Here is a 67236-nt window from a genome sequence, read left to right as displayed (position 1 = left end):
GTATGTGTACCTTTGTTCACGAAATGAGACAAAGACCTGCTTTTTGTTTACCAGCATTCTTCAAAATGAGCAACATAATGATTGTTGACTTAACACGGTTTGGAAATAATTTCTTCATATTTTTGGTGTTATCTGTCGTTTACATATCCTTCCTAAAACACAAAAGTGCGACCCTCTCCAAACATCTTAATTAGCTAAAAATTTAGGACATGTTACAAAACTATATTTTCTAGAACCTATTTAGAATAGTTTAAATGTAGCTTTTACCGTTGTTTTTTGTGGCATCCTTCAGAAGTGAGCGGTCCGATACCAATATTTTCGGTCAAATCTCCATTCAATTAACACGGGGAGTTGGCTAGCTATGCCTTGCCCTCACTCATATTTTACAAAAGTGCGACCATTTCTGAACATCTAACCTAGCTGTAATTTTAGGTCATGTTAGAGAAATATATTTGCTAGAAGTTTTGGAGAATAAATAAAATATTGGCTGGTTATTTTTCACACAGTGATGTTAACTAGGCAAGTGTCCATTCTTCCAACATGCATCATTTGTAGAGGTCACGCGTCAATGGTGAGAGCACTGTGTATTGTGTATAGGAAAACGGACAGTAACTGCAGTATGGACAATGATGATGAATTGTACGATCAAAATGGTCGAATAGTTGAAATGCTAGACATGGCCAATCTCGCTTGCTTGCAACGAGCTCCTGACGACTATCCCAAGTGCCCGGTTTATTCAACGGTTAATTTGAAGCCCATGGAGCTCAGACAAACTGGCATTATAATAAAGGAGAGAAAAAATCATGTATGGTTACAAGGCTTTACTGCTGTTTCATACACGGGTGCATGGCGTCCAGCTCATGGCGTATGGTGGCACAGAAATATTTAATATTTAATGTCTCATATTGACTGATGTTCTGCCAGGACACAGCAGATAGGCCGCCCTCTCTAATTATAATTAATTAACATTGGTCGTGAGACATTTACGAGAGAATAAAATCATTACATGTTCAATTCGCCGGCAGATCCGCCATGAGCTGGTGGTGAGCTGAACGACATGTAATCGTTAGTGCACGCTGGTTCGAATCCGAACGGATCTGATTTTTTCTCTACTTTATTATAATGCCAGTTTGTCTGAGCTCCATTTCTTTAATAATTATAAAAATAAACATGTATTGCTGGTTTGTTTGTTTTATTTCTTCTTTAACCTGGGACACTCAGTTAGTTGAAAACACAATAATTAATCTTCTGTTCTTCCTTGAGGCCCATGGTCCAATCAATACTTTAAACTCTTCCTCTTGTCATAAAGAACAAAAAATCAATGGGCATGTATCTCTAGGATCACCGTCACCAGAGGACAAACAAAAGACAAATTCTTTATATATTTTTTTTTATAAAAAAGGCAGTTTTGTCAAAAATCATTAGAAGTCATTTCAAGATTACGTCTGGATTCCGTGATCTTTTTAGACTCCAGCATATCTAGTTTTAATTTGATTTTCGTTTTCAGGTGGATCGATCGTGTTTAATATCACCGAAATAACTTTGAAAACATCTCCAGACTTCCTTGTAAATGTTGTGGAAGACACGTTGCAATCCTTTGTTCTCGACGGAAGTTGGACGTCCTGGACTAAAGTGGCAGCAACGTTTTACGGAAAAACCGGTGAACCATGTATTATATACACATCCACAGTGGCGTAAGGGGGTCCATTTCGTAAGACTTCTTCGTAACTTACGACGCATCATACAAAATCAAACTGAAATGAGTCTACAAAAAGAGAAATAAATAGTTCAAATAACCATAGCAATCTATTTTTCATTTTTTTTCTCAGTTTATTTAGATTGATTCGTATACATGTATCATGAAAGTTAACAGTTTAAAATAAACACCTGCCAAAAAGTAATTACCACCTTTTATTACGATACAAAACTTAAAATCTATAAATTAAATTTAAAAACTGAAATAGCAAAAACATACCCAGGATAATTCTACAAATTTGGATACCTCATTTGTCTTGATGGCTCAAAATTTGTAGCCACGGTGACTCCTTGAATTACAAAGATGCATTTTCAAAAGTTACACTAAAAAGCTACTCAAGTCAGTGTACCAGTGACGACCAGACACTCTAACATTCTCAATGGGTTTAGGTGCAACATTTGAATAGGCATCTTTTTCATTCAAAGAGTCACCTTGGCAACATATTTTGGTCTATCAATAGAGGGGGTAATTACTTTTTGGTAGATATCTATTTCAATCAGTCAATTTGAGCGAGTATCAGAGCAAAAGCAATAGCTATTCCTTATTGGTTAGTGTATGGCGATTGTTAAATATGAATGGAAGTGAAATTTGTAAGGTATTCTAGCATGCCTAGCTTTTACCCTACATGTATCTCTATGCCTGAATTACCAACACACTTTGCGTTGAGGTCTCAAATAAACTTAAATTACTGTAGTTAGATTAACAAAAGACTGGAAGTCTAGACTAATTCAATTAATATTGACCTGACCTTAGTTCAGGTCAAAGGTCATTCCTTGTTTGGCGTTACTATATATAAAAGTTTCTTCACAAAGCTAAACTTTTATTTGTCAGTGTTTTGTGTCACATAACATAGGTTTAACTCCAGTAAATCACTTAACTACTATGAATAGTAATAAACCATAATATCTCATACCAATTTTCGCCAGGAGTCTTTTCAAAACTACATGTTTTCCTTATATGGTTCAATACCACTAATTGCCTGTTACACAGTTTTCAATGGAAAACGGTTAATTTCGGGATCCAAAACTCAACATTGGTATGAGCCGTAAATACCTTAAAATGGCAGTGCGCCCTCGGAGCTGAAAGTTACAATTAGGTAGGGCAAATATTTACTAAAAACCGATGCTGTACATATTTATAAACTATATGGTATAACCAACACATTTATAAAATATTATTAAACATATAATTTTATACAAGTAAACGAACTAAAACTCTTAATCCGCTCCTCTTCTGGGTTATTACGCTTTTATGTGCCGGTTAGTTCGGTCACATTTTGTCATGTTGGTGTGCTGGCTTTTATCATACTGTACTTACAACATTGTATTTTGGATCATATTATAATGTACATATTTTTTTGTAATTCTTATTCTAAGATGTGTTGTATTAGATTTAATATTATGAGGAAACACAATCAATCAAATGTGGCGCTACATGTGGAAGATCAGGTCTGCAAATATCATATTGTATATTTCTTGTAATTGATGTTTTGTAGTAGATTTAATATTATATTTATTATTACATGAGGAAACAAAATCAATCAAATGTGGTTCTACATGTGAAAGTTAGGTCTGCAAATAAAATACTTTAGCTGGATGCATTACTTCTTGTAATGGACGTATTACAAAAAGTTTCAAATGATCTGTTGTTGTTGTTTTTATTTAAAAAACGATCATAGAGGCCACGATTTTTACTTTTTAATTAATTAATTTATCATGAAAACTGGCAGGTGTGTCGTCCCTTAAATGGATCTTTGTTTGAAAATATGTGACCGTACACCACAAATGAGCCGTAAAGTCCGCCCGGTCAGTTTTGTTTTATTTCGTGTTTTTATATCATAAGCTTTACAATGGTATATCATTTGACTTCAAACGAGATCCAGAAGCGGGGTTATGGTTTGTTGAACTTCAACAAAATGGTATACCTACAACAGTACTCCACCCTCCTATAAGACACTAAGCAGAGCACCATGATAAGAACTGAAATCTCCTCCCAGGATTGTTCTACAGGCTCTTTTTTGGATAGAGTTCTTTGGCTTATTCAATGCTAGAGTGCTAGCTAGAATACCACACAACAGCTCACAACATTTGCATGCTTAAGTATCGGTCATACATAACCACTGTAAACGACACTCAGCTCATCCCGATCAAAACCAAACATCTTGCGGGAACAATCTCTTATTGGCTTTTTAAGCATGTTAGCAACTTGATGTCCCACTTGAGGTTGATCCAAATATCAATGCCAAGGACCTTGGCCTCTGTGACGTATGACAGCGGTTCTGTACCAATTCTCAAGTCGCAAGCCTTTTAATAAAGCAAATCTGGAGTGCCGGACATTTAGAAGGATTGTGCCTTTACTTCCTTCTGCCCCTTAATGAAGATGGTTAAGAAGGCTAACAAGGTAATCTTGGTAATGGGATGTCGAGACACCTTAACATTGCCAAATTGGCGTTTATCAATTTCATGCTGCATATTATCTAGGACCCACCCGCAAATTTAGCAAAAAACAGAGGTGGGTGACACTGGTCTCAGTTTGTCAATAGTATATAGGGGCAGTTGCTTAGGAATAGGCATAACTATCGCCTTTATACTGTTTGGGAACTTTACTTTCTTAGTAGGAACTTAGTAGGAATATAATTATCAGTAAGGGGTACGCTCAGTTCATAAGCGAATTTTTTAATACCAACCGAGGTGGATTTTGATCAGGAACCGTGGCTTTGGGTGACTTCAGTTTGCCAAGCTCAGCACAAACCTCCCATTGATATAACTATAAACATATTTTTCCTACATTCGACCTTGCATGATTTTTGAGTTGACACAGTCATGAAAATAACTATAGATACTTGACAGACCATTAGTAGCCCAGTTCTGAACCTTTTCACTGATCATTCATAACAATAGGTATCTGATGGATCAGTGAAGATAAGAAGGGATTATAATATATCCGTAACCTTGATATTATAGTACATCTCGAGGAAAAAGTGCAATGGACATGTTTTCATTTTATGTTTCAAATATCCCGCGCATGAAAATTGAGTATTTAACCCAAAATGGAAAATGGAACATTATTTATTGGAAATCTGTTTAACAGATTTTTTTGACATCTTTTTCTGCACTGTATTATACCTAAATTAAGAAATTTGATAAATATTCAAAGAAAATATAGGAAAAAAAAAAAATGTTGATTTTTACACATTTTGGGGCAAAAAAAGGAAAAATAAGCAAAAATATCAAAATCTGTTTTAACAGCTTCATTCATCAAGTCATAACAAACGGCCTACATGCTTAATTTCTAATAAAATATTGAAATTGTGAAAAATATAGGTATTTATTGATTTTCATGTTTTTTCTTGCAAATATGCTAATAATATGCAAATTATGAAATTGCAAAATAAAGTTTCTACATAGCATACATCTTTCAAGTGTGATGTTCAAAATGACAGACATCAAAAAGAGATTCGATGAAATGTAAAGGTGTAGTAACAATTTTGGCATGGACTGTCTGGTTAGGAAAAGTACGGTAAGTTGAGCTGTAGTGAACAGGCAGATGACTAAGATTTAAAGGGTCAAGGTCCATAGAGACCTGAGCAAGCATAGCATTAGCGTTACTTTTCAAGTCAGAAGTTTTACTGCAGTTGATAACAAATTTCATCTGCTGGTGCCATTGTTTGGAATAGTTTTCTGTATATTCCTGATCCTATTAGAATGGTAAGGCTCTTTTTACGCCATAGTTCTTGGTTATCTGACGCAAAACCATCTTATCGTTGAGAAATCACGTTTTTAATACGGCCTATAAGTCATGATTTATCATTAGAATGCATATTTGATTTAACAAGAATCTCTTTTTTGTGTTTCAACCTGTCAAGGCCGGATTTACCTTCTTGTGGGCCCTAGGTCAGGGCAACATTTGGAGGCCCCAAACTGAACATGGGAAGTCATGTGCCCTCAAGTGGCCAAGAGAGTACAATTAGGGGATGACCCCCTGTTTTGAGCATGATAGATCGATATCTTGAAGACATGTATTCAGAGGTACCAAGGTCATTGGATACCCTATCGAATGACCTTGAATTTACAATGTAACTTGAAATTTTGTTATTTTTAAAAACAACAACTTTTGAATTTTGATTAACTTTCGTACAGATAGGGTGTATTATATTTTGGAAAAAGATATGAGAATGAACAGTACCTATTAACGGATCCATTTGAGAATTTGAAAATTATATGCCTTTTCAATTTTCATTTTTGCTATCTTGCGTAGATAGCAGGCTTCTTAATTAGAGATTTCCAAAAAAGTTTGTATAAAAGGTATGGAAATACGAAAATAAACTCTCTTTGGTCATGCACTACACATCCCCCCCCCCCCCCCCATAGTAAATATTCACAGACACATTCACTCGGCCAAGACTTCTGCAGATCTCGGACATGAACTTTCGCTGGCTACCAGTTGTAGTTCTCGACGGTGGTCGGCAATCGGACCCTACCTAACGTGAAGAATACATCATGAAGTCGGGAGTTTACACGAATTTTAAACCAACATTTGTCATACCAAGAAAGGATAAAATCAAATTGAGAAAAATTCTTGGTATGATTTGTTGTACTACATGACATCCCTGGAGTGTTCGCCCGGGGTGTTCGCCCATCCATGACAGGAATGAAAAATAGCAATCCTGTCCTAGCCTGGCCAACACCGTCGCCAAGTCCTCCTCAACATGCCTGACATATGTACACCCTTATTTTACCTTTACCACATCCATGAGAGGCACATCACCGGGCCCCCTCTATCTTAACTTAACTCTAACTCCCCCAAGTCCGATGAACCTAGCAGCCCAGGTCCCTCCCCTTCTGGTCAAGATACCATGTGGACGTTAAGGTTTAAACATCGCTACTATTATGTCCAGTAATCTGACGCCAGTTCTTTTCATCAACAATTTCATAATTCAGTTTAGGATAATGGCGCACATTATTACGTCTTTGGTAGCATGTTTCTGTATACAAGCTCTCTATAACTGGTTTGAGAGGTGGTATGCCTGCTAGCTGTGCTATTTGGTTATAATACTCCCATTGAAATTGCCCTAAAATATGTGCGTATCTACGGGGCCAACCCAAGTCAAGGCGTCGCTGTAAATCAGATTCATTATCCACTTCAATCTCCTCCTTGCTTGGGAGTTTGAATGATCCTTCAAGTATTGCTATAATTAGTCTTGCTTGCAGGCTAAATTGTGGGAAAGACAGATTGCGGGTTGGTAAACCAATAAAAGAGAGGCTTGGATATTCTGCATGGATCAGATGTTTAAACAACGGGGATACTATCTGATCCTCACTAACTGTCACCCGACATTCTTTTGCTAGAAATGAAAAATTGAACTCATAACCCGTACATAACAAAACAGTGTCCACTTCATAAGTCTGTCCATCTGTGAATATCACCTTGTTACCACTGAGGTAATCTATGGCTGGTACTTGTGCAACATTCGCAGGAAACTCACTCGGCAGAGTTTCTCCCCAATGACTCAGGAACACCATCTTCACATGTGGATGCATGTCTAGTACAATGTCCTGTCCCGAGACACTGGCTCCAAGACATACTACAGTAGAATCTTTGAAATCCTCTGGTTTACGGTAATTGTGACTGTGGAGGATGGTGCCGGTAAAAGTGTCTTGTCCTTTCAGCTTTGGTATTTTGGGGACAGAGTAATGCCTGCAATTGATTAAAGATGTCAATAATTAGTGATATAATGTTTTAAAAAGCAATCGTATAAAATGATGATAAAACTAAAAACTTTGATAAAAAACTTGATAAAACTTGAAAATCGCTGTTCCGAAAAAGCGAGTTTTCAAAAAATCTTAAACACTTAAGAGCTGGGGTATGAACATTTGGACAGTATTTATTTTGGGACATTAGAGCACATCAGACATATCGAATTGCATTCTGATTACGAAGAATATCATTCTGATATCAAATAATTTTGATTTTTTGAAATTCGCAATTTAATACACATTTTATGGCAAATCATTAAAAATTGATATTTTTGATATTTAACAGTACTTGAAGTAAAATTTGTAAATCTGATGATTTATACTTTAAAGTATATGTAGGTGGGATGAAAAGCCGACGATCAATTGAAAATGTTGACCTTTCGTATTGAAGATATGGATTTTTTTCCCAAAACACCCAAAAAAAATTAGGTCTTTTTGGGAAAAAAATCCATATCTGTAATACGAAAGGTCAAAATTTTCAATTGACCGTCGGCTTTTCCTCCCTGCTACATACACTTTAAGAATATATCATTAGATTTATATAAAATTTGTATTATATTGTGATTTTCAAAAAATGAAAATTATTTGATATCAGAAAGGCATGCTTCGTATTCAGAATGCAATTCGATAGGTCTGAGGTGCTCTCATGTCCCACAAAAATACTGTCGAAACGCAATAAACGCTCATTTTAGATCCCTTAACAATGTTTGAATTTTTTCTGATTTAATCAAATAAATGATTGAAGGTATCAACATAAAATATCTTATTATTTGTACAAATTTGGCTGATTTGGTATAATGATTAATGCAACCGGTTCTAGGAAATTAACTTCGTAAAAAAATACACATAAGAAGACTAATTTTAATGATCTTGGGGCCGGTGGATACATCAACAGTATATTGAACCTACGTATACCGTAAACGAGGGGCAGTCAAGAAGTTAGTAGAACAACATACTTGAAAGAGTACCAGCCAACTTCTTTACTGTCTTGCTGAGTGCTCAACAATGGATCACTAACTTCAGATCTTCTATTAACTGCTGATCCAAACATGCCTGCCCTACCTATTCCATAACCAACGATTAATTTACAAACACACTAACTGTAGGGCTATCCTTGGTTAGTTGACCTCACCTTTGTAATGGAAAGAACTAATGCATTACAGACTTTGGAGTCATTGGACTACAATCTCCTTTGGAGTCCTTGGACTCCACTCTCTATTTAAATGTGTCTGCAGATCCTACAATACACATAAAATACTTTACTCAATAAAAATATCTTTGTCACAGGCTTGTAGTCGCAGGTTCTCAGTTGTAAAATCCTAGATACTCATTTGCTGGATAACCTAAACCCTGTTGGTGTTTTATGTGATACCCGACTCCGCCCCCTTCCTGGAGATGCACACAGGAAATAGTATCTTTATAGGCTTTGATAGTTTAAGATACATGAGTAATGCTTGTTTCTCGTATGCATGTGTATTTGTGTGTTGACAACCCCCTCTCGGCATAATCTGTAATGCCTTACCCATTGCAGACTATAACAGCATCAAAAAGGCTAGTCTGGCTTCCGTTTACTTTGTCAGTCAAATCTCTTACAGTCACCTCCCATAGCGTCTTCTCACCATTGGTGACAGGCTTTACACATTCAACTACAGTTTTGAACTGAAAATAAACAAGTAAATGATGATGAATGATTGTTTGACATGAGGAGGTCAATAGATAAAATGAGGACAATGTTGTGAAAGAAAGAAAAATTTGCATCACGATTAAAGTTCTAATTAGCTTTAATTTGATGTAATATCATGTATATTTTGTAAGAAAACCAAGTTATAGTTGAAAACATTTGGCATTTAAGCGATTTTCTAAAGTTCTTCAAGGTGGAGCGCCCCAGCAAACACAAAACGTTTTCGACATCATTCGCAAAAGCTTATAAAAGGTTGTCAGAAAACGTTTAAATGTCGGGCTATATAAAGGGTACATTAAATATTATTTGTTGGTAATTTACTGCACAGCAAACATAAATATTTTACAGAAAACATTTTAATGTCGGGTTATATAAAGGGTATAAAAACGTTTTAATAACATTCTAAAAACATTTTTGAAAACTTGGTACAAATCATTCTAAACAGAATGTTATTTGGGGGCTGAAAAAATATTTTGCTAAAAATGTTTGCCCCAAATATTTACAATAACGTTTTTAAAATGTTTTCACGACCTTTATATTTAAATGTTATTAAAACGTTTTGTAAAAAACATTTTAAGAACATTTCTGTGTTTGCTGGGTGCAAATATTTTAACATAATGTTATTTAAGTGTTGACAAAATATTTGGCCAAAAATATTTGCAAAAATAGTTTACAATGACATTTCGAAAACATTTGAAAAATATTGTTGTAGTGTGTTTTCATACAAAACGTTTTAAACGATTTCATGATAACCCGACATTTTAATGTTACTAGCGGGATACCTGCGCTTCGCGCGGGTCCCCGCTAGATGGGAGCGTTCACCATAACAGGACTGAACAGGTAGAATAATTGAAAAGGTACATTTTATTTTTCTAAACCTGTCTCTTCTTACACTTTCTTTTTTAGTTTCTTTTGCTTAGCTCATAGCGTGTCTGCGGACGTGTTCACCCGTTATCATAATCCCGTGACCCGTCCATGTACCTTTTTGTCCTTTATTTTTCCTTAGTTGTTAGTTCCCACATAATTAAAACCAGAGAACCAGGACTCGACCGCCATCTTGATACAGGCATGGAGCCAAAATTGAGGTTATTCGGTTTCCCTCGGAATGCGCGTGAGGCATTATGATGGGCGCATTTGGGGGGGCGCAAGACTAGATAAGCGTCCCATAGGATAACGTGTGATTTTGGCCTACTTCGAGCGCCATTCCTGGCGTCCCTGCAATACTTGGAAAAATAAATTTGGTATCAAATTAAAGCTCTGTTTCTGTAGATTCCAAAACATTTGTCGGCATATATCGATGACCGTTGACTTTTTTCGCTATTTCGCGGTGCAAAAAATATGGCCTAAAAATATACTAAATTCACCACTCACATTTCAAAATCGGAAGTTGTCTTCATCCGCCACAGAGAATCGCTTTTGAGATAAAATGTCCGGTTTTTTCTGCATGTTATCATTGAAGACACTTGTCGAATTCATATGAGCTGATATTGAGTGATTTAAAGTGAACATGTCGGTAGATATGGTCGCTACAATCTCATACTCACTATGGACTATATTAGCCGAATTTCGTTCTTACATAAAATGCGTAGTGATTTAGTGTTGCGCCCCTTTAGAGACGCACTTGATGCGACCTGCACGCGAGTACCAAGACGCTTCAGATGAGACGCAGAGTTGTTTTCGTTCGTCTCCGCGCACCGTCGGCAAGGACCCCATACCCCCAATTTTCTCCCCATAGCTGACGGCGCGATTGTACGTAGCGGTATAGGGAGTCCCGGTTCTCCTTCTCTAATTCTGTGTTAGTTCCGTATTATCATGTTCACTGGTCTCTGGCTCGCAGTCGCGTGGCTCTGCGCCGTTTACGTGCCCCCATTGGCGTAGTGCGCATTACGCACGAGGCGCCGACGCGCTGCCGGCCAGCTGCAGTGACGCGTAGGCTGACAACCGATTTTCATAACAAAAAACCCGTTTTTACCCATATTTTCACTGGTTTTGCAGCCAATTCTTGACCGTTTTCAACCAAATAAAGTTTAAACACGTTCCCGTATATTCATCGATCTCCCGTATGAATTTGGCGACATTTGGATCGAAACTGACAGAGCCTTTATAGTGATACATACATAGATACATAGATACATACAACATTCCCCTATTTATAGTAAGATAAAAACGTTTTTACCTAAACCAAAACGCAAAATATAACTTATTTAAAACGTTTTAAAAACGTTTTTGTGTTTGCTGGGGCGTTAGTGACCATATTAACAGCGCGTATCGCGAAAATATTTTATAAGCTTGACACATTATTGTAGAATACGTTTGCCCCATTCATACCGCGGATCGACGCGAAGTCAGGTACCGCGTGAGCAAACTCAAAAATAGCGCAAACAGCGCGACCGTACACAAAAGAAACTTCGCGCGTAAGATAAGCGATGTCGCTGTACCGGCATCAGCTGAATTCTAATAATAAAAAAGGGGGCACAGGCAGGGAAAATTCTGTTTATTTATTCATCTATGGCCCCATTATTGTAGACTAATGGGCTCTCACGTGACTCTTTTGGACAAATCACAGTCATTGAGTCATTAAGTAATTATTTAATTTGGTTAATTAATCAATCAATATTAGTTAACAACATGATTGACTTCAACATACCTTGATGTATTGTAATAGGTTGAATTGTGCGACATACTTTTCCAGATAGTCTAACACATCCTTGTGGGTCACAAATGATGGAAGAGAAGGATCAAATGGAAAATCTGGAAAAGCCATCACTTCTTTGGATTGATTAGTCCTGAATAAAACGAAATGAAACAGTCAGTTAAAAGTATTGAAGAGGCAACATACCGATTTACAGGCGGTTACCGGCGGGTGAACCTCATTCCATTGTTTAGAACAATAGAAACCGGCTCTAACCGGACGGAGTCGCCCGGAACCGGCGGTCGAGTTTTGATTTCACGCCTTAGTCACCTGTTCAATTATCTTAGACCAGGTGTTATTATTCAATATTTGACAAAGTAGCGATAAATATGAAAATTCATGAGTCAAATGTTGCTAAATATTGTCAGACCCAACAAGTTTTCAACTTCCACTTGGCAAACCTGATGATAATTTTGGTCTTTTCCGGCTATATTTTTTTATAAAAAGCTGTTGAACATCGGGTACCAAAACTTTTTTGAATTAATCCATATAATGAAATGGGGACGAATGTTCCAGTTAAAATAATTAGATGCGCTGAGTACGTATTCGATCTTGCGTATTAGGAAGTGTTGTCCGGCAAAATAGAATTATTTACCTGTAACTCGAGTTGAAACCCCACTATTGAAACATTACTTTATTATTAAAACTAGCGGGATACCCGCGCTTCGCGCGGGTCCCCGCTAGATGAGTAAATGGGAGCGATCACTAAAACAGGAGGAATTACTGAAAAGGTAGAATCATTGAAAAGGTAAATTTTATTTTTCTAAACCTGTTCCTTCTTGCATTTCCATTTAGCTTCTTTCTTTCTTTCTTTTCAGTTTCTTCTACATGGGTCTAGTTTGTTCCCATTAAAAAATTGCTATTTAGCTTGGGATTTTCCGTTTCCATGTTATTTATTTATTTAGGCCTAACCGCATTCCCATTATTTTCTAAATCTGTCCTTTCTTACGTTTCCTTTTAGCTTCTTTTTTTATGCTGCTTAGCTTGTGATTTCCCGTTTCCATGTTATTTATTTAATTCTGTTTTCATTATTTTGGCTTCATTTTTCTTATATTTTCTGATTAGTTTTTAATTTTAGCTTTTTTTTCTTACGTTTCCTTCTTTATTTTGCTCCCGTTTCATTTAGTAACCCGTATAATACCCGTATCTTTTTTGTCTTCCCTTTCTTTTCTTTTTTATTCATTTTATTCTTTCTTTCTCTTCAGTTTCTCCTACATAAATCTATTTTGTTCCAATAGATATATGCTGCTTAGCTTGTGATTTTCCGTTCCCATGTTATTTATTTATTGAACCCCGTGCCGTTTATAAATCTACCCTTACTTACATTTGTCCTTTTAGCTTTAGGTTTTTTTTCTATTATTTTGTTCCCATTTTCATATTTCCTGCTTATTAAGTTGTAGCTTGATTTCCCGTTTGTATTTAATTCTGTTCTCATTATTTTAGCTTCCTTTTTCATGAATTATTTATTTATTTATTTATTCTTTCATTTTTAGGTTCCTTCCTTCCTCCCGTATCCTTACGATTTTTATCATTTTGGTAATCTCTTAACCAAACCCAGTACCCTTTTTGTCCTACTTTCTTTTCTTTTCTGGCACGGAAAGTTGGCCTATGCATATGCGCCTTCCTTTTATTTATATATAGATTTATTTATTTATTTACTCTAATCCACAACCCTGTACCCATAACCCATCCATAGTAGGCCTACCTTTTCAGTTTTGTCCTACTTTCTTTTCTTTTCTATTTCTCTGGCACGGAAAGTTGGCCTATGCATATGCGCCCCGTGCGTGCGAGTCACATCCCTTGTACGCCAACGCACTAACACCAACGCGCTGCCAGTTAGTTACGGTACGCGCTACCACTGACAATAAAAAGGCCCGGGAAAAAAAATCCCGGTTTTAACCATATTTGTTGACCGTTTTCAACCAAATAAAGTGCAATGCATTTCCCGTATATATTCCTCAATCTCCGGACGATTCATAGGCCTAGAATAAATAATGAAATTGTACACTGACTCTCTGCACCCCGGGTCTCCACGCAGGCACTATCACCACTCTAGACTACCAGACCACTGTTTCCTACGTTACCTTAGTGATGACGCAAAGACCTGATTCACGCGTCGTAGCCTTAATTTCTTGACTGCCAACCTTGATGCAGTGGCGGTAAATGGGGCGCGTAGATCTGCGTAGGGACGAAAAGCTCGTGAGATCATTATTAAATTATGCGCTGTTATGCATCTAGATAGCCTGAATCATTTCTTGGCCACCTCGTAGTTGGCAGAAAACGGGGCAATGTTGCTATGCATGCGTATGGTTTTTTAATGGAAATATTATTACGCGGTTCACACTGTCCTTATTACCCACAATGCCACTGCGATCGATTTTGCATAGCAACACGACAGTTTTTTATGTTATTCTCTTAGTTACCACCAATTTTAGCAAAAACGAATGTCCGATGGAAAAATGGTAATATGTACCCGATCAATATACCAATAAATCAAAGCCGAAAGTTTAGGCAATTCGGAGAACACTCGCGCACAAGATGGGCAACCTTCCTTTTATTTATATAGATGTAAAGATGAACTAAGGTTTTCAGAACACATTAGAGACTGAATTTGGAGAAAACCTTCTGATAATTACAAACACTCGCTGAGCAGCAAGACTTTCCCTCTAAGCTTTTAATCCGATAGCTGAGTATCTATATGTTTTCATGAATTGGAAGACATTCTTTGATGTATTACTGAGCTCAATCATCTGAAATTACTGGAGCGTGAGCCACCCAGGCCCTACACAGTATTCCACTCCACTCTCGAACTTTACTTCCCCCTCCCTTCCCTTCCTTCTTCCGTTAATCCCCCCCCCCCCATTGTTTCTCTTTCTCCTCCCCACACACATCCTATCCCCCCTCTCTATAATATTCATTAGTCTATATTGGAATTAATATAGCTATGTTGCTGAGTAGTGTTGAAATTATTTAATAAGGAATTATGAACATTATTGGTTTGCTTGTAATAAAAAAAACCATGAACTGATGAACAATTAACCCAAAACCTACCTGGGATGCATTCATAAATGTAATATCTTTTGAACACCTGACACGTGTCCAAAACGTCCAAAATTGTTTAATAATGTTAACTTCCTATACCACTTCCTAGGCCCTACTGTGTGATATTAATTCCTGCTCTTCTGAACTACAATCAATAAATATGACACAATTTATGAAAAGATACACCACTTCCAAATAATTTAGCTACAGCTTATTTCAAGAGACATCATTCTGGTACTAGCAGGGGGTGGCACTAAATTCACGGTTTTTGTTTTAGCCACGCAAACCTATGGCAAATTTAGAATAGGGACACATGCAAATGAGCTAGTGCCACATCCTGATATATTGATCCATGGTACTAGTTTAATGATAATTATAATGGTGCCCAATTTTTGCGGGCAAATAATATTACTGGATGGGCATTTTGGGGCAATGGGCATGTTGAATTTCCAAGGGTGGGCAAAATAATTTACTGGGTGGTCATTCACCCATCCAGTGTACCTGTTATTTACCTACCTCCCTCACGTCTACAACCTTCACCACTTACTTGAGATTTTTATACATGCTGGAATGAATAGGGAATCCATATTGATCTTTGCCAGTCTCTTCAGTATAAACCCAGGTGCCTCCAATCCGATCACTTTTTTCAAATACAATTGGTTCAAATGAGTCAGGCTTGGGTGACAGATATCGGGCAGCGCATAGTCCTGCTGGACCGGCTCCTATTACTGCTACACGCTGCATTATGCAATGCAAAGTCTGGAACAGAATATGAATGAAAAACAGAGGCTTTTTAGTTTTTAGCAATTAAAATTAACTAATTCACATTTCAACTACAGCATCACAATATATTTTAAAAGTAGAATACAAGAAAACTGATCCTGCTAAGACATGAATGAAACAAGACGTTGACATTGTTCTAAGAGTGTACACTGTTAAGACGGTTGAGTAAAATTTTACCCAACAATGGGTGCCACATTAACAACCCCTTTTGTGTGGTAAAATATCACTCTTTGGTTATCCTTGAATAATGGAGGCATTTTAGGGAGAAAGTTCATGTTATACCGATTCCAACGGTATATATTTCCGAACCCAAATTTACTTCAAGGAAGTCTCCGGCAATCACAACATTATGCTAATATCTGTAAGAAAAATAATTATCAAGCACGAATCACGGCGTTTTTATTTACAACAAACTCATAGTGACCATAAAAACGAATAAAAAAACATCCGTCTCTCAGCAAGCGATATTCAAAATTCCCGGGCGCCGAAATTGTCGAGTGCAATGACGTCTCAGTAATACAATGAAGGCTGACAACAATGGAGCACAAATAACCATTACGTCCGTGCACTTAGACAATTTCGGCGCGGGAAATTTGAATATCGCGTGTTGAAACCCGACTGTTTCTATTCGTTTTGTTTTAAATGAAACCATGTGATTCATGCGTGATCATTATTTTTTTAACATATAAAACATAATGTTATGATTGCCGGATACCCCCTTTAAAATCAGTATTCAAATTATTTATTCACGGAGAAAACCATTATATGCCACAAAAAATAACAAAAATATGTATTAAAAATATCCCAATTCGGTATTTCAAGGTAATCAGACGACAACATAATAGCCACTTACCTGTACCTGTGTATAATCTAAAAGCTCAATTTCGTCTCAAAAGCGATAAATGAGGAGAAAACGGGCTGATTTCCGGAGACTAATTATTGGTTAATATCGAGTCTTGTGTGCCACAACTGCTCAGCCAATCATCAATAAACAAAAACTATATCATTGAGCAGTTTCATAACAAACCGGGTCACATTGACACGGTTATGGCTATAATCCAATTGTATAGGGAGAAAGTTCATGTTATACCGATTTCAACGTTATTTTTTCCGATCCAAATTTACTTAAGACAGTTTACATGAAAACCCTTATATGCCACAAAAATTAATAACAAAAGTATTAACAATATCCTAATTCGGTACTTCAGAGTCTCGTGAGTTCACAAGATAGTCAGAAGACAACATAATAGCCACTTACCTGTGTATGTAAAAGCTCAATTACGTCTCCAAAGCCAGAAATGAGGAGAAAACGGGCTGACATCCGGAGACTGATTGGATATCGAGTCTTGTGTGCCACAACTGCTCAGCCAATCATCAATAAACAAAAACTATATCATTGAGTAGTTTCATAACAAAACGGGTCACATTGACCCAGCTGTGGGTATAATCCAATAAAACGTCAAAATGATATTATATACGTAATTATAATTTAACATTAATGTGCAGAATTGAAGCATACAGGACATGCGTAGTGACACGTGTCCCGTTCTTATGGCTATCAAAGTGAGAGCAATGGAAATCATCAAAAACGAATTTTCAATTCGCAAAGGACTGTATTTAGCCGGTCGTGAAGGTGATGTCTGTGAGTACTACAATACTAATGCACAAGACTACGAAGAGGTTCTGGTAGGTTATCATTTTAGATTAAAATTAGATTACAATTTTAGTTAAAACCTCCAGGAGTCTACGAATCTGTTATCAGGTCAAATATCAAAAGATCGCGACCTGATGATACAGCCACTCACTCGCTGATGAAAGATGGAGTACCATCTAAAAATTCCGAGGTAAGAATTATTTCCTTGTGTTTATTGTGAACGTCGAAACATCGTCACTATGACGTTATATCAACGTCCGAAAATAACGTCACAACACGCATATTAACGTAATTACAACGTCAGTAGATAACGTTGTATCGGGGTCAGACCATAACATTTATACGGCGTCATAAATTTGCGTACTAACGACGTCCTTAGATGACGTTTTATCTGGATCAGTTCATGACTTTTAACCCTCGTTTTAACCACGTGCTTTATGCGTCAAGACAACGCGATAATGACATTATGTTAACATCCGGCAATAATGTTGTTCAATCCCAAAAAGGAAGAGCGTATAAAAATTCAAAGTTTAGAACTTCAGGAATAGAAGTCGTTACTCTGAGTTTCACGCCTAAGGCTGCGATCACATAGAAGTATACGGTATACGGTATTCGCTATACGAAATACGCTCATTCGATCAGGCTGAGTTCATATAGGAGTATACTATATATATATATCGAGTATAGGACTAGGTCAGTTTACCAATTTTCTTTGTCTAATTAAATGCTTGTAACTTTACTTCTTGAGGTCACATTGCATTCAACGAGGTGTCATAATATGGTTTAGTTTTAAAATTAGGACGGCATATGCTGCACTAAAATCGAACACGCACGATTCCCATTATACTATACTATACTATACGCAGGTATACGGCCTAATCGAATAGTGCCCTCTTATGTGACCCGGTACTATGAAATTATCTTGCTCGATTTAAGCTATACGCGTGCACCTGCAAAACGTGCACCGTATACCCGAATAGTATACTTCTATGTGATCGTAGCCTTATGTGACCCGGTACTATGAAATTGCCTTGCTCGATTTAAGCTATACGCGTGCACCTGCAAAACGTGCACCGTATACCCGAATAGTATTCTTCTATGTGATCGCAGCCTAAAGGCGATCGTCAGACGACACGATGGAAAAATTTTGGCTGGACCATCTCCTTGGAATGGGATAATTTACATTCCATGGTGTCAACAGCCAAACTATTCCATGTCGTTTCAGATATGTATTTTTGTAACGTTTTCTGAACGTATTATTCAAACGTTGTCACCAGGTCTGGTCAAACATTGCATCAACGTCGAAACAACGTCATTACAACGTCGTAATGACGTTATATCAACGTACAAAAATCAACGTCGAAAATAACGTTGTCACAACACGAATACGAGTTCACAGATTTACGTGTTTACAACGTAAATGACAACCTAAGTCCATCGTTAGCGAACGTCGTGAAAACGTAGTGTGTTAGCTGGGAAGGGGATATCAAAATGATAGGCAGGAAGTGTCAACGAGTCAATAAGGGAACTTCCTATGTGGAGAACAACAGAGGTTAATTTTATGGTTAGAGGACCTTATGAATAACCTATTCCATTCAGAAGGAATGCCCATTCCTTTGTTCCTATTGCAATTGTCTGGAGTAGAATTGATATGCCAAGCTTCCATGAACTTCCTTTCAGATCACTTAGTGTACATGTCCAAATTAGGTCCAATCTTGAGAGCTCCTGGTGGAGTTCAGGATAAAAGCCCCTGGCGAGGGCTCCAGGAGTCGTCCGGATGTTTGTGTGCATATACAGAATATTGTCATAGTGCAGTTATGTCCACGGCAAATTCACCGTGACCTTTCCAGACATAAACCCGCTTTGTGAAGATTAAACCGAGATATACAGTACTAAACCATTATAGTAATCGATTGTCCAATGCAAATTTATTACCACGTAATAATATTAATCCAATGAGCGATCGAATTGTCCGCTACGGTCGACTAATCCAATCGATAATGACGCTATTGACATGTACGGGCGGAGCTCCACTGACCGAGTTTTGGGGTATTTGCTGTCATTTACTCATCAAGGCGGTCCCCCGTTATTATAAGGACTATGCTAATGATTTAAAGATTGACTTGTAGAGAATAAACCATACTTGATTGACAGAAAGTACTAAATTTGTACCTATTACGATTTCGTGACACCTCTCTTCCAAATGCAACCAGGACAGGGCAGTCCGGTGAAGCAAAATGTGCATTGGAATAACACGGGAGTTTTGATAGATGGTAGGATTTCTTTCTCATATGGTCCCCCGTTATTAAAGCTTGTACCGGGTTGAAAATTCAGATATGTTGAAAAGAATAAGTAATTGAAACATAGAGCAAATGCTAAAATCATAGCTTTTATACTTTTTGATTTATGATGCTAACTAGTTCATCTCCTATATCTACAACACAGCGCTGCCAGTAGGGGTCAATTGTATCATCAACCTGAACAAGAAGCCGCTAATATTAATCTGTTGTAGTAAGATATGTGATTGTAGGCCTACACACAATATATTATAGTAAATATACCGTATAGGTCGAATAATAATAATAATAATAATAATAATAATAATAATAATAATAATAATAATAATAATAATAATAATAATAATAATAATGATAATAGTAACAAATAAGTTCAGATCCAAGGTCAAAGTCAAACTGTTGATCTGTGCCATTTGTGAACCGGCATTAAATTGTGTCAAGTGAACAAGGAGCACTGAAACATAACTTTTTTACTTTGTTCATGTGTGTGGTATTCTTTGGAGCGGAAAGTCTAATCGCATGTTGCTATACGTATTCCATGTATATATATATATGTATATGTGCATGACATTGGCAGCCATTCAAGGAAAAAACATTTCTGTGTGTCGTAAAGCCGGTAAGAATTTCATGAATTTATCTTTTATCTCCAAAATTAGTAATAAGGATATTCTTAGCAAATATGAGGACAACATTTAAATAGACTAAGGCCAAAATGGGTTAGAAACAGTGATTCATTACACCTACAACACGCCAATCAGATGTATCGGTATCAATACGGTTAAATACCAGTAATTATGTATTACACGGGTTTCAATGGGAAAATGGCTAATTTCGGGTTGAATGCCACCAATATCAGGTGAAACTATATGATTTAGATGCCAAATGATCAAAAACTCAACATAGGTTGACCTGTGACTTTTCTTGTTTTAACGCACTGAACCGTAAACACCTTAAAATTGCAGTGCGCCCTCGAAGCTGAAAGTTCCAATATGGTAGGGCGAATATTTACTAAAACATTTTGGTACTATTACAACAAAAATGTCATATAATGAGAGAAAATGTACCATTTTGAAGCATCAAACACTAAAAAGTACTTTTTTGGCTATATAACTTGATCAATTTCAGTGATTTTAATGCAGTCTTTTCAGATGCCATGCAAACAAATAGTTACTCGTCGTATTTCCATATACCGCCCAGGCCTATTAGTGGTATGTAATCATACACCTTTGCATAGAAGTTATTATCTGATGCGCGAGAGGTGTGAGAAAATTTCTCATTTAATGCTAAAATGGTCCAATAAATAGGGTTAATTCAGGTCAAAAAAACACACCAACTATAAATCGCAAATGTTTGTTAAGTTTATCTCTGCATTTCGAGGCAGAGAATAAACTTCCCTCGCCCCTGCAACAGGTATAAATTGCCAGTGAAGTAGATCAGGTTATATAATGCAGACAAAACGCTAGTGAGCATAGCCTTCGTTATGCATTAAAGGGGGTACTACACCCCTCGATAAAGTTATGTCTATTTTTGCATTTTTCTCAGCTAAACTAAAAACACACTGGTAAAATAAGTTATGTACATTATAGGGGCAAGGAATCCAATTACTACACTTGAATTTCAGTGTCCCACGACAAGCGGTTTGTTATTTATGATAAGAAAAAAGGTACCGCTAGGATGTACCTCATTTCCTGTCATATATACTGAACCACTTGTCTTGAGTCACTGAAATTCCAGTGTAGTAATTGGATTCCTTGCCCCAATAATATACATAACTTTTGTTACCAGTGTGTTATTATTTTTGAGAAAAATGCAAAAATAGTCACAAATTTACCACAGGGTGTAGTACTCCCTTAAATGAGGCTCATGGATAAGTAGCTGGTGTGCAATGCTCGTGCGTTTTATGCCAAGTTTGGCTTTATGAGTAAATATATCATAAAATATTGAGAAATAATATAAGCGACAAATATAGAAAATTAACAGCCTAGTGGATAAAAAAAAGTACGAATTATGGTCATTTTCTAACAACAAATAATGGTGATGAACTGTGATGTTAAACGAGGCCGGGTATTTCTCTCTTTGTTTTCAAAAAGTGCGTGTCTTACCCAAATATGAATGAGTGATATATTGTACATGTAGTAACCTTGGTTATAAATATGGTAATAATCGGCGACTGTGTCTGTATTTTACCGCAATTGTTCTTGCTGCAAGTTTTTTTTTATTTTTACCTTACGACTAAACACTTGTTTACAATGTACATGTATAAATGTATTAAATGTTACTACAATAAGCATGCTGACCAAGTGGCATGCTGCGTTGAACCTATCGAACAATAGGCCTTCATAATGCATCAGTGAAGTATGGGTTCGAACCCAAGCTAGGACCGTGGGTTTCAGCTACATTTTTCCGACCCTTTATTTTTGTTCTGTGTGTATGGATTTTTCCCCGCATCACTAATATCGTATGCAGTAGTGATTATTATGAACATTTCATGTACTAAATGAAGGTTAAACATAATTATTGAAGAATTCAAAGCCAAAATTTGTCTATAGACCACTTGGTATGTGACGTCAATGCCCGGCAGTATGCGCGCGCATTATGGCATTTTCCATTGTTCTTTGCCCCCATGTGTCCCCATTTTGTTTTTATTTTGTTTACTTCTCAGCAATCATTTGATTGTTGAAAGCAGTAGCGGCGGAAGTTTTAAAAGGGGTCGGGGACGAGATTACGGTTTTACTGGGACTTCATTTTGCGCACGCGAAGCGCGTGAAAAATTACAATATCAGAATATTTAAGCTCCAACTGAAAGTGTGTTTTGCTATTTTATGGGCTAGTGCACGCAAGCGAGCAAGAGTTTGCAGTTATCCTATTTGGGCCATTCGGGAAATGTATATACAAACCTATAATTTTCCCACATTCCCCCGGGATAGGGTAGTGGTGGTGGGGTAGTGGGGGGGGGGAGTAGCCTACACTCCAGATTTTGAATGCTTGACTTGTACAAACTCTTTGTAAGAAAACGTACAAAATTACATGTGTTTGACCTATTTGCCCTCAAATTGCACAAAGTATTAAGATTATTGCCAGTTAAAACTACCTAAGCATTTACCTGTGTTGCATTCGTCAAAATAATATAATATTTTCTAAATTCCCAAAAATTAGTATTGTATTTTTCTGGAATTAAGAGAAGGTACTTACTGAACAAAATTATGTACTCATTCCCACAATACCACATACGCGACCTTGACCGTTTCAATTAAAGGCCCATTCAGTGATTTGCTCATCCGGACGATTGTAAAAATCATAAAAATTTAGATTTTGGTACCCTTTGTCATTTCATAGATGTACTAACATAGCCTACCATAGTAGTTCAGCCAAAAGCCGTCACAGTGTATTTAAGACAAACAAAATAAGATATTTTCACGAATCTTTAATTCATAACTGACAGTATATCAATTAGCTACATGTACTTAACCAATACTCTCTTAACTTGCCCGATTGAATATTCAATCAAAAAGATTGAATTTTCAATCTCGCCATCCCGAATTAGGGACAAATCGTTTTCTGTTGTCTATTCAGTCGGGTGATTTGAATTTTCAATTTTTTTTAATCAAAAGGAGTGTTTCTCAATCTTTTACAATCTTTTAGTGATTAGAGTTAGGGGCAAATCTTTTTCCATTGAATTTTCAGTAGAAAGGATTGATTTTCATTGTTTTTCAATATTTTGCCGTCCCAAATTAGGTCCTTTCCAGTTGAAAAAAAGATTGAAAATGTTCACTCTAAAACATTTTGAAATCTCATTCCAAACATATGCAACACATGTCATTTGGAGAAACATTTGATTAGATAGTGAAATCAGTCTACAAAGAGAGTTAGAGTGAAAAACAATTATTTCAATCTATATAGATTGATTCCTATTATCAATCGTTTAAAGATTGACATATTTCAATCGACCAATTTTAGAGAGTGTTGCTGTTTTCCTCTCTTTTTTGCCATATTTTTTTTTTTTTAAAATACCTAATGACAATATTATTTTAATAACTTATCTTTCACTTCCAGGCAATTTATAAATAATTTTAATCTTTTTGCACTTTTGCTGGGATCCGCACTGAAAGGGCCTTTAAATAGTGTTAACGAAGCATGACAAAGTAAGACAAAGCCTATATCAAGTGTGAAATTAAGTTCAAGTTGAATTAATCCAAGAATTTTAATAATATGCTAAATACAATACTATTTACAACCGAACGGTCAGTGAATTAGTTTTCTGTATAACAAGTCATCAATAGTGTGTGGTGTAATTACATGCAATAGAAGAAGCAAATGGTAAAAACACTAAAGGAATATACACAGTACTCAAGTTTGGTGGTAAGTTGTCTCAACTATAACAGATGAAATGTGACGTGTAATGTCAAAAGGAGACACTTTTGGGCAGGTTATCAATTTTGAGGTTTTACAGATCTTTTGCTCCACAACGCCGTTTTCCCCAATGAAATCGGACATTCCTAAGCGAAGATATTGAGTCTGTAAGTTATGGTATTATACAATTGGAAATTGAGATATCGGCCATTAAAAATATTATTGACAATGTTGAGAGTAGGAATTACCTTGAAAAATGTCTCAAAAATACAAGATGCCAGTTATATTCCGGTCTGAAACTATCAGACAATATTTTTAACATTAATAATATCACAAATTCGCAACAAACCCAAATTGTGAAAAAATCACCACCGGGCAGATCTTTGGCTATTTCTCCATGTATGATTCTGCCCAAAAGTGTCTCCTTTTGACATGACACGTCACAAATAAATATGAATTGGGATTGTAGGCATCTTGTGGGGGGAGGGGGTTATTCTGATCTCTGTAAGTCTTGTCCACCTACCTATGCTGTAATCGAATTACTAGCTGTCTTGCAGGCGGCACTGCCGACTTGATTGTCATCATGGTTTGGAGAAGTAACCAGAGAAAATTGCTGATCCCAATTTTTATTACGCATTTAATTGCACCAGACAATAAACGGGAAAAAAGAGACGATGTTTGGAATTGTAGAAAGTTTATTACAAACCAAATAAACAAACCTTCCAACCATCTCGATGTTCCAACACTAGACTACAAACTATACTACACATAACGAAACAACATCAACCACAAGAACAATAACAAACTCATGAAAGGAAGGGCGGGCGGGCCAAAATTACCGGGACTTAACCCACCGTGTGGAAGCAGGCAAGTGATAAAGATGACGACGCTTAAGCGGTGTTATTTAATAAAGCGCATGCGCACGTACGTACCAGACAGACTAATAGGCCTACCAGGATGGACCCATGGGCTATTAAAAACGCCATCAATACAAGTATTGATGACTGCCTTTAATTGCACCAGACAATAAACGGGAAAAAAGAGACGATGTTTGGAATTGTAGAAAGTTTATTACAAACCAAATAAACAAACCTTCCAAAAACCCCAAACATCGAAGATATATATACCAATATAATAAATGCATATGCCAAATGTTTGAAAGCCAAGCAGAGCATATTCCGAGGAAAAGTAACCAAACGCCGGAGATCAAAACACACAGCAACAGACCAAAAGCTTTAAAAAGGTACTAAAAACCGGAGGAAGCGCTTGGCGAGAAAAACAAAACAAAACAAAACAAACATGTGGCGTGAATATGTCAATATAAACCTATAAAGTCATTTGGCGAGACAAACATATGTGCATAAATATGCAAATATTATACAATAAAGTCCTAGCATGAATATCCAATATAAAATCCAATATAAAACCATACTGTCAATTGGCGATTTGACAAACATGTGGCATGAATATGCAAATGTAACACTATAAAGTCCTGGCATGCATATCCAATATAAAACATAAAGTCATTTGGTAATTAAAAACGGAACACTGTTTAGTTCAGCTGCTGGTATTCGCCGACGGAAGGGAGGTTGCAAACCGCTTTGCCATTGAAAGGCGTGACGCGATCGGAAGTTCTATATAACTTAAATATGCATCATATTTCCAATCGCCTAGGATCTTAACAACGTCAGAAGAAAGTCCACATTGAAGAGCCCAGCTGGCACTTCCCCGGCGGAAACTGTGTGTAGCAAAGTGTGTGGGACATACTCCACAGGTTAACAAGAGAACTCGTAGGCAACGCATAAACAGGCAAATGAAATTGATAAGTGCGGTGACAGGGCACAAAGGATGGCCAGACATAGCCATCAATGGAACATATAAAATCCGTTCTTGGCATTGAATGGTCTTTGACCAGTGCACTTTAACAGTTATACCCCACTTGTGGCAAAACAAATCACCTCTTGTCAAGTGCTTATGGCCTTTGTTAGAGTCAGGTAAGACGTTTGATTTGCGGAACAAGCCAAAGAACATAAGCACACAGCGTGACTCACAATTGAAAGATCTAAGTGTCTGCGAATTTTCAAGTATATCTTGGCATCAGCCAAGACACTGCAGGTGATTGCAGTGAAAGCTGGCGCATGCCCATATTGTTCCAAATATAAGCTTGTGCAAGCTTTTAGATACCTGCGCAAGCAACTGCAAGCATGTGAGTCATCATGCGGAGAGTCATCATGCAGGGTGCAAGCACGCTCATCGCAAGCATGCAACAAGGCAACTGTGAGCTTATACTGCAAGCATGTTTATTTAGTAGCATAAAATAAAAGCTAGCGCAAGCTTGCATAATTGTTTGCACAACTTTGTATATGCAAGCATGAGCATCTGCTTTGCAGTTAAGCAAGCTTGCAATAATATTTGCCATTTTATAAGCATGATAAGGGATAGCTTTACGAGCTCGAATTTGCCACTGTGATAACACATCACCTACATACAAAGTTGATACGGTCCTGTACCAATAATGTTATATTATTCATTTTCTAGATATTCTGAATTTAACTAGATAACGAGTAACGATGGCTACGCAGGTAGACAATTCGATACAAATTGTTGATATGAATGAGGAGGTTCAACGTGCAAATGTTGACGAGAGGCAAAATATGGAGAAAAAGAAGATCGTGATTTTTGAAGTGGATGAGCGGCCACCTTGGTACCTGGCCATTGTCCTTGGTTTTCAGGTAGGTATAAAAGTTTAAGGAACTTCTACTTTAGGCTTTCAGTCACGGTGTAGGGTTGATCGATTTACATTATTCGTATTTACATGTTCGTCTGAATATGAAATAAGGTCAGCTATAGGGTTAGGGCTAGTGTTAGGCGTTGCTAAGGGTTAGGGTTAAGGCTGGAGTCGACATAGCGACATTCAACATAGCACATAACTGACTGTACAGCTAAAAACCTGAACAATAATTTACAGAAAACCACACTATTTTAAGAACAAATAGTGCTAAATTTTAAACAAACGCGTTTTCCACCACCCCCATTTAAAATATTTAATTTATTTCATGTACAATAGGGCACACACATAAATAAAATCGTAAATAATTATCATAGTAAGCTATCATCATACATGTTCAGTAAAATGACTAAATCCTCACTGTCTAAAATGCAACAGGTAAAATGCAACATAAAGATGTATCTGGAGCCCGGTCTGGAGTCGTTACATAAACTCAACCCAGAAAGTATCGAAACGATTATAGATGGTCAGGTATATCGGGAAGTGAAATATACAGCAAAAATGTATTTAATATCTATAAAGCACAGCTTTCTCCTGCGCATTTTGATACCTCTTTTGTTGCTCTACGATATCATTTGGTCGAGTTATCATGGTTACGGGCGCTTGAGTGATCTTCAAGTCGGATTTTGAAAGTTGCACTTAACTCCTATTCAAGAATCCAGGCAGTGATAGACAGTGATGGTGGGCACACCAAGTATGGAGATCCCGGAGGGGGTACTCACAATCATGTAAATGGGGTATGGGTATGTGCGGCGGTCAAGGGTCCCTTTTTCAGGCTCCTGGCAGTTCCTTAAGACCCACATATGGATCATGCTCCAGTTCTTTGAGCCTCGAATTCTGGCAATTGTATCTCTTTAGCCAAAATTTGGAAAACCCACCAAAAATATTGAAATTTCAGTTCATCAAGCCCCTATTTTCCCCAAAATCAGTTCATAGTTCCAAAAGTTCGGCGCTCCGCGCCGCACACCCCTACCTAAATTTCAGTTGAGTGCCCCCCCCCCCGGATTGAGATGTCAGCAGAAAGAGTTCATGAGATAAGTCAGAGATATCGGGGGTAGTGTTGAAGTTGGAAGTCGAAGAAGTATAATAAATTTAAGTTCATGGTTAAGTAAACAGAGCACATCGGTGTCCTTTGTCTTGATTTTGTGTGGGGATGGGAGCTGTACACACGACAAACGCATTTGGCTTGAATGTGAGGTAAGTGCAACTTTCAAAATCCGACTTGAAGCCACCTGAAGCTCTCCACGAGGATTTCTATGGACTATGTGGACCTAAAATAAAAGTATAGATAATAATATGTAATTTCCACACGTGAAGTACAAAACCAAACACGTACGTAGACGAATAATCATAATGTGGTAAAAGAAATGTTATGACATTAAAATAAAAGTGACGATTTTATGACATTAAAAAATTTATAATATTTTATGACATTAATAAAATTTTAGGACATTAAAAAAATTTTATGACATTACAAAAAAGTTAAATAAAATTTATTTTACGACATTATAGTTATTCTTCTACGTGTTTGTTTTCTACATTAAATTTCGATCCACAATAGAAATATCGACTATTTCTGCTGGATTATACTAGAAATGAAGTACTGGTTGGACATTTTGTCAGTCGCAAGTGAAGTCGTAAACTATAATATCACCGCCATAATGTAAACTCATGGAAAGCACATTTTCTAATAAACAATTATTTTACACAATCTCCCGACACATTCCAATTAATATTTAGCCCGTGAGGTTTATGCAGATCCCTTCCAGACCAGTCTTGGAATTTTGCGAAAAAATATTCCATACTAAATGTCAAGTCTGTAGAATAATACATCTTCATAGTACAAAGAGTTGGCCCCGAAAATAATCCTCTATTATAAAAGAGGCATTCATAACCTCATTAATAAACGCGATGCGTGCGATCCAATCATATTTTATTATTTGCGAAAACGCGAACGCAAATCGAGGTCATTAATATCTCACAATTGACCGCAAAATGCGTAATTGTTCCAATGTCGCACACAATTGACTTCTGCGTGCGCGGTATTGTGCGTCCAACAAACTGCGCGCGCGCTGGCTGCCGTATTTGGATTGCGCGCTACCATATTTGCACAGATTGTGATACGCACTTTTGTTATTGGTCGTTCTGCTTTAGCCTGATCGATTTTTGGCAAGGGAAGATGTAAAAATCATCTATTTTTATAAACTTTTGAGCAAAATTTTGTGTAATTTTGTAAGGTGAAGAGATTAAAGTGACGGTTATGAATGAGGTTAATAACTTTGCATCGGTAATATGTCGGGCATTGTGAAAAATCTAAACATTTTGCTTTGGACCTCGGAATATCCCTCGGGGCTACGCCCCTCGGGATATTCCTCGGTTCCAAAGGCAAAATGTTTAGATTTTTCACAATGCCCTCCAAATAACCGATGCGCAGTTATTAACCTCTAATTAGTCCAGGTTGCAAACAATGCGGCACACTTCTCATCATGTTGAAATCGTGTGGTTCTATTTCAGCATTTTTTGACGTTTATTGGTTCTGGTATCACTTTACCATTATTACTTGCTGGTCCGCTATGCATGGATCAAGACCAAGTGGCGGTTAGTCAACTCATTTCGACTGCATTTTTCATAGAAGGATTTATTACCCTGCTCCAAGTTACATTTGGCGTTAGGTGCGTATTGTAAATGCTATTCATGTAAGATAGCAATCCCGTCTCGGTGCACACGAACTGATTCTATAGTAGAGGCAGAATATGAAATCCCGTGGGACTAACAAGGCGGAGAAGTAAAGGTTAGGAACTCCCGCTAGAGGGCAGTTTCCAAAATGGCCTCCAAAATACCATAAAATACTATTGTAGAGACCTAGAATGGTATACTGATGGGATTTATCGACTGAACTTCGTACTTTTGAGTATACTGAATAATAATGTTATTTGGGCCCAACCTCGGGGACATGTGGGGAACTCTCGCTAGAGGGCGTTTTTTCAAAAGTTCGTTGACCTGTGAATCGGATATTATGTCACAGGTCGGAGATAAGCCAAACCTCTGAACTGAGGGATATTCTTGATCGCTGAACAATAGCCCATGCCAAGTTATCACGTAGCCCGCCTCTCTTGTTAAAAGTGAAGGCTCCTCCCGTTTGGCGTAAATAGCTTCCTTAACTCATATCTCAAATCATCTGCTTTCGCGATCTAATATTTTGACATCCTTATTGTCAAACGAATGATTGAAGTATTGCAAAGTCTCCGCTACCAGTGCTAGCTCTCCTACGCTGCTACATACGCTTTGCTAGAATTTGTTTTGTCTTCCCTATTTACAGGTCTTCGCATCCACTGTCCTTGCACTGAATTGCGTACACGATGTTGCTTTGTTTGTACTTTGGTTGATTGTCCTTGGGTGGACCAGCGCTTGCCACAAGGTGTTCATAGGTTCTTAGGACACTGGAGTTCCTTGTTCGCGAAAAATTCTCTGACAATCCAGATACTTAACGTTCCTACCGCGTTTAGATTCACCGGTCATCGTGTATCTCATGTGCGGTGGGCACCTTATCAGCTGATTTAGTTTGAGAGAGCGCCTTGTGAAATATCCAATCCGCAAAGGTTCAAGGCCTTCTGGAGCTATTCCCGTTCCTTAACCAAACTTTTGCCGCCTTAACATTCGTTGGCCTGATGATGCATCCGAGATAGGATATGAAATATTGCCACTCATAAAAATGTAAGTCCAATATCAGATTATAATCTCAAATTCATTATTGGTGAATACTTAAGGGGAGTTATTCAGCATCCTCAAAAGTGCAAAGTTCAGTCAATATGTCCCATCAGTATTACTATTCTAGGCCTCTAAAATCTAATGGTATTTTCAGGGCCATTTTTAAAAACGCCCTCTAGCGAAAGAGCCCCACATTTCCTTGAGGTTGGACCCAAATATTATTACTCAGCATCCTCAAAATTACAAAGTTCAGTCGATATATCCCATCAGTATAGTAGTCTCTACGATGCCATTTAATGGTATTTGGGCGGCAATTTTGAAAAGTGCCCTCTATCGGGAGTTCCCCACCTTTCCCAGAGGTTGGATCCAAAATTTCTTATTCAGCACCCTCGAAAGTACAAAAAACATCTTCAAACCTTCTCCGCCTCGTTAATCCTACTGGGTTCCATATACTGCCTCTACTACTAATATTGTTAGCCATTTGATACTCGTATTGTACATGGGTCTCTAAAAGTACCTTTTTGTCACTCAAACTGTGAATGGTAAAATGGTAAACTTAGGGCCCACTAGAACCGATTCAAACATAAGCCCTGTAAAAGTAAAATCAAATGTAAATGTTTCAGTATTTGGGAAACGGCCCTGTGGTTTATAATTTAATTATGATACATTATGGTTATGTGCTCATTTGTCGTACTTTCTCTACTGGTCCTTCTATGATTTACTTATGTTATCAAGGAGAGCACGTGACCTGGTGTTGACACACAAAACATACTATTCAGTTTAATTAACAAACCTAATTAATCTATGGTCTTGATTTTGCTAGACAGTGATGAGCGATAATTCAGCGCTTATAAGCTAAACAAACCACAGCCACTGACTAAGAATCAAAAGTTGTTTTAACCTATTGCTATAATAGTTAATCCGATTGTTACATCAGTACTAAGACGATTAGTGATCCGCATTAAGGATGATGTTGCTTTTTTGTTTTTAGATTGCCCGTTGTTCAAGGAGGAAGTTTCGCATTTCTAGTGCCAGCATTTGCCCTTCTGAATACATATGGTGAATGCCAAGTCTCTCTAACACGTGCGTAAATTTCCTGACAATGGTATATATATATAGAATAATTGTTCATTGTAGATTTAAGACTTCAAGACTAGTTCGAGTCAATTGAAGTCCTTAGCTAAGTTATTATATGAGTATCTATACTCAATTTATGTCCGAGGTTCCTGCTTCTTGTTCAGGTCTAGCACACGGTTGTTTGATGTGATCATTTATTAACTTTTCTAACAAAACATTACATAACTTTTGTTCTAGACATTTACAAACCCAACAGCTACCATACTAATATACACATATATTTTTTAGCTATTTCTAACTTAGATATTCAAATGTGTCAAATTTTTCACCTTTTTCTACCTGTTTGTGGTGATTGTTTATTCTATAAACTGTATATTTGTGTGCAAATTGAGGGCGCTATTTACATATATTTTTAATTTACTTTAGCCCAATAATATGAGTTATTCCTTCATTTCATTTCAAAAAGTAGTTTGCAAATTGCCTTGCTATATTATGTTACTCATTATTATGATGTTTTAATGACATTATACAAGTGTCTACCCCCTGTAACGATGCAAACCAGATTTAAGATAAATAGCGCCATCAGTGTTCAACTTTGTTTCAAAATACACACAAAACACGCACACTCCACTATCCCACCACATCTATGGAAATAACGAAACTGACGAATTAATACTTAAAATTTGAGAACAATCCTGTACAGGAAAACAAGACATCTAGCCTAGAGTGAAACCGTTATGAAATTTCAATTGCAGCAAATTCAACAAGAGAAGAAATGGATAATTATACAGATGTGTGGCAGACAAGGATGCGTAAGGTACTCGTGTAATAGTATTGTTTAGTGTGTCTCGTCTCAAGTTGAGAGTAACGCCATGTTGGATTTCGCAGACGCAGTGGTAGATTCGAATCTCGCGAGATAACGCGAAGAATGAAGATTTGTCCCACGCTGGGGACGCAACCGCGTAAACGCAACATGGTATTACTCTCACATTATGCTATTAGTAACTAGTAATATTACAACCATGATCCTATTATTGTCATCATCATCAGCAGCAGCATCATCAGCAGCAGCAGCAGCAGCAGCATCCTCATTTTCATCATCATCATCATCATCATCATCGTCGTCGTTATCTTCTGCATCATCAATATCGTCGCCCGTCATTATCATCATCGTCGTCGTCTTCATCGTCATGACTATCAACAACATCGTAGTTGTCGTGGTAATCATCATGATCGTCCTCTTCATCACTATTTTGATCATCACCATTATCGTCATCGTCAACGTCGTCATCAAAATTATCTAATCACCTATTCACCATGATCATTGCTATCATTTTCGTCATCATCATTATCACTCCTGTTTCGTTTACAGATTCAAGGTGCAATTATAGGGGCGTCTTTTCTACAGATTCTGATTGGCTTTACTGGTATTATTGGCTTCTTGTTAAAGTTTATCGGTCCAGTGACCGTTGCACCGGTAGTAGCTTTGGTTGGTATTGGTATAGTGGTTCCTGCAGCTTCAAGGGCTGGACAACATTGGGGTATCGCAGCATTGTAAGTGCCAAATGTCCCCAAAACTAGCAATGCACCCTAAAAGCCACCAAAAGGCAGACCTTTGTTGCAATTTATTATGTTTCGATGTTGTCAAAGAAAGAAATATATTCAGGATGTCATCACCTTCCAGGCCAAAATTGTTGTGTTAGGTTCCTGAACACTATAGCCTTAGGCCCTTCTGCTAATATTTGTGTTCACATTTTGAGTTACACTGGCGTAAACTTATACTAACATTGATTTTAAAAAATCCACAAATATTTTCCCTACTCCTACCGCGTGTCTACACCTAGCCTACTCCAAGCACTACGCCGACCAGTTCCACCAAGCATTCACTTGCGGTTGGCTTAAACATCAGCTACCGCTTCTTTTTCAACCACACCATATGTAATTTCTTAAGTTCCGACCAAAAAACTCAAACTTACACCGGGTGCCAGGCATTGGTGGAGAATCGTCGGACGTACGCCAGGCGGAATTTACGCTGACCATCGCTCACATTACAACTACTCCTGGCAGCGCCTACCGCTACTCTTAGCAAGTTCCGTCGGGCGTACGTCCGACGATGTGAACACAGCGTTGGGAATAATAACCCAGAACCATGAAAAGGGGTAAACCAAGCGTGACTGTAAACATTGCACAGAGGTTGTAATGTTCTATACGGCTTACGCTTAACGCCGATTCTTTCGTACGAACATTCGTACGTACATACTGGATGAGTTTGTACAAATTCACCCAACGATTCTGAGGACGGCGTTCAGAGTCTTCAGCATTTGGATACATGAGGGCGATTATACAATTTTATACTATCTATATAAAACAGCCTGCTTTTGATAAACAGGATTAACATGCCGCTCAAATTTAATTGTGTTTCAGTGCTTCCCGAATATTATGGTAGTAAACGCTTTATCGTTGGGAAACTTAGTCGCGTTTCACATATAAATAAAGTCAAAGTTTCACTTAGTTAATTTATTATAATAATTTCTTAACAAAATGGATCATATTAAGCACTTAGACTCTCCTTGGAATGGTTTCCTTGCCTGTCTTTAATGTAAAACGAAGAAATGTTTTGCATTTTCTGCGTTGTCCGCTCGTTCATTTCGTCCGAGCAGAATCTTCAATACTGGTTAAATAAGCAATCTCACAGTGGGTGGATTTTGAATAGTCAGACGAGCGTATGATCACGGCATGCCAGAATCTAAACCTCTCTTTTAATTCCAAACATGGTGGGCTAGTGAATCCGACAATAAATTTACATCCCATTCTCCTGATGTTATATGATCATATCAATTGTTTTATTAACCCTTTGTCTTTGTACAGGACGATAGTTTCGATTTTAATATTTTCTCAATTTTTGAGTAAAATTGAAATACCTCTCTTCGGATGGAAACGGGGAAAATGCAGCATTATAGGAAAGGCTTCGATCTTCAGGATGTTTCCGGTAACTATTGCAAGCAATTCAATACAATCTTCAGTTACCCGCACATCCACATCGATACGCACCCCACCTCACTCCATGTACCAAACGTACGCACACGCACATTCTCTCACTCTACCTCATTTGACAATATAAGTTTTTCGTGCGTGGACGCGATATCCAAACGTGAGACGTCATAATGTAAATGTTATGTGCCGTAATCAAATGCAGTGAACTTACGTCAGTTTAACTGAAAATTCTTATGAAAATAATGCTTAATGTTGCACCTAGCATGTTGTTGCGGTTTGAGCACATAAGGACTCAGGAGCTAATTATACACTTCCGTATTGAAGCATCTAAAATACATTTCTTCTTTTATCAGATTGTGTTGGGTGCACTACTGACGTGGTTAATTTCCTTAGTTTTCACCGCAAGTGGAGTTTTCCCAAAAAGTCCATCCACTTACGGTTACGCAGCGCGAACAGACCTGAAGTCGTATGCAATAGAAGAAGCCTCGTGGTTTTACATACCTTATCCAGGTAAGCTAAAAAAACTGCTTAGGCCTATACAGTAATCATAATTAATGTTACGCCCGATTTGTTACCGATTTTTTCGTATTTCTCCCGTGTTTTGGAGGGATTTAAAGCCATAATGCGTGATTTGCTCCACAGCAACGCCCTCAATTTTATTTTTTCAGATTTCTACGTTTTGCACCATTGATATACATAAATGCCCTGTGGAAGACTACGCCTGAAGAGCTTTAATTATAGTAAAATTTAACATTTATGATAAAAGTGGAGATCTCCGGTTTTATTCTGAATCGAATTTTCAATTATTTTTCTTCATATTTTTCAAAAATCAACTTGCATATTTTGACCCAAAATTTTACCCAGTCTCACAGAAGAAAAAAACCTTTTTTGGTCAGATTTTCCCCAGTCTCACGGAAAGACTCTCTTTTAGGGCCTTCTCACCGAAAAACCCCATTTTTTGGTGTCTAGGTTCTCACCGAAAGACCCCTAGTTTCGAACTGCTGTCCGCATATCCCCGTCACTTCCAAAGTCGAGTGAACCCTCCGGGACTCAAACATATATTTATGTTGTTCTTTACTTCCTGTAAGGAACTTCCTGATTGTGATCAATAGCTATCAATCATCAATGTAGTCTTTTGTCAATCAAACAGACACCTACTCAGTTCTGCTTTTAACTTTTTTCAGTCAAAACTTGCATATTTTGACCCAAAATTTTACCCAGTCTCACAGAAGAAAAAAACCTTTTTTGGTCAGATTTTCCCCAGTCTCACGGAAAGACTCTCTTTTTTAGGGCCTTCTCACCGAAAAACCCCATTTTTTGGTGTCTAGGTTCTCACCGAAAGACCCTTAGTTTCGAACTGCTGTCCGCATATCCCCGTCACTTCCAAAGTCGAGTGAACCCTCCGGGACTCAAACATATATTTATGTTTTTCTTTACTTCCTGTAAGGAACTTCCTGATTGTGATCAATAGCTATCAATCATCAATGTAGTCTTTTGTCAATCAAACAGACACCTACTCAGTTCTGCTTTTAACATTTTTCAGTCAAAATGAAGTCAGAGACACATCTGACGAAAGGTCGACCACTCACACAGAGACTGGCTACACCGGTACTGTGATAACCTACAACGTACTGGTAGAAATACTACAACCATGGACTATAGAAATAATGAATTCCCGGTGAAAAATCCTATAGACTTATTTACAATATAGAAATAAACTTTCTGAGTATTCCAATAAAATCATACAATGAACAACTTCGTAGAACAGACAAATGCTGCTCCTGCAAAACCATAAATAGAAAAATAAGGGGTTAAGCCACCAGAATTGCAACAGAATCCATTTAATCACCATTCATTTCAAAAAAGCTTATCAAATGACATATCAAAAGTCCCAAAAATTCCAAGTAGTAGAACAGTGCCTAATTTGCATAAATCCAGAATGGCCGCTTATGGAGGGAGTGGAATTTCAAAGTTGGTCAAATTCTGTTTAAAACCATATCAATGTACTGCTCTCATCATAAGGAAGAAAAAGTAGAGTTTGACATGTCTCCGAGACAAAAAGGTCGTCAAAGGTCAAATTTTGGGGTCCACGGGTGTCCACAATTGAAAAATGCTCCAAGTTTTGTTACATAGGTAACATCACAGAATATGTCAAGGTTAACAGGGCTCAATGGATTTTGGCCATGTTACCAAGGTAACAAACCACCTTTTTTTTTGCAAGTGGAGCAATTTGAGACCATTTTTATCAAAATCAGAGAATTTGTCAATGTTTGTCCCCTGTGGAATCCAAATTTTGACATTTGACCTTTTCCCCTATAACTCAAGAACTGTACATCGGAGATGTCATTATTATACTTTTGACGAGAGGAATACATTGATATGCTTTTTAACAAGATTTTACCAACTCTGAAATTGTATCCCCTGGATAAGCGGTCATATTTGATTTATGCAAATGAGGCATTGTTCCACTACTTGGATTTTCGGGGACTTTCGATATGTTTTTGTGTGAGCTATTCGTAGATGGATGCATATGAAATGGATTCTGTTGCAATTATTGGTGGGTGATTTCATAATTTGACAAGCCTGCTAATTTCAAGACACTAAGTATTCTTTTTCTAATGTTATTATTTTATGGATGATTCATCTTTCTTTATTTTTACTCTTCATTTTTTTGTAATCAATAGGACAATGGGGATTGCCCATTATAACTCTTGCTGGAGTGCTTGGTATGTTCTCAGCTGTAATAGCCTCGGTCATTGAATCATTAGGAGATTATTATGCTACCGCAAGGATGGCGGGCGCACCCCCTCCACCGGCGCACGCTGTAAACCGTGGAATAGGAGTAGAGGGGATCGGTTGTGTACTGGCTGGATTATGGGGCACAGCTAATGGAACAACTACATTTTCCCAAAATGCTGGTTTAGTTGGTCTAACTAGGGTGAGATTAACACTATAGACGAATCCAATTTCACGCATTCCTCAATGGCAGCCATAGCTGCGACGGGGACCCAGCTATCTCACCTAAAATGTGAAATGACGCGGCCTTGAAGGGTATTTTAAACTGCATTCTATCACCCGTGTTACACGTAGACAAAAGAATGATGACAGTTTACAACACAAAATAATCTAACATCGAATTTTAAGCGGGTTTAATCCACCCAATTGGGCACTCACAACACCTGTTTGGTGCATGCGGGGACGTACCCGATATTGGTCGACCAAATCCTGACCATGACTTGGCTCGTTGGATTCGTCTATATCTTATTATAAAGGTTGTCATAAAACAAACTTTACCAAACTTTTTACATTGCTGTCGTATCTTTGAATAACTCTTTCATGTGGTAGCTGAAAGTTTTAAGTGGTAAATCAGTCTGTCGGGACACGGTTTTAAAGGAGAATGTAAGTGACGAAAACATGTTCTTTTAAATGTTATAAACATAATTATTGAACACATATCCACTGGTTTTACTGAAAACGGAACAGTATTTACCGTAAAATCAAATAAAACGTGTCTGTTCCAACCCCGTGATATTTAGGCCTAGATTGTATTTCATACATTTCAGTGTGAAGGTATCCTATCGGCACGTTCGACACTAGCGCGTGACTTTATAAATACCAAATGGTGGGAAACGGCACATTTTATTTGATGTCGCAGTAAATATCATTCCGTTTTCGGTAAAACAAGTGTATTCTATATGTGTGTTCAATAATAACGTTTGTAACAGATTAAAGCATTTGTTTTCATCAGTAATATTCTCCTTTAAAAGTATAGACATTTATAAATGTTGTGTAGATTAATCACCATTTCTTTACATCTTTTGTAGGTTGGAAGCCGAGTTGTCGTACAAATTTGTGCATTATTCATGATAGTCGTAGGCATGCTCGGGAAGGTCACTGCACTTTTTTCCAGTATTCCAGTTCCGATTGTTGGAGGAATACTTTGTATCTTATTTGGTAAGAAAACACCACAGATCTATTATGTATTGTATTAAGTTTATGTGTAAGTAATGTGTTTGTGAATTTGCAAGCAAAAAGAATATATTTGAAATTTCGTTTGTGTTTTAATACCTCGGCGTCTCAATCATTATGTATTGTTGGTTCCCAGCACTTGCTATAACCATGCACAAAGATTTCGGAAATAAAAACCAGCGAGACCCACCGACAATTCATTTCTTATGTTGTTTTTTGGTTAGGCGTGTGTCACTGATACAAAAGTGCTTAAATAAATAGATAAATAAATAAATAAATAAATAAATAAATAAATAAATACATAAATAAATAAATAAATAAATAAATAAATAAATAAATAAATAAATAAATATAAATAAATAAATAAATAAATAAATAAATAAATAAATAAATAGTATGCCTGATGATTCCATCATGGATGAAACTGCCAGTTGCATAAAATTTAATTTTTGCATTATTTTTTGTTTATACTTACGCTCTCCTTACGGATCGAGCACTTTGTTTACTGGCAAGTCAGCCTTATCTACTTCGTAAATAAATAAATAAATAAATAAATAAATAAATAAATAAATAAATAAGAAAATCATTATTGTAAAAGATTCGCAGATAAGTTGCATATCCAGTAGATAATCCAGGCAACCTCGGCAACAGAATAACTAGAATTGACCTCTGCAGCCACCTGTACAATATTCAACGAAGAAATTGCTCTTCTAAAATATCAATGGTTTAATCTCATGTTCTTAACATTCAGTGGAATCTGAACCAAATTGAATATAGACCGTAGTTGAAAATTATAATCTGAACGAAAGCATTTAATCATAGTCGGTAAAATTGTTATGAAACCATGCCATTCATCTGTATCACTGATATAAAATTTGGTATAAAAACTTTAAATAAAAAATCTCAGTTTTTATGTTACATCTTTTTAGAGACCCTGTATATAAGATATGGATTTTTTTTAAGCATAATTTTTAATTTTCAAAGAAAACAATGTCTAATAGCTTTATATAGAGTTAACTTGTAAAATGTGACCCTGCCAAATTAAAGTTATCCTCTTTTACAGTAACTCTGCTATGTATATTATTATCACTGATTTTAGGCACTGTGTTGGCTGTGGGACTATCTAATCTCCAATATGTAGATTTGAATTCGCCTCGTAACCTGCTTATTATTGGGTTCTCATTGATTATGGGTATGCTTATCCCAAATTGGGTTGGAAGTAATCGAGACTTGGTTCAAACAGGTAAGAAACCACAACAACAACAATAATAACAATAACAATAACAACAATAACAAAAACAATAACAATAAAAACAACAACAATAACAATAGCAACAATACAATAACAACAACAATAGCAACAATACAATAACAACAACAATAACAATAACAACAACAACAACGATAATAACAATAATAACAATAATAATAACAATAACAACAATAATAACAATAACAACAACAATAACATAACAATAAGAACAACAATAACAAGAACAATAACAATAACAACAATAATAATAACAATAAAATCCCAACTATGATGCCCTTGCCACATCGTCTTATCATTTCGTGCTTTATCCACAAAACATAATTTTCAATGTTTTTTACCCATAGGAATCCTTGAATTAGATCAAGTCATTGTTGTTCTGCTCACTACTGGAATGTTTATTGGTGGTCTTTTGGCATTCTTCCTGGATAACATAATACCTGGTAAGGCAGGGCTGTTGTAGTTTTAAATTCCGTGAAGGATATTAAAAACGTGGATTTGTCAATTCTGAAAATGAAATATTTTATAGATTATACTTCATTCTAATATTTTCCTTTATATTGGTAAAGCGCCCACGTAAGACGCCAAATGGGTTGGGCTAATCCTGGGACTAGTATTGGCTGAATCAAAAGTTGTTCTTAAAGGATGACTCCGGCAATCACAACATTATGCCTTATAATTATGTTAGAAAAACAATTATCAAGCACGAATCACATGGTTTTATTTAAAACAAATTCATATTGACCATAGAAACGAATAAAAACAGCCGGTTCTCAACACGCGATATTCAAAATTCCCGCGCCGAAATTGTTTAAGTGCAATGAGGTCATGGTTACTTGTGCTCAATTGTTGTCAGCCTTCATTGTATTACTAGGACGTCTTTGCACTGGGCAATTTCGGCGCCCGGGAATTTTGAATAGCGCGTGTTGAGAGACGGCTGTATTAATTCGTTTTTATGGTCAATATGAATTTGTTTTAAATAAAAACACGTAATTTGTGCTTGATAATTAATTTTCTATCATATAAGGTATTATGTTGTGATTGCCGGAGACATCCTTTAAAATCAAAATAATGGTTCTTTTCATATTTGGCAAAATATGGTCCAAATTTGGTCCAAGGGCATCATCGGTGAAGGAATCAAATAACAGGCGTAATTACAGTATATACCTGAGGGGAGCTTGAACTAGTGGTGTTTAAACTGACATATGAAAACAAATAAAGTTGACACAAAAAAGGAATGGTATGGATTCTATAAAGGAGATCCAAAGACTTGATATAAGGGGTGGCATTTCCGTCCCATGTGCATAATGTTTCTCTGGAGGGGGTAATGCCCAAAACTTTGGTTTTGATATATTATTGGCCTTCACTCAAGAACCACAAGATTCTTGGACTGATTGCCCATAATGTATAATATAGGGTCCACAACTTATATAAGTTTCCCCCTAAATTCTTTTTAAAATAAATCGAAAAATATTTGACGAAATGTACAGTGTAAAACGATAGAAGTAGCCTTACTTGATTACACATATGGACCAAATTATAGCATCTCACGTCATTGCGTTCATTCACAATGGTTCATTATGTAAAAAAGAGACCGTTTTAAACAGTGAAAAGGTGGCATCTGAGTCCGTAGGAGTCGGTTCTCAAACAATACAGTAGGCCAAGCCTGTTCATGTGTTTGTTAAAGAAAACCTGACTGATATGGACTCAGGTGCAACTTTTAAAACGGCCTCTTTTCTTACATAATTAACCATTGTGACTGAACGCAATGATGTTTGACGCTATAAATCGGTCCACAGGGGTAAAACAAATAGGGCTATACATATGTTTACATTTCTATATTTCGTAAAATATTTTTCGACTTATTTCAAAAAGTATTAGGGGGAACTTATCAAGTTGTGGACTGTATATTAAGAAGTATGCTACATTTTTCTAGTTAAATGGTTACTATAGCTCGTACTATCCCACTTGTCTTCAGGTTAATGGTAAATATCGTAATCAAAGGGAAACTACCCATATTACATTGTGTTTAACATTATTTTAGGAACTATCGAAGAACGAGGCTTAGTTGCATTTTCACAACAATACAAAGAGGACGATGATGGAATAAACTCCTTGGATGTGTATGATCTTCCCTTTGGTATGACAGTTCTTCGACAGTGGAAATGGACTCAGTACATCCCATTTAGTCCGACGTACGCAAGGAAGAGAATAATAGTTGGCAAAAAGGATGGGTATAACGTGGACAATGTAGAGACGAATGAAAACGGGGTTTAACAACCTCTTGATATTTGGTACTGTGTCATACACTCGAGTACCTTTGTGTGTCATCGGGCACTTGGTTTATTAATGGTCTGTATGCTAGCCATAACCTTCAACATAAAAAGTCCCCCAGGATTTGAGATATATACTCAAAATATCAAGACCTATCTAGAGAACCACTGAACCAATACTAGGCTTGTTTGTACTCATTTTAATACATTTTTCATGCTGATTCCAAATATGGAATTAAAAAGTTACAATTCTGACATTTTTGAAAAAAAGTTTAATTGTCGTCTGCAGTCGACACCAGCGTGGAGATAATTAAATTTGTCACTATCTTTAACATTTCCTCTCTAATGACAGGCGACATGAGGAATAAAAAAACATTAATGGAATTTAGTTTGATAATAAAATTAACACAAAAATTCAACTAACCTTATTTTTTTAATGTGTGACACACATCTTCATCAGAATAAGTCCTAAGATATTGTGTGGTATTTGCCTTCTTGTTGATCATTGAAAGGCCATCCAAATCAAGAAGAAATGGTCAAAACTAAATCGCGATCAGAGACTAGAATTACCAACCTTATACGGCCCCCTTATTGGACCAAAAGTCGTCAATGGTCAACAAAAGGTCAAATAAATCACAACATCATAGGTCTTCTTTTGATGAAGATGGGTGTCACGCCAAATAACACAACGGAAATTCAAAGTTAGTTGCATTTCTGTGCTGAAAGTCAGTTTGAACTTTTAGAAACAAACAAATAAAGCACAGCTTAGGGATATTTAATATAGGCCTATGGAAACAATCTGAAAATTAGAGGTATTTAAAATAATTTCAATGCGAAAATTTGTTTTAAAAATCATTACAATATGGTACAAAAAAACTCCAGATTTGTATAAACAGGTAACGGTAAACCAATCATACATGTATAAGGCACACTCCCTATAGGCATAAGCGGTCAGAAACCCAGTTCTTGTTTTGGTCTTTCTTAGAAGCCCGCATAAAATCCAAGACCCTCATCGCTTTCTGTAGATTGTTTCTAAACGTATAGTATATGTGCTTTCATCAAGGTATTTTAGAATATGTAAATATAATACATGTACAAATATGCAAATATATGTATTTTTTTCACAACCTTCTAGTTAACTATTGTTGACATAATTATGGTAAGTGGTGTCCTTTTTTCTGGTTAGAATGAATGTAAATGGTAGTTGCATGAATTATTTAAATAAACAAAATACGGAGTCTGATAGGAACGTTTGCGCGGTATTTTTGTCGGACCTATGAGCACTTCAGAGACACCAAATTGAAGTTGAAGGAGGAATTGGAATACGAGGAATGTCCTTGAGATATCAAATAATTTGGATTTTTTTTAATTTGCGATATAGGCTAATACAGATTTTATGGCAAATCATTAAAAATTTATCTTTTTGATATTGAACGGTGCCTAAGTCGTTATTACATGTTTCTCATTTGCAATTTTGATTTTCTGAGTAATAAACCCATAATTAATCAAATTTCCAGCCGCATTCTTCATTAACTTGTGGAATTCATATCTTTTGATGTATATCATTAGTGGTGACGTCAGCAAGTCTTTTGGATCTTGGATGATCTTCAAGGACGCTCATTCCATCCTTGAACTGTAAGGACCATTTCGATGCTGTTGAATATCAAGGACTTCATCACCACTTACATCAACTGTACATTGGTAAATTTCATTTTGAGTTTTCCCCACCGTCAGGAGAAATTTCCACAAAACTTGTGTTCACTTTTATTAGTACATGTAAATTCTAATTCAAGGAGGTAGACCTCCTCTGCAGAGTTTCCTGCCCACATACAGATATTTTGCAGTATTGTTTTAAAGGAACAAGCTTTTAAATGAGGCCAAATTCGTAGTATGCCTTATTCTACGAACATTTTGACCGCCCCTCATATAATTTCTTACAAACAAAATGGATCATATTAATAGTTAGACTTTTCTTCGTGGTATATGTTCAGTGTCCTTGAGTGTCTTTAATATATTGTAAAACGGACATATTTTGTGCATTTTCTACGTTGTCCGCACGTTCAAATCCGTACGTGCAGAATCTTCAATACCGCTCCGTTACCATGGTCACAGGAAAGTGATTTTGAATAGATTGACGAGCGTACGATCACAGCGTTTGGATAGCTATTATAGTAGCAGTAACAGCCGTGGCCCTTGTGAATGCTACGTGTACCAGTGAGCTCCAATTTGAAATGGGCTACGTAATAGATATGCCTCAAGGCTGAGTAAAAATGAGTGCTTCTAAGCAATTTTGGCAATTCGAAGCGGAATGCGACCAATTTCGACTGAATAAAAAAAGGGACGTGCAAGCAACTTTTTGAATAATACAACTAATACACTAAATAATTTCAGTTTTAGATGATCACAATTTGACCTTTGCAAAAGGATAGGGAGAAGACGAGTAAAGGGCAAGTGATATTGGAAAGTACTTTCATTCCCTTAAAAATGAGACACGACGGCGAATTTCTTCCATTTATAATTGAACATTATAGTACAGGGCGCTATGTGTTTGGGATTTTATATTCCTACATTAGTGGAACCAATGTTTTTTGGAAACCTCAAACCTGAAATGATAAAAATTTGATTGATTCCATTTTTTTCTATGCCCCTGTGGTTAATTTTTTTTTAAAATATTCCCACCATGTTGTAATGTATCTCAAATTGTTTCTCTTATCACACGGAATAAAAAATCAATTGTCATATTTTTCTACGTTGCTTAGTTCAGGGGTTATAAGGTCAAATAGGTCAAATGTCAAAAATATCATAGTTGTGACCATCCATCTCAAACCGCTCGTAAAGTCGGCAAATTGTATTTCGAGTTACAGTGCAAAATATGCATAGAGGTTGTATTCATATGTCCCTAATATTTGTCCGACATGTTTCTCATTTTAGTCCAGTCAAACACCAATCTTTAATCCTATTGTTGAAGAGGATAATAAGCTTATACTTATGTATAGCATTAGTAAAAAGCTTATGTCTTTGTTTGCTTTGGCTAAATCCTGTTCAAGTGGTGGGTTAACCAACAATTAACAATGAGAGGACATTCCTGAACCTCGTTCAGTTGGGGATGATTTGAAGTGACCGCCAATTATGACCATTTGATATTTAATACCAGCAATGTGGAAAAAAAGAAATAATGTAGTGCCAAAATAATGTACCCTTTTACTGAAGGAGCAAAGTTTAACAAGTTATAACTCCGCTTCTGGATATCGTTTGAAGTCAAATGATATATCTTAAAGCTTATGATATATATTTTCTAAACACGGAAGAAAACAAATTTGACCAGGGGCCGACTTTACTAGCGTTTCGACCTGGACGGTCACAATTACAGACCTTCAAAATTAAAACATGGTCCAATTTCATCGAAACTGGTCTCAAATTACTATACCCTTATTAAACTTAAGAAATATCAAACATATACTTAATTCTCAATTTGAATGCGTTTTAGTATTGTCATGTCCCCCTTCAGAGTTCATGCAGCCAAAGCCCAATAGAAATATGTACAAGCAAAACATTTAACCCATAATTTCATCCGATTCTGAGGTTATGAATATTTCAAATAAATTATTTTCCTATTTGGTTTGCCGATTGAATTGGTGCATTTTGGATATTTACAGCATGACAGAACAGATATTACCTTTTGGCCCCATTATGACCTTCGACCCCTCGTGAGAAGTATAGAGGGCATAGAAAAAATGGAACCAATTCTAGTTTTATCCTTTGAGGTGTAAGGATGCAAAAAAAAACATTGGAAAACTAGAAGCTAACTCAAAAATCATCCAATAGCGCCCTGTAATGTTATGTCAATTTTATTTGGTTTGTACTATTTCTACATTGTGCAACAAAGTAAGTTTTTACTTCAACTTCAAAAGAAGATAAACATTTAAGATAAGAAGATACGCATTAATATTACTTTTATTATTACACAAAAAATAAATGTTAAAGACTTGTTTCAAACATTTACATACATTTTATTACTATATTATAAAGCTAGATTCGAGTTCCATTATTTTGAAAGAGCTTCAAGAATTTGTCGTCCTATTACTCACAGACGAAACATTGGTTAACTTGCTTACAGTTTTATTTTGTCTTGACTTGGTATTTCTATTATCTCGTCTTTCTGAAATAACAGACGCAATGGTGTACAAGTACGGGTTAAGTGATGAATTGATGGGAAGTATGAACACCACGGACCAAACGTACGCATCTAAAGGAATAACTACTGCACCGGTTTGAGAAAGAATGCCCATTATTATAACCGGAAACCAACATAGGAAATCAGTCCCTACAATCGCCGCCATCTTGGCTGCCATTTTGATGTCTTCCTTAACATTTTCGTTACGTCCAACCTTTTTGCTCGATAATTTGACCCTCGCAAAGATAGCAAGATAACATGCACAGATTATCGCAAAACAGACAAGATTTAAAACTAAGAATATCGCGATTGAGAAGTACCAAGCTGGTTTTGAATCCTTGGCAACTGGAAGGTCAAAGGTCACTTGATTATTGACGTCACTTGCGTGAAACGAGTAACTGGATGGACGGGTAATGAGAGGTAAACCCATGCAAACATCAGACAGATCATACAAATCTGACTCAGGACCAGCCAATAGAATAGGTACCAGTGCCACTATGACTGCAACGAACCACAACAGAACAACAGTAATTTGTGAGGACCCTTTTCTCAGTTTCAAATCACTAAATGGAAATAGTATACACATAAAACGATCGATCGTGATTAGGGTTATAAAAAATACCGATGCTTCACTTGAAAAAAGACCAATAAATCCAGCTATCTTACAAACTAAACCAGAACGCCATTGGCCCGAATGCGTAAAATAATCATCGCCATAGTGCACATCAGCAGACGCTATAATAATCATGTATACACCCATAAGGAAATCAGAAAAAGCTAAACTTGCGATAAAAAGTCTTTGTTTGTAGTGGATGATTGATGGTGATTCTTCCTTAATTCGCAAGAAAAGGACAAATAGGTTTCCGATAAGAGCACTGGCACCAAGTATCCACATAGATATCCGAAGTATATTGTTTTGCATGAGACTGCCGCAGTTGAATAATGGCGGTACTGGTTCCAAAGTAGTGCATTGTTCTAGCTCATTGAAGAAACAGCACAAAGCGTGGTAGTCGCAGAATCTGGAAAATGCAAGAAGTTTTGCTTCATCAGTATATCGGAAAATATTATTTCTGGAACTACGGAGTTGTAAGTCGGACTGTTTTCTTGACAAATATTTTGCTTGGGATCGCACGAGTCGACATTATGTTATCATGGTTTCATCACAATATTTTATTACATAGATTTACCGATGACGATGATGACGATGATGATGATGATGATGATGATGATGATAATGATAATGATGATGATGATGATGATGATGATGACGATGACGATGATGATGATGATGATGATAATGATGATGATGATGATGATGATGATGATGATGATGATGATGATGATGATGATGATGATGATGATGAATATGACTGTTTTTTAAATTTGTCATGACGCTGTAATTAAAATAATATGTAGTTCAAATCACTCTCTCAATTATAAATTTATCATAATCACTTACAGAGTTTTAAGGCCATGGATATCTTGAAAAGCGTTGGTTTCTATCTCTAAATTATCATCTTCAGACGTGTCAGACTTTAACCGGATTATGATACTGAGTGAAAGAAATGAAAGAATCAATGCAATTGATTACTAAAGCAATTGCAAATTTTTAATGTATAAAATAATGAAGAATTTCAGAAACTTTTGATAAATGATTATGGAACTTACAGCATCCGCAGATTGAAAACTCCATTAAATGCACCATTAGCAATTCGATGAATTGGCACATTGTACATAAATCTGAAATTAAAAAAAAAAAAACAGTTATGATATTCCGTTTCAAATAGCCTCGATGGTTCTTTCATTTTTACATTAATTTCTCCTTCACTAAATTCCTCTATTCTCTGAACTATTCTCTATTCATGTAAAATTCGTATGTATTTCAAAAGCTGTTCGACTCATATTTAAAAGTCTCCGCGGAGCCTACGGAAGTAATTTCATTTCCCGTTCTCTATCGGTTCACAATATCTCTTACCCTCCCCCATCTCTAAACTTCTTTCTTCCCTTCCTCTCCTATCTCTCCCTAATTCCATCTCTACAAATCTATTTCCATCACCCATCCATCTCCCTCTCCCTCTCCCTCTCCTACATCTTCTACATTTCTCCCACTGCATATTTGCTTCGATCGCCCATCAACTTTGCCATACATGATACGATTCATTAATATGCACATATATGGGGAAAATTAAGTGATTCTTAACATACGTTTAACGCCTTAAAAATTTTAATATTTGATAACATTAGGAAATGAATTTGGAGAAAACCTTCTGTTAATAAAATACTATGCTGAGCAACCAGCTTGGGTAGCTCACGCTCCAGTAATTTCAGATGATTGAGCTCAGTAATACATCAAAGAATGTCTTCCAATTCATGAAAACAAATAGATAATCAGCTTATCGGATTAAAAGCTTAGTGGGAAGGTCTTGCTGCTCAGCGAGTGTTTGTAATAGAGGCCCTGCATCATTTTATCGATTGGCTCCAAACAAAGGATTTGAACCGGTGTCCTTCACCGTAGTTATGGCGGAGTGCAGTCCATTCAATCAAATGTTGTCATCAACCTATTTGATCGTAGTACAGGGTTATGTGTGTGAGACGAACTGTCACGGTAGATTGCAATCATGCTTTTGTTGAATGCATTTGAGTAGTCCGCCATATTTACGGGATGATACGTCACATGCAAGGCCTCTATTATCAGAAGGTTTTCTCCAAATTCATTCTCTAATGATGAATGTGGATTTCAGACGACTTACAGTTCTCTGAGATGGCGAAGTTCTGCAAATACGTTTGTTGTCAGCATCGTGAAATTATTTGAAGATAAATCTCTGCGTGAAAACAATAATCATCAAAAACAAAAATGTGTATGTGTGTGCAGAAAAGTATTTGCCGGAGTGTTTGTAGTGTATTATGAATAAAGGAGAAAAGTTTAAAATTTCAAATGTTATATTTATTTATATACATATTTGTATCTGTCTTACAGCCATGTTAATGTTCCCAAACCATCAAACACTCTTGGTGCCATGTACGAAATACGATTGCGTGCAAGTGATCTGGAAATAATGAAGTAAACATGAAATGTACATGACAACATGAAATGCACATGTTGCCTAAGAAAAACAATTTCGGATTTATATAGCGCCGTTTCCCCAGATCTTGACAGAATCAAAGCGCTGTAATTTCGCTGCAATGGTGAATCATCACAATCAGATCGCATCAACTAGGCCAGTTGCAGCCGAACCTGGCGCAGACCTATCCGCACTTAGATTGTAACATCCACCAATTTTCTGTGCAGCTCCCCAAATTCCTTTGGGTGAAGGAAGTTCTTGATAACCAAACAACTAATCACCGATTTTTTTTTTTTTTAAAGCAGGAGGAAACCGGAGATCCTGGAGAAAACCTGCGAGATCGAACATGGAATCGGGATAAACCAAATGCACATACAGTCCTTGGGCACGGCCGGGGCTTGAACCCGGGACCTCAGTGGTACAAGGCGAGGGAATTACCGCTGCGCCAACTCGCCCTCCCTAAATAATCCAACATTCTTATTTGCCACTTTGCGGCCAAATTGTCGATTAAAAAACAATTGATAACTAAAAAAGGAAGGGCTATGGGGCGAATCCAATTTCACATACTTACGCGTAGTGGGTCTCTGATAAACTTTTTGTTTGGCCTATGCATATACATATATTTCCAAAAAGTCTAAGTTTACATGTATCATGTGTATAACCAGCTCTATCATGTTTATTATGATTATTATTATTATGACAACAACCCCAAGTATGATATTGAAATTTCAAAGGTGAGGCTTCAAAATTATTTCATGGAGATACCAACTTAATTGGAATACATAAAAGGGGTATTTATATAATCGTGGTAGTGGGCAAATAACTGAGCTAGCTCTAGGTTACTTACAATGCTTTTAGTTTTGTTAGTTCTTTAAATACACCAGGTTCTGGTATTGGAAAGTTTCCGTCTGTTAAATGCCTGAAAAACATAAACGTAAATAGATAGCGCTCCTAATTGAAATGAAAGATTAGAACTTTTTTAATTATGTTTAGTTCGCACTTTTGTAAGCGACATGGTGATGTCCTAACAATGTTTTTTTAATATATATATACAATTGAAAGAACATGCAACCGATTTTGAATTAACAGATATACTTTGACACTGCCACACAAACACACCCAAATACTTGTAAACACCGGCAACCGGGGACGTACACACATACGCGTTTGAGAAAACACCATAAAACCGAGGACACACACATTTTTACTATCTAACCGGGCCACAGTTTGAGAAATCACCATGCAACCTGAAATCGTCCTATAGACGAATCCAACGAGCCAAGTGATGGTCCGAATTCAGTCGGCCATGACTTCGATGTTATGTTGTATTGAGTTGTAAACTTTAATCATTCTATTGTCTACATGTAACACGGGTGATGAAATGCAGTTTAAAATCCCCGCCAAGGACGCATCATTTCATAATTTAGGTGGGACATACCCGACGGGGACCCAGCTATGGCTGCCATTGAGGTGTAGGAATGCGTGAAATTGGATTCGTCTATACTCGGAAACTGCGGACTCATGTTTATATGCTTTAACATGCAATTCGGGCCAACCGGGGACGTCCTGATAATCGGGACGATCGCGGTTCCTGTGTGTCCGCATTTTCACGGTGGGTTTTTATTGTGTCTGTCCCGGGTTGGGGTGGTTGCAAACGCACATCCCAACACACACAGTTATAAAGATACCACATACACTGCTATATGTGTTTCTAATGCAAGTACTTCCTCATCCCCCTTTCCCAGGAAATTTGAGGAATGATGCGGCTTGTAACTTTAGGACTAATTACAATTAAGTACTTTCTCCGAGACCCCGACTCCTGGGGATCCATGTAAGCATTACATATCCCCACGCTATACCTTCGGTCAATCACCCGCGGTTGCATGCAGGGCCAGGAAAAAAACACATGTTATAAACACTGCACGCCCCTGGAGCGTACAAATCGGTTAATCCCTATACATCCCCAACTTGCAATCCCCACCAGTACTCCAGAATGTGGGGAAGTACTTGAATAATGCATAATGAAAAAAAAAAAATTACTTACAGTGTATTGGATATTGGTGGGATATCATCGAGTCCATTAACGGTCCATCCATTTGGGCAATCCACGACCAGGTCCTCTGCAGCCGAGTAACTGCATAGACAGGTGTTTGGACACCGCTTTGAGTCTGCATTGGACGGGAAAGATTTGAGCAACAGTTAAGGGATTTGTAACCCATCTTTAAAGTTTACTTCGAGGACTGATAAATGTCAACAATTTCAATTTTTTTGTTGACATTTCTTTTATAATATGTAAACATGCAGGCTCCTATCGCATCGCGCAACACAAGCCGCACGCCGTGTTGATACTGTGCTGGAATTCGTAAAAGGGTCTATCAATAAAAGTATTATGCGCGCTTACTCAACTGAGGATAAATATGTAAACCAGCAACTCGCATATATACGGCACAGTGTCAACACCCTGTATTATAAATATTTTTTTCCATACAGCTCAATACTCCGTTGAAATCAATATTCTATTATTGACACAGATAAAGAAAGTTTACATATGCATTGTGTTATAGGACGTGCACATGGAACTTAACTGAATGGGCTAAACTCGTTCCTTTATACCTATAAAGTATAATTGTCATTCTCAAAATTAAATATATCTCAATGTTTACTTTGGATTTCAAATTTTTTACTTTAAAAATGCAGTAAAAAATATCCACAGAAAGCTGCAAGGCTCCGCTAATTAGTGTACTACTTTTCGAGTGAGTGTACTGGAAACAAAACCCTGGTTTTACCTGAAAACAATCATATGGGGTACTAGAGCATGCACAAATCGTAATAATGTGTAGAATATAGAAACGCTGTGGTATCTCATATGATAGTCATGGTATGCTTAGCCTGAGTCGCTCGGCCTATCTCGAAGAAAATCGCGATGCGTAGCTGTTAAAAAACGAGAGGATTCGCTGTACTATCACGGCAATTTCTAACACGAAGATATAGGGATGATGACGATGTGTACGGTCCCTAGGAAGACCTTGGGCGGAAAGGCTGCATAGTGAGCAAATCTGTGCTGAGTATATAGCTAAGTGTGAATGGTCATTTGACTACTTTCTCTAAACCACTGAACTGGAAAACTGTGAATGTGTTCCAATGACTTATGGACTGTCCCAACCTGTCCCAGTGTTCAAATGGACCCTAATGGAAATAAGCTTCACACAGTGGCGTAGATTTCTTTTCGCCATTGGGGGATGGGGTTAGAAAAAATTTCTTGAAGTCAGCACCTTTTGGCGACAAAATAAGGTTATGGTACAAATGCGCAATATTAAAGCTAAACTGGTGAAATATTGTACAAAAGTTGAATAAATTTAGCACTTTTTAGGTTGAAATGGCCAAATATGGGGTTAATTTGATTGGAAACCCATATACAGGCGTCAACATTGGGGGGGGGGGTGATTGTATGGATCATCCCCCCCTGGCAAAATATTGGGGGGGGGGGGGGGGATCTACGCCTATGGCTTCTCAAGAGGCTTCATGGTTTATCCATGGTGGTCAAACCCGAACAAACCAAATCAAATTAAATCAACACAAGGTTAGACGTACCTCAAATTTTTAGTCATAACTTGGACCTTCATCTTGAGACTGGTTACAGGAAGATAGCTGTACCAGGTTATTAAGGTTGGTCTTCACCCAGGAATTATGGGAACTTTCGGGCCTCATAACTGTTAAATTGTTGGTCTAAAGTATATAAAAGTATACATATTTAGAATGGCAATGACTTGATAAATTCATATGTGAGGCCAAATTTGGGCCAAAATGCTCATTTTGGCCCAAAATTCTAAAAAACGTGTTTGGTTTTTTTGGCCCACTTCTTTTTCGTTAAACGTAACAAAAAAATTCTTGCGCCAAAAATTTTTTTTAGACATTTTTAAAAAGGAGCCGCTTTTTTTTATTTTGACCAACTTCACCAAAAATATTTGAAATTTTGGCAAAAATCGGCCATTTTATGATTTGTTTTTAAATTTAGCATTTTTGGTGCAAATTTCTCAAAATTGGTCAAAATTCCAAAAAATAAAAACACGGCTCCTAGCTATTTTTATCTAATTTTTAAAAATGAACAAAAAAAAAATTTGGCCCAAGATTTTTTTTTTGTTACGTTTCACGAAAAAGAACCGCTTTTGGGGATATGGGCCAAAAATTAGCATTTTGGCCCATATTTGACCTCACAGATGAATTTATCAAGTCATTGCAAATCTAAATATGTATACTTTTATATATGTATACTTTATACCAAAAATTTCGCAGTTATGAGGCCCGAAAGTTGTCATAATTCCTGGTTTAAGACCAACTTTAAATCCCTTGTCAGAAGGTCACTGATCCCGAACTTAGGTTGCCAGTCAAATTATATATTATTAACTAAAAATCCAAATTTGATACGTTACCGCATTCCGTTTCGTCGTCATGTTCAATGCAGTCCGGTGATCCGTCACAGACTCTATCCAAGGACAGGCACATTGTCACGTTAATTGAGTCGGACTCGTAACAGAGATACGCAGTCGGACACGTCACGTAGGCTGGACAAAATCGAAATATATTATAATAATATAATTATATTACAGGTTATGCGAGTTATTTGCATTACGGCATGCCTCTGTATTTTTGTTCAAAATTCATGACAAATTTTGTGGCAGGTGTATGCATCTGAATGTACCAATTACAATAAAAAATAGTCCATCATAGTGGTATAGCTGTTCTTAGGGGTGGTGCAATAATTATGTGTACCCCCGGGTGGTGAATTCTCAAAATGGTCTGCCAAAATCGCTTGCCCCCCCCTTTGGCCGTGCCAAAAATCTTTGCCCCCCTCCCCTTTCGATGTGCCAAAAACCTTTGCCCCCCTTTTGACGTGCCAAAAATTCATTGCCCCCCCCCCCCCTTACACATGCAAGATTTTGGGGAACCCAAATTTTAAACCTTAAATTGTCTTATCATATAATGCGAGCGCATATTTGAACGTGTTCGTAACGTTTTCCTACGCCTTTTAGGGCGTAATATAGAAACGGTGCCCAAAATATCTGTGGCAAAAATTGCTTGCCCCCCCCTTTCGACCTGCCAAGAATCGCTTGACCCCCCTTTCGACCTGCAAAAAAATACTTGCCCCCCCTTTTGGCCTGCCAAAAAATCTTTGCCCCCCTATAATTCACCACCCGGGGTACACATAAATTATTGCACCACCCTTATAAGAGCACAGTTACCATGGTTACCAACTAAACAATATAAAAATGCAATATAAAATAAATGTATATACCCTAACCCTATCTGATAGCGAAGCAATCAGATACAATTTCTATGTCTTTGGGGGTGTTATACGTACCACATTTATTTTCTTCAGCCCAATTTACGCAATCATTGAAACCATCACATTCAGCACTTGTGTCAACGCAGATCCCGTTTCCGCAATCATATTCATCTGGATTGCAAATGTCTATAATGAAACAAGAAGCTCATAATATAGTTTTAATTATTTTAGCTAAATATGATCCTCGAAAGCGCTCCTGGTAAGCGAAATAAACAAGTAATGTTGGAGTTTAATTTAATAACTTTCATGATGAAGATTTGAAATTATGCTAATGAGAAAAGGAAAATATATAATATGCAGTCGATCTCCTTTACCTTAAAGCCATATTATAACATTTGCTGAAGAGGACGCCCTCGATATTTTTCAAAATTCTGTTTTTCCGCCATCTAGGATAGTCCGCATGGGTCCATCTAGCAATTTCGACCGCGTGCATCGTTTCGATTTGCAACTTTTGCAATGCACCAACTTTCATATCCTGGTATCAATCCTTGCCAATTTAGAGTATTTGGTAGCAAGTTTTGTATCAAATTGGAGCTAATAAGATTCTGCACACGACCTTATCATACCAAGATCAGGTTGTGGTGTAAGACGGGTTACATAACTGCGGACTTTCTTTATTTGAGGTGATTATATATATATGCACATTCTACTAGGCCTAAATTGAATGTATATGCCACGCTAAATATAATTATGTCATGATAAAAATATATAAACCTTCATTGTAAGACATCTGCATGATTTCTAATTCAAATCCAATTGTCTGTTTCGTGCGATCAGTTGTCATCAAAATCCACATTTGATTGGTTAAAGAAGCAACACTTTGGACTTTAGTTAACCCTGTAAGTCGAACTATCTGTGTGTCTGTAAGTGACTGTTCTCCATTACCGAAGTAAAGAAAATCATATCTATCTTCCATATTAAATTTAACGATATGGACAAAAACTCTTCTGTTGTTGATGGAAGAAATTGACCACAGACATATGACGTCACTGGGATATGTCATGGGATGACCTGGTGACCTTAGGTCAAAGGTTTCAGTATCAGATCCAAGATTCGCAAATCTCGTGCCACATATTCCTGTTGAAGAATGAAAACAAAATGGTTTGAAGGAAACAGTAACTCTATAAGTTTAAAAAACCTGTAGCCAGTCCATAATTTTCTGAGTACTAGCCTAACTTGTTCAAATTACGAACCATTAAAATATGTAAAAATTACATCTAAGAAAGTAATCATCTCCCGGAGACGCTGCCGACATCAGCAATCCCCTTGTTTTACAAGGAATCAGCGGCCATTCATCGGGGATTCGACCGTTAACTTTCATGTTCAGAGAAGTCATGTTTTCTCGATACTCGTCACTTTTTCCTTCTGCGTCTCCGTTGTTGTTGTTTTTTGTCTGTCTGTCTTACCACAATTCCATTCGTCCGATCCATCAGGGCATAATACTTTGCCATCGCATCTATGATAAGTATGTAAACATATTAGAGCTGATTCCGTGTCGTCGCAGGGAAATTCATTGGTATTACACGTTGCTGAAATAATATGATTGCAAAAATATCATTATTTTAGTCAGAAGGTAATGCTGGTCAACTTATGATGACATAAAGATCAAAAGAATATGATAAAAATGAGTAGCATTTGGCTGGGTTCATATGTTTTGTGTCCGATTCCATTTCTGACTTCCATGTTTTCAAGATTTTTTATTTTTATTTCATTCACTTTGTTAAACAAAAATAGGAAATTGCTCATTTTCAGGATTTTCCTGTATTTCGTGTTGACACCCACCTCCACCCCTGTATGAATGGGCTGACATCACATGCACTTTCTTGCGCCCAATAGTCGATATACCTTAATTGTCAAAAATGTCTCAATGCTATTAAATTGCATAAAATTTAATTTACGTAATAAAACGTTTACAAAACAATCCTAAAACTTCATTAATGTATAGTGAACTACAAGTGTGTTTCCTTATTTCTTCTATTGAAATTTCATTTTAATTTAACCATATATTACCATTTTGAGGTGACAAGGATAAGTCCAGCAAGAATCCATCGTAATCGTCATTGTATAAGTATGACGAAAAACTGACTTCTACATATGTGTCGTTGACAATAATCGAACTCGGCGCCATCAATCCCGATAACAACAGTAGAGTTTCATTATCTGTTCCGACTGTTAAGAAGTCAAAACTGACATCTGTGTTGAAATGCTTGAATGTTAATGTCGGCAGGCTGCTCTCCTCATTTGCATATATCATCCATGTACAGTCAGTGCTGATTGGATAACGATCGGGAAAACCCGGTGACGTCAGAGAAAAGGTATCGTATGGAGTTAAGGTGTATTCACGATCACCACAAATGTCTGAAATAAGAATGCAAGTACAACACTGATTGAAAGGGCGTGGTGAGATTTGTTTGTATTGTGTTTTGTACATCATATTGAAGCATGATGTATCAAGGTAATCAGATTCAGAAGTTTTGAGGTTAATTGCATTATTGCACGACCGGTTTTAATATGACACAGAAAACGCATATTCTTTATTTCATCTTCTTGAAAAACCTTGAACAAATAAAGTGTACTCGCTACGTATAAAAAGAATAAGTTTCCGTGCCATGATTAAGCTTACCACAGTTACGTTCATCTGATGCATGAAGACATTGAGCTACATTATCACATAATAATGACTTGTCTAAACATCCATATCCAGAGTCACATAGAAATTCATCCTTACTGCAATTTACTACAACAAATAATTAAAATCTCACACTCATTAATATGACCTATATATTGTACTCGTCAAGGTTTTCAAATTACAAGCCTAGTTGTATGTACTCCGTCCTTCGGAGGGGACATTAAGCCGTTGGTCCCGTGTACATAGAGCCATACCTGTACATGTATCTCTCAGCCAGTTTGGAAAAGAGTAGGGTGTTTTAACCACGAGTTGGGAACAGTTAGGAGTTAAAACTCCTAACTGTTCCCAACTCGTGGTTTTTGGGTTATCCAGGGTTGTCAAAATCAGAACATATCAAATCAACAGGTTTGAAGCTAAGTGCTGTTGAATCTTATTCACATTTGACGGTCAAATTGAACGACCTGAGATATATTCTTTTACTTCTTTTATCATAATTAGAAGTATTTGTATTGTTGAGAGGACACAGAGGAGGAGGAGGTGGAGGAGGAGGAGGAGGAGGAGGAGGAGGAGGAGGAGATGAGGAGAAGGAGGAGGAAGGAGAAAGAAGGAAAAAGAAGACAACGCGATACTTACCTGGGAAAAGGCTGACCTCTATTTGTAAAACAAAACCCCACCAGCCTCCATTCCAACCATAAAAATACAGCCATGCTGAAGTTGAATCAATCGTAACACTACTAGGATTAGCAGATCCGGTTAAACGGATAACCATAGTATCCTCAAATAATATATGTCCGTGACCAATATAGAGATAATCAACGCCAGTTGCCCCATCAAAATGTCGGAAGGTTATGGTAATGAAGTTACCTTCTGTTGCCGTGATGAACCACTGGCATATTACATTGGGTGGGTAAAAGTTGGGAAATGTGGGCAGAGTTTGAATGACGCGGCTGTCATTTGTGTTAAGTGAAACATTTGATGAACCGCAAAAATCTGTAATTAAGTGAGAACATGTTGTATTTTATAGTGCTGAAAGTGTTATTGTTGTAATACAGAGAGGGAAATTACATACTTTTGAATTAAACAGGAAGCTCCGCTTGACCAATTCTCCAGAGAAGAACTGACGAAAAACCTGTTACTTTGATGACAGTCAGAACAGAATTTACATGGATAAATTTTAACCTTGGCTAATTCCCAAAGGAACTTGAACCAAAAGTGGGGCTTTCACTTTAATTTCAGTTAAAGATTAAAGCTTATATTTAAAGAATATAGATTATAGCTGGTTTGATATAGAGATTTTCTGGCAACAATTAAGAAAAATGCATTGTTTTTTATGTTAAACAAAATGTTTTTTAATGAAAATATTTTAAACGAAACCTTACGACAATCTCTTTCGTCTGAACCGTCCAAACATTCTTCCAAGCCGTTGCAAACTAGGGACTGGTCCAAGCAGACGTCAGATGAATCACATTTGAATTCCCAATCATTACAAGATATACCTTCAATAAACATTGTCAAACAAAGGCAAATTATTATTAACATGCTACGGTTTTTATTTATTCATCGGCATTTATGCACTGATATCTATAATAACAATTTTGGCGCGCGAATTTTGAATATCGCGTGTTGAGAGCCGACTGTTTTTATTCATTTTTATGGTCAATATGAGTTTGTGTTAAATAAAACGATGTGATTCGTGCTTGATAGTTATTTTTCTAACATATAAGGCATAATGTTGCGATTGCAGGAGACATATTTGAAGGTCTTGGCATCAACAAAACTGCAGATTTGATGGTTAATAAAGCAGTTCCCTGACTTAAAGTAAATTTGCCAAACGCATCGCGAATTTTCAAACTTGAAACAATCTAAAGTTGGGCTACGTTTGACTAAAATCGAAATTTGTGACAAAAAACATCTGACAATGAGTATACAGATCAATTGGTTGGCTGTGCTATTGTGTGTAGGTGGCGAATAAACTTGGCTATGTATTGTCTGTTTGTTGTTATTGATTTTCACACCATATATACCTTCTCTCACTCGCTCTACCAGAAGAAAGAATCCCAGATAAATCACGTAGTCTGCGTTGGACTCAAACTGTATCCACATTTGGTGATGAGTTACCATTACAGAAACCGGTGCAGCCATTAGGTAAAGCGTATTTACAGTAGTGCTTAAAGACACATTGTGGGTTTTACCAACACTGATCGTATCATACGTTATTAAATACAGATCAAGGAATTTAACGATGAAAGTGCCTTCGGTATCAGGAGCAGAAAAATACCACGTGCACTTGGTGCTAGGGTAATATCGTCCCGGGTAATGTGGAGATGACAAATATGTAATGTCGTTATTTGTCATGTTAATCCACTTTTCACCACATGTATCTAAAACAAAACAAAACATACAATAATTGTCTTGATCATTATAATAATAAGCACATAGGTATCTTGCTGGTTTACTTTCGCATTTATTCCACGGACACCGGCTTATAAAAGTCGTGAAAATTATTTCATATACAAACAAATAGACAGTTTGAAGGACTAAACATTGAATTAGATGGAACAAGCTTAACAAGAGTAAATAAAACAAAATTGGAGTTCAAATTGATGATAACATAACAAGGCAGGATCAAATAGGGGGAGTTTCAATGACAATATCCAGAAATATTGGAATTATTAATAAACTGAAATATTTTGTTCCAAGAGGTGTTGTATACTTTATTGTACACTACCTTATGTAAATTATATCATTCGTAGTGAGGGGAAACGCATGTAAAATACATTTGGATCGAATTTTTAAACTTCATAAACGTGCTGTAAAACTAGTTTTAGGTATCATCAGTCCCAGAACAACGCCAAATATGGATTAAAAGACCTTTGACCTTGGATGTACAACAGCATGTTATGATCTAATGGGAAACTGTGCACATCAACAAACACCATTTCTATCAAAAAGGCAACGGCCGATATAATTTGAAACCACATAAATTACTAGAGTTGGTTCTTCTCTTGGATTTGGACCAAGCTTTAGAATATCGACTGTTGCGTTTTGAAATAAAACAAACCAGAAATTTATCACCCATTGTAAAAGATATGGCACATGTACCGAATACATGTACATACATTGGCTGACCTTGTGGATTTCCTGGCCCAGCCATGCTAACCACATAAGGAGATTATACGATTAACCTAGTGCAGCTATTGTCATAGCAGGGTATTATTATGTAATACTCCTGATCCATATTTGGCGCTCTCTTGGACCATTATTCAGTGATCTAAATATATTGAATGTATATGAATCTCATAAATTGGAACTTGGTGTACTTATGTATAAACATATTAATGATGACTTGTCAATTATATTTTATGAATACGTTTGTAAAAGACATGAAATTCATAGTCACAAACTAGCTATGGATGATGAATGCTATGAATGTTAAAACTTTCGGGAAAACAATTGAAGAAATATTTATTGAATCAAATTTGGTTGTAATTCCATGTACATGCTTCTTTAGAGCAATCAATGTCTTACTCACCTACAAATTTTTGTATGCTAATTCTATGTTTAATGGATGCTTAAAAACGCTTAATCGGTTGATATAAAACTTACGACATCCAAATTCATCGGAGCCATCAATACACTGCATTTTGCCATCACAAACCAGAGATTGGTTAACACAGCTAAATCCATAGGGCGTGGAGCACCAGAAATCATCATTACTGCATTGTTCTGAAATTATTATAAATAAACAGCCAAATAAATAAATAGATAGATAAATAAATAACAATAGACATTAATTGATGAATGTTTTCAGTCATCCAGTTGTAGTATATGAAGTTTGGAATTAAATCAAAATACTGGACTTACTATTTTTAGCAAAGCTACGTTGCGTGTGATACCATCACACGTCTATTGCAAGCCAGAAGGGTCAGAACGTGGGACTAGCTACTCGCAGCTTCTTTCTCGTTACGTGCAGCTTATTAACCAATCAGATTCGCGGTTTTAAACACGTGGAGCTGATGTAAACATCCTCTCTCACAAATATTACGTTGTTAATTTTTGTAAATGAAAATATCTGTAGTATATCAGCAAAAAATGGTAGTAATATCTGAACAGAATGATGATTGACCGATATTTAGGGGGCTATCATTTTCTTCGGAAGGGGGTCCCAAATATGGGGGTCATACTTTTTTGGAAAGAAAAGTAAGGGGGAAGGGGTCATAAATTGATAATGACAAAATGTAGGGAGTCACAAGATGACTACAGATAGTGTGTTATTGTATTCAAAAAGACTGATTTCAATACAATTTTAGCCTGTGTAGGGGGTAATCGGTGGTGGGAGCCGGGGGTCATAACATTTTTGATGCCGAAATAGTGAGGGGCCGCAATTTTATTGACGCCGACTTTTTGTAAATTTAGGACCCCCCCACCCCGTTCCGATGAAAATGATGACCCATTAATCTCTCCATATTTACACAGTGGCATGTGATATCGCTTTCCCTGCAATATCTTTACACACCGCTTTACATCAGTAGTAGTTGTTGTTTGACCTTCATATCCCCTGCACGGCTAATACAGCCCGAGTATAAAGTTACTTGCTATTAAACACGGTGTAAACTTGGAAACACTAAATAAATATGCTTTGTGTCATTTTAGCCAGGCATTAGCAACATGTTCTCTTGACACGTGCTGTGATTTGGCCTCCTTACCCGCTCGTTATCTATGCTAATTCCGTAAATTAATTACAAGATAATAATTGTGAAAGAGGATACCTAGAACTATACCACGCGCAGCTAAGGACCCAACCACGTGATTAAATTGACTATTTTGATTGGTCAAACAGCTGCACGTAACGAGAAAGAAGCTACGCGTAGCAGGCTCCACGTAATGAGCCGCTTAGCTTGCCATACACGTCATCAAACTTTGCTATCAAAGTAGTGAAAGAGTGCCTCAAAAATGATGCCACTTTATATGAACGTACTGATCTTAGCGTTGATCAAATTGTGGAACTTGTAGACATTTGTTTGAAAAGAACTTACTTTTCATACCAAGGCAAATATTACAAACAGCAACATGGGTGTGCTATGGGCTCCCCAGTTTCAACCATAGTTGTTAATTTGTGCATGGAGAGTTTTGAACAAGATGCATTACGTTTGTACACGGGTACACCCCCACGCCTCTGGCTTCGTTTTGTCGACGACACTCTCGTTGTTTTAGAGCGTAGTGAGCTGGAAAACTTCTTTCACCACATCAATGATATAGATGAGAACATCAAGTTCACCCAAGAACTTTGCAAAGACAGCTCCCTTGCATTTCTCGACTGTTTAATCACCGTGAAAGGTGACGGTTCCTTATCATCCAAATTATATAGGAAACCCACACACACAGACCATTATCTACAATTTGTGTCTCACCATCCTCTCATACACAAGCTAGGAGTCATACGAACTCTTCAGTATAGAGCGGACACTATAATAAGTGAAACTGAACAAGTCCCGGAGGAGAAAGACCACATTGAAAAGTCACTCAAAAATTGTGGCTACCCGAACTGGGCATTCTTGAAAGCCAACAAGAAGAAAAGCCAGGATAACCAACAAACCAACGGGGGTGGTAGACCTATTAAAGCGCGGGCTACGCTACCGTTCATCTCGGGAACCTCGGAACGCGTCAAGAAACATCGGAAAGCGTACGGGATTGCAGCCTCGTTCAAACCAGGAAATACCCTCCGTGGAAAACTTGTTCTTATCAAGGACAAACAACCCAAAGAGAAATCCTCTAATCTTGTGTATGGACTTGTGTGTGCTGGCAAAGACTGTACTGAATCCTATGTGGGTGAAACCAAACAAGTCCTAAAACCCAGAGTAAACCAACATAGGCGGCCGAGCACCAATGAAGCCCAAAATTCCGCTGTGTATTTACATCTCAAAGAAAGTGGTCATTCGATAAACATCGAGGATGCTACCATTTTAGACAGGGAGGAACAGTGGCACCGCCGAGGCATCAAAGAGGCTATTTGGGAGAGAGTAGAATCACCATCACTCAATAAAAGGCCTACGATACAACCTATCTCACGCATGGGACAGAGCCATCAAGCCGATCCCTAGCCGTCTGTCACATGACCAGTCCAGCGGGTCAGTTGCCTGATGAAGTGTGATGGTATCACACGCAACGTAGCTTTGCTAAAAATAGTAAGTCCAGTATTTTGATTTAATTCCAAACTTCAACAAATAGACATTGTTCACCACTGCCGGTTTTATCATCTTCGTACAATATACGTACTACATGTGTGAATGTCTTGAAAATATCGGGTACAATTATTTGTCTCTGTAGTACAGACAAACATTCCGTCGTAACAGGAGTAACCGTCCCTGCAAAAGATATATTCATCTCTGCCGCATAATCCTGTAAAGGTCAAACCAAATTAAAAAAAGATCCATAACAACATCAACATCAACAGAGCAGCATCACCATAATCAGCATCATCATCACCATTACCATCATTTTCCTCCCTCCTTTGTCTTCTTCTTCGTCTTTCCCATTTTTTTCTTTCATAGTGTAAAGCGCACGTTACGTTAATATCAAAATATTGTCTTAGGAACAATCAAAGCGGCAACAATATTTGATTCGCCATACAATAAGCTATGATGTTCATGTTCACATTTAAAATTTTACATACCCCCAAGAAAAATAGTAGTTATTTGAACCGCAAAGCCTTTTTGTCGTTGTCCATAATCAGATCTTAAAGTCATCCAGATGTTATTCTCATCTATTGTTATCAAAGTATCTTTGGGAAGAAGATGCTTTACAGTCAGCAACTGACTATCGGTGTCCATTGGATCACTGCCACGTCCAATTATCAACCAATCATGTCCGTTTCTGTACAGAAGCAGGTCTATAATGTTCAGGGCAATACTCCCATTGATACTGGTCGTGAAGAGCCAGGTACATATTTGGTTATCGAAATAGAATCTTGGATAGTTAGGTGACGAAATGTTGATGACGTCGTTTGGAAATAGGGCTATGTTATGAGTGCCACAAACTAAATGGAAAAATTATAATATATAGAATTTGAATTCGAGGTTGAATTTAAATAACTACGCAGTGGGGTACTATCATATTTAATTTTTTTCTTGACAGCGAGAATAAAGGAAGGAATGAGAGTTGATATCCGTTCCTTGAGACAATTAGAAAAAAATAAGCTCCTAAGTACCTCCCAAAAGTGTGTGCTAACTCCAGGAGGGGATAAATCCATTATACAGGAGTCACAAATTTAAAATGCTTGATTACTGTAAAATACATATCAAACTATCCGTCTTATCACAAGGATTAAAGGCAAATGATAAGACAAAAGGTGTCCAGTGTCAGAGGTTTAATTACAAAATTCTTTCAAAATAGGCTCAAAATATTTATCTAGTCATAGGATTGAAACAAAAATAATTTATAAACAAACTATACTTTTTTAGTCATAGTGGCCAGACGAATAATTTCAGCCTATTTTTAAAGAAATCTGAGCCTTTTAAATATTTGGCCCTGTCTGATTGACCTTTGACATTTGATACGTTAACTATAAAAAATTTTAATCCTTGTAACAAGATGGATAGTTTGATATGGATTTTACAGTAATCCAAGTATATTTATTTGTGACCCCTGTATAATGGATTTACCCCCCTCCTGGAGTTAGCCCACACCTTTGGGCGGTACATAGGAGCATTTTTTCTAATTGTCTCAACATGCTCAAGGAACCGATATCAACCCTTAATCCTTCCTCTGCTCTCGCAGTCACACTAACATAACTTCAAACATTGCTGTATAAAAACGAACAATTTCGCAGACAACGGACAACTTATTGTGTCAGTACGTCTGTTGTGACTTGATTCATGTACACATGTTAATTGTTGGTACCCAAATGTTACTTCTACTCTGCGGATATCAAACTACATGCATGTGTAGAATAAATGGACCGTAGACATGCACATGAGTACTTAATAGACCCTTTTTCCTCTTTCCCATTATGCACTATTCCAGGGGGTATGACGTAGTCCATCAACCTCATAAATCGGGTGCATCCGATGGTCACTGTCCTGTCATTAGTTTCACATCTAGGTCTATAAAACGTGTTAAAGGTTAGGTTTCAATAAGAGGAAACTTTTTTCCTGATGACCCCATGTCAACAACGCATGTTGTTTTTGCACCCGAAAGGTATCGGCCATGGGGCGCCATCATTCGTGGTTCCCTTTTCCGATGACGGCACCAGCCGAAATGTCCGTATTCCAGAATGTAATGAACAGATCTCTGTACACCCCCGGGGAGATGATGCGTTTTGCGACACCCGACAGGCGGAAGGCCCCCCCCCCCCCCTGGAGTAGTACATGATTGGAAAGATGGGAAAAGGTCTATACTTTGATCAGCTCTTAATAGGCGGAAATTATTCGGTTTTTGTTACTGCGGAGTCAATAAAGTTCCAACTTACGCACGCGTAAATTCACAAAAACACGCGTCATTCACGCAAAGCGCAGTTCGCGTAGGTGCTGCGCCTGCCTGTGTGTACGCCATTCTGTATCAATCCACGATGTTATGAGTCCCGCCTATTAAGAGCTGATCAGAGTATATAGAGTAGTAGTGCAGCTCCGGAAGTGCAGCTGTGTAGGTTTAATCAAGGGCATGACACTCAATTCACGGTTGTCCTTTACGATAGTCTTGCACACTAGTTTTGATTTTCATCTGCTACAAGACCATCGTATGTGCCACGTACTTTCTTGGACGGTCGTAGGCGTTGACGATAAATCCGGTGTTTTTATTTTTAGATGCGTTAATAAAGGTGTCTTGCTATTGTAAATATTGTGTGCTAAAATAAATTAACAGTTTTTAAGTAACATAAAATGACAAATATTGGATATTTGAGCTGATATTACGCATATCCTAATTTAGCAGTTGATGCTACACTATCATATGTGGCACATACAATAGTGTTTCACTCTACACTCATTTCTATTTGAGTGCAGCACTATCGTATGTGTCACTTACGGCATCTAAATCAGTAAATACTATACTATCTATTTATTAACACCATTTATATAAACAGAGGAAGAGGCTTACACATCATACACTGGAAAATGGAAACATTCAAAGATTACAAATGATGCGCTTAATCGTTATTCAATATTGAATAACGATAAGCATCATCGTTGATTCTTAATATTGAATAACGTTTGAATGTTTCATCTCATGTTCCAGTATAATTTATGATGCGTAAGCCTCTTCCTCTGTTTGTATGATTATATTAGGCTGGCGGGTAAGCATCATTAATTGATCTTGTACACTGGTATGTAATGTGTTGTTTGTACTGTTCACCCTTACTCATATCCATAAGTACCAGACTTGAGTCCTGTTTATCAGGGACAGTCTGTGTAGCTCAGTGGTAGAGCTCTCGCCCGACAAGCGAGAGGTCTGGGGTTCAAGTCCCTGCACAGGCAGGTATGTCCGGAGTTTTTACTCTGGTATATCTGCATGTTATGTTTCCATTTGTAAATTCATGTTTAAATGTGCTAGTGTACGATGCGTAATTCTTTCCCCTGTATACCATTTATATAGTTTATATTATTAAAATTAAATTGCTTTTCATTCCCATGTCATTTTATGACTCCTCCTCCTGTAAAATTGTCCAGACTGCACTTACGATAGTGTATTACTACTATCTTATTATTAATTCTTTTAAGGGGGTACTACACTCCTGGCCAATTTTGTGCCGATTTGTGCATTTTTCTCAAAAATTATAGCGCATTGGTCAACAAGAAAGATATGTACATTATAGGGGCAAGGACTACAACTACTGCACTGAAAATTCAGCAACTCACGGCAAGTAGTTATTGATTTAGTGATCAAATACTGGTTTTCCCTCATTTTTTACTGTAACTCCACAACTGTTCTCTGTGCTGAAATA

General features: G+C 37.1%; 3 protein-coding genes across 5 annotated transcripts; 2 read left to right on the top strand and 1 right to left on the bottom strand.

Annotated features, from left to right (window-relative positions):
* Positions 1–6627: 6627 nt before the first annotated feature.
* Positions 6628–15671, bottom strand: LOC140157850 (uncharacterized). The gene is made up of 4 exons (XM_072181097.1): positions 15475–15671; positions 11841–11979; positions 9035–9171; positions 6628–7453 (listed from the first exon to the last, which is right to left on the bottom strand). The coding sequence occupies exons 1-4, from the start codon at positions 15669–15671 to the stop codon at positions 6628–6630; spliced, it is 1299 nt and encodes a 432-aa protein (XP_072037198.1).
* Positions 15672–17285: 1614 nt separating this feature from the next.
* Positions 17286–43992, top strand: LOC140157158 (solute carrier family 23 member 2-like). 3 transcript variants are annotated; one of them, XM_072180248.1, is made up of 13 exons: positions 17286–17396; positions 26550–26743; positions 29314–29471; positions 31499–31590; positions 32340–32401; positions 32957–33138; positions 34453–34573; positions 34932–35088; positions 37263–37516; positions 38403–38532; positions 39647–39790; positions 40165–40260; positions 41862–43992. In XM_072180248.1, the coding sequence occupies exons 2-13, from the start codon at positions 26582–26584 to the stop codon at positions 42092–42094; spliced, it is 1791 nt and encodes a 596-aa protein (XP_072036349.1). In that variant the 5' UTR covers positions 17286–17396; positions 26550–26581; the 3' UTR covers positions 42095–43992. The 3 variants fall into 3 exon arrangements, with proteins under 3 accessions (XP_072036349.1, XP_072036347.1, XP_072036348.1); XM_072180246.1 differs by lacking the exon at positions 17286–17396 and adding an exon at positions 20166–20277 and having other exon boundaries at positions 41862–43991; XM_072180247.1 differs by lacking the exon at positions 17286–17396 and adding an exon at positions 23979–24020.
* Positions 43993–62419: 18427 nt separating this feature from the next.
* Positions 62420–64282, top strand: LOC140157849 (uncharacterized). Its single transcript, XM_072181096.1, has 2 exons — positions 62420–63345; positions 64078–64282. Exons 1-2 carry the CDS (start codon positions 62420–62422, stop codon positions 64280–64282), a joined length of 1131 nt encoding a protein of 376 aa, XP_072037197.1.
* The last annotated feature ends 2954 nt before the right edge of the window (positions 64283–67236 follow it).

The sequence above is a fragment of the Amphiura filiformis genome, chromosome 7, assembly GCF_039555335.1.
Source record: "Amphiura filiformis chromosome 7, Afil_fr2py, whole genome shotgun sequence".
Lineage (NCBI taxonomy): Eukaryota > Metazoa > Echinodermata > Ophiuroidea > Amphilepidida > Amphiuridae > Amphiura > Amphiura filiformis.
Note: the sequence above shows the minus strand (reverse complement) of the source record. Positions and strands in the feature narration are given on the sequence as shown.

What these genes read in the sequence shown, in the direction of transcription:
- LOC140157850 (XM_072181097.1), bottom strand. Translation starts at nt 15,671, where the DNA reads ATGCAGCGTGTAGCAGTAATAGGAGCCGGTCCAGCAGGACTATGCGCT. An exon ending in AGCATGTATAAAAATCTCAA is followed by an intron (nt 11,980 to 15,474) that starts GTAAGTGGTGAA and finishes CGTTTTATTCAG; the next exon opens with GACTAATCAATCCAAAGAAG. An exon ending in GCTGTTATAGTCTGCAATGG is followed by an intron (nt 7,454 to 9,034) that starts GTAAGGCATTAC and finishes AATCAATTGCAG; the next exon opens with GCATTACTCTGTCCCCAAAA.
- LOC140157158 (XM_072180248.1), top strand. Translation starts at nt 26,582, where the DNA reads ATGGCTACGCAGGTAGACAATTCGATACAAATTGTTGATATGAATGAG. An exon ending in CAAGTTACATTTGGCGTTAG is followed by an intron (nt 29,472 to 31,498) that starts GTGCGTATTGTA and finishes TTTTGTTTTTAG; the next exon opens with ATTGCCCGTTGTTCAAGGAG. An exon ending in CATTGGGGTATCGCAGCATT is followed by an intron (nt 33,139 to 34,452) that starts GTAAGTGCCAAA and finishes GTCTTTGTACAG; the next exon opens with GACGATAGTTTCGATTTTAA.
- LOC140157849 (XM_072181096.1), top strand. Translation starts at nt 62,420, where the DNA reads ATGGAGAGTTTTGAACAAGATGCATTACGTTTGTACACGGGTACACCC. An exon ending in TCACCATCACTCAATAAAAG is followed by an intron (nt 63,346 to 64,077) that starts GCCTACGATACA and finishes TTGTTATCAAAG; the next exon opens with TATCTTTGGGAAGAAGATGC.